Raw genomic sequence first — 72,089 nt, 5'->3', positions numbered from 1 at the left:
ATTTACAACTAACAATGTCTTATAAAGTTTCAAAATTAGATATTAAAATTAGTTATATACATTGATAAAATTTATTTCTTCTTCTTTCCTCACCCACCATGATTCTGTTTCAACGCCATAACACGCTCCATTTGCACCATCATCTCTCATTGCATTTGCTCTTAGACTTCACTACGTATTCTTTCCTCTTTGACTCTCTGTTGGTCCTGCAAATGCATCTCTAAATGAGACTGTCACTCTAAGAAAGACTCTAGCTCTTGCTGTCTCGACCTCATATACTCATTCTCGTGCCGTGTAGCTTCTAAATCTTTGGTAGGATTATTAATTTGTGAAATCAATGAGGTTGAGGAAGATGGACATCTATGCTTGAAAGATCCCAAACCTCTTGCCATACTACACTGCGGCCTGGGCACTTGCGTGAATATGTTTATGTCACTAGGAGAAGATTCCCTAGAAGCTAACTGCATCTCTATCATTTTTCCTGTAATTTGAAAGAAACACATAATAAGTAACGTACTAAAAGAAATACAAATAAAAAATAAATTATTCACATGTTGCATAATTTATTTAATAAAATTAACACCGCTTAACATAATAATCTGCAGCGGCAGGATCTATCCACTCACTATGCTCATTAGTGTAAGTAGCAGCATAGACATGAATGAGAGAAAAGTTTTCAGGATCATCACGTTTCTAGCAAAGCAACATTAGAAATTTTAAAAAGATAATATTAGTACTTAAATAAAATAATATCAGAAAAATAATTGAATTCTATAATTTTTTAATTACCATTTTTTTAGCAAGACAGTGAAATGACATTAAACCGGCACGATGATGGACAATCAAAGCGGATCTATTCTGTGCATTTGTAGAATGAATATAAATGTAAATAATTAAAGGATATAAATATAGAATACCTGATAATCTGGAAATGCGAAAAGATTACAATACTTTCTCCAATCGTCTAACTTCATCTGCTGGAAAGGGGACTGTGCAACCTCTTCCAACGTCTCAACTTCTTGAAGTAGTCATGACATCGTCCCTTGTGACATTGGAATAGTCTAACCATCAACTTATTCACAGTTCTCAAATCCTCATTGCGGCCAAAGCCGAGGTTGAATTCATCCTAATAAGTAAATTATGTCAAAAATATGATATACTAATTTAGGTGAAAAAAATGTACTCTCAAAGTAAACTCACCATCACACGACTTCAAATGTACTCCTTAATCTCATTCGGAACATCTCACTATGAGCACACATAAAATGGAGCATAAGCTCTGACTACTATGTCAATATAGGAGGAAAGCATTGTTGTACTGTCATCCATTCCTCCAGTGGAATTATCAAGACTAGTGATCTTGAATTTTTTGTGCCTTCTATTTTTCTCAAGAGAGATATCACGTGTATAGCCACTACCAATATGAGCGAATGCATCAACTATATGATAATAGTATAATTATAGTTATATAGTTATTGAGACATAAATATTAATTATATAATTAATTATCAACGACATTTCCTTAACGGTAGGTGTCGACTGTCTGTTGTTCTCTTGTGTGTTAACTTGATCTTCAAGAGCAGATTCCTCAAGTGGGGAGTCATCAATGGGTTCGGGACTTGGACTTGGCAGAGGAGGCACATTTCTTCATTGTCTTTTTGGCCGCATCCTTGAAAATGATTAATTATAAAAAAAAATTGATTAGAAGAAATTATGAAAAGTATAATATTCTATAGTCACCTATATGAATAAAATATTTAGTACTTTTATTCTTCATTTTCGAATGTATTTCCCATACTTGTTTCAGAATCTCCCTCAATAACATCTTCGTCATCATCATCAACCTCTTCTTCGTCCTCCTTATCCACTTCCTCCCCGGATTTTGATTCGTTGTATTCTTCTAACTCTTATTCTTCTCATTCTTCCTCACTTACTTGAATTGAATGATCATTTAATATGAACGAGTCGAGATGGATGGGTGGGACATCATCTCTACACAAGGAGAGCAACTCGAGTGCACTGAGGTTAACAAACAAGTTAATATCCTCTCCATCTTTTTGGTAGGCCTTTACAATCGAAGTGTCATCTTCATCTCCACTATTCTCATAATCTGCACTCGTTCATGCTTCATATATATTTCGAGGAACAAATTTTTGTACGATTCGCCAAGTTATCTTTCCACTATCTTCATTCGCATTTTTCATTGGATCAATCAAATAATAGACTTGGGTAGCTTGACAAGCTAATACGAATGGATCATCTTTGTACCATTTAGATGCAGTATTGACACTAGTAAAGTGATTATCCCGATGTATTGAAACCCAACCTAGATCTCACCAATCACATTTAAAGACATATATTACAGAACCACTTAGATATTTCAATCTGATAATATCATGTATGACACCATAATAGTCAATATCATCTGTTCCATAACTCCCCTATACCAGCACTCTAGAGTTTTGAGTCTTTCTATTATGTTCAAGGTCCAGATTATGGAATCTATAATCTCGAACCATGCATGAAGTGTATCAAAGTACTCTATTTGAGGGACTACGGGCTAATACATACAATTCAGGAGAAACTGATCCGGGATCACAAGGACGTTGTTCCAAAATCTAATAATTGAAATAGTATATATTTATTAAAAGTTTCAAAATGTAACATATATATAATTTTAGTTCATACACGTTATTCAAACCATCCGAAAAATTCTTCCTCATGTCTTGCCTCTATATTCTCTACACCTTCTGTCCTAAGTTTGTCCATGTGCTCACTGTATATAAGTGCAAAAGAATATTATTTTGAGCACACAAGTTATAGTTAAACTTGAAGAAAGTAGAATTATTCGAAGCATGCAACGACATACATGAGATAGTTATCAATCTCCAAGCAATTATTTAGCACATACCATCGATTTTTATCCAACTCTTCATCAATTAAATCGTAACCTGTTTGTGCACCCAAGGGTCGTACATTCTAGAAAAACACTAATAGCTCACGAGGAGGCAGAATAGCAAGATCAACATTTTGCTCATCGTGTCTCAACACCACAAAGATATAGAGAGCAAAATGTTAACCATTCATCGTTTATATAGGCCTCTATTATTGAACCCTTAGCTCTGACTTTATTCCCAACAGTGCATTTTAGTCGACCAAAATATCTATCAACTGGATACATCCAACGGAACTACACTGGTCCACCCAATGGTACCTCTCGAGGTAAATGTATTGCCAAATGGACCATGACATCAAAAAATAATGGTAGAAAGATCTGCTCAAATTTACATAGTATAGTAGCAATGTTTTCTTCTAATTTCTGCAACATATTTCAATTTACTACCGGAGCGCACAAATCCTTAAAAAACTTATAGTGTTCGGATATGGCGACATGTACATTAGATGTCAGCTTCCCACTGGTCATAACTTCTGTAAAAATACGTGACAGTCATGACTTTTCAATCCACTAATTTTTCAATCATCAGGGCTCATGCATCTACCGATATTTGAAGTATAACCATATGACAATTTTACACATTGCAACTATTTGTAAAAGTTCATCCACTCCTCCCTCATCATCATAAAACATGCGTGCGACAGGACCACCCAGCTGCCTTCGACCCGCAAACCTAGATTATATTTAATTCCCATTCTCTCAAGATATTTCCTCGTCTTGATCTTGTCATTCGTCTTTTTGTTAATGCTCATCAATGTACCCAATATATTATCATAGATATTCTTCTCTATGTGCATTACATCCGAACTATATCGCAACATGCAGAATGACCAATACGACAAGTAAAAAAAATACTACACTTTGTCCAATTCAATTATACTGCGCCTCATTTTCTCTTGTTCTTTCCCTTACCTTTGCCAAAATTGTTCACTCTAACATGTACCAGTTCCACTATATCTTCCCTAGACAACTCATTCGCTACAATTCTATCCACTACTCTCCCATCAAACTTAACATATTCTCTTCTCCATGCATGATTTGCTGGTAGATAACGTCGATGACCCATGAAACACAACTTCTGAGAATATTTTAACCACTTACTAGCAATTCTTTACTACACATCCGACAAGCTAACTTCCCTTTAGTACTCCAGCCGAAAAGATTCTCATATGCTGGAAAGTCATTTATAGTCCACATTACCGCAACATACATCTGAAAATATGTCAACATGGATGCATCATAAGTTCTGGCACCTGTTTCTGATAACTCTTTCAGCTCTTCAATCAACGGCTGCATGAATACTTCAATGTCATTCCCAGGTGATGTCAGGCAGGGGATAAGTAAAGTTAACAAAAAGTTGGTCACCTTCATGCACCTCCATGGTGGAATATTGTATGTAATCACCACTACGAGCCAAGTGCTATAACTTGTACTCATATTCCCAAAAGGGTTGAATCCCTCGGTTGTGAGTCTCAGGCACACGTTCCAAACTTCTATCCCAAACTCTAGGTATTGATTATTGAAAGTATGTCACGCAAGCGAGTCAGCTGGGTGCCTTATATATGCGTCATCCTTAACTCTTTTTTCCTTGTGCCACCTCATATCGTGAGCTGTTTTCTTATACATATATAGTCTTTGCAACCTAAGTCTCAAGGAAAAATATCGCAACACTTTAACCGATACCCTTCCACCTCGACTCTCTGCATACAGGACATGCTTGTTTCTCCTTCCAGAACAAAACACAATCATTCTTGCATGCATGTATGGACTTATGCTCAAACCTTAATCCCTTTCTCAACTGTTTCGCATCATAAAAGTTCTTCGGCAATGTAGACCCTTTGGAAAGTACCTCGTTAAATAAGTCCAATACCATGTTTATTGCTTTTGTCGACATCCCACACAATGACTTAATGTGAAGCAACCGCCCAATAAACGACATTTTGGAATGTTTTGTACAGTCTTGATAAAGCTCGCGCTTTGCATCTTCCCAGGAAAATTTTCAAAATCAGTCCCTCGGCCACTTGAGGCATTGTCGTCAACCTCATCCATAAACATCCTAGCTCCAATGTCACCCAACATCTCTCCCCCATCTCATCCTACTCATAACTATCATCCATGTGCCACAAACAATTCGGATGACCGAGACTGTTTATATGACTCACCATGCAGTACCCATCAGGTATACCCTAGATCTATACCGTTCACAAATATATGACTTTCAACTTCATGGACACTTAATGTAACCATGACTATCAGCAGAGGCCCAAGCAAAATCAATGAAGGTTCATACTCCAACATATTTACAATATCCAACATATTCACAATATCCAAACATATTCACAATAAATTATATAACATATTCACAATATCCAACATATTCACAATCAATTATATAACATATTCATAATATCCAAACAACATATTCACAATATTCAACATATTCACAATATCCAAACATACTCACATTTTCACATACACACATACTCACATTTTCACAATAATATTCACAACAAAATGTAGAAATATATCTACATTTTCACAATTTCCTCACAATATTAATCCCCAACAAATGTCAAGCTTCAAAAACACAATACTAGTTAGTACAAATTAATTAATATATAGAAAAATCACAACATTATTCAAAATAAATAATATAAAAAATATAATACTAACCTCACAATATTAAACTCTTTTCTCTCTAACTCTCTCACTCCCTCTCTCCCTCTCTCTAACGCTCTTCTCTCTCTCTCTCTCTCTCTTACACTCTCTCTCCCTCACTCTATCTATGTTTCAGTGAAATAGAGTTCTCGAAGTGACATTATTTTTTTTCAAAATTTTTGGACTTATTGCAGCGACCAAGTTGCTGCAATAGGTCTTCTGTTCTCAAACGACAACGTATTGAAGGTGCCGTCGAGCTATTGCAATGACAACTTAAATGAAAAGACGCCACATCAAATATCCGGTCAGTTCGAACGTTATTATATACGTTCACACGTTATGTTAAATTTTGGTTCCCGCTGAAAGAACTGCCTAATTTTTAGTACTCACTAATGTTCGAATGCACAATAGTTTACATGCGAACGTTATGTTAATAATCCCTAAACAAGCACAAATCACGCAAATTAAGTTTGAATGTATAATTCAAAACGTTCGCAAGTTTTGTTGATGATTTCACAGGTGTGTGACCCCTAATTCACGCGAGAAAGATCTCGCCATTTTTCCATTCATGTTCGCACATCTCGTCATTACATTCGCACGTATACGCATCTACATTAGAACGTTAAGTAACACGTTCTAACGTAAACATCATCAATTTCTCTTACAAATAACGCGAGAAAATATACAGCCAAATTTCTCAAAATGTTCGCAGGTCAATACAAAACGTTCGAACGTAGATCTGTATTGTTCAAACGTAATTCACATATTTATATATTTTTTAAACAATAGTGGTTTATATACCATAGTGGTTTACTTATTTATATATTTTTCACTTATAGTATGTTAGTACATAACATTAATTATTGATAAGAATGTTATTAATTACATAACAATACTAGACTAGTATATATAGTATATATACTATAGAAGTGCACTATGTACTAGTATAACTTATATACTAGTACATAATGGTATTAGTATAGCATGTATTATTATCTTATAATATGTTAGTACATAACATTAGTTATTAATTACATTTTATTAAACTACTTAACAACACTAGACTAATATATATTGTATCTATTTCTTACTTTCTTACTAGTGCATATTAGTATAACATATATTATTAGCTTATAATATCTTAAGACATAACATTAGTTGTTAATTACATTTTATTAAACTACTTAACAACACTAGACTAATATATATTGTATCCATTTCTTACTAGTGCACTATGTACTAGTATAACTTATATACTAGTACATAATGCTATTAGTATAACATATATTATTAGCTTATAATATGTTAGTACATAACATTAGTTGTTAATTAGACTTTATTAAATTAATTAACAACATTAGACTAATATATATTGTATATATACTATACTAGTGCAATATGTACTAGTATAACTTATATAGTAGTATATATTGTTATTAGTATAACATATATTATTAGCTTATAATATGCTAGATAACAAAATTAGTTGTTAATTACACTTAAACTAATTAACAACACTAGACTAATATATATAGTATATATACTAGTGCATAGTGCCCTATGTGCTAGTATAATTTATATACTAGTACATAGTGTTATTAATATAACATATATTATTAGCTTATAATATGTTAGACAACAAAATGAGTTGTTAATTACACTTTATTAAACTAATTAACAACACTAGACTAATATGTATAGTATATATACTAGTGCATAGTGCCCTATGTACTAGTATAACTTATATACTAGTACATAGTGGTATGAGTATAACATTTATTATTAGCTTATGATATGCTAGACAACAAAATTAGTTGTTAATTACATTTTATTAAACTAATTTATAACACTAAACTAATGTATATAGTATATATACTAGTGCGTAGAGCATAAGTATAGTGTATATATAATATATTATTTAGTATGAATTATAAAAAAATTATTTTAGAGGCATTCGAATGTACAAACATAACATTCGCATGTATCTGACATTGAGTACAAGCGTTCGTACGTACTAACATAACGTTCGCATGTAACGGGAATTAAGTAATTAAACATTTGGATGTTATAATTGAAACATTTGGATGTCTTTCTTTCTCATCAATTGACGTTCGGATATTAACTATTAAACGTTCGAAAGTTAAGTGTATAAAAGATGAAGTCCAAACATGAAATGACATAACTCACATTTCTCTCTCACTTAATCTATAGCCTCTGTCGCATTCCACCACTTGCACCGTTGCCGCTGCCGTCAAACTCCACCACAACCATCAAAAAAGAGGTAGACGTCCCTCTTTAACCTTTGGGTACATCTTTTTAGATGTTTAATGGAGGTTTTGATGGTTCCCGAAACCCATTGGTGGCCAGACCTTCATTTTCATTTTCTGGCCACCACGGATTGCTAATGGCCAAACGGCCACTGTAGAAAGCTTTCTTGAAGTTTATACTTCATTTTATGGTAGCATTGGGTCAATTTCATTGTGTTTGACGTGTACGGGAATGATTGAGTCGACTCACCCATTTATGTATCGTAACATTCGAATGTTATATCTTCCAAATGAGGAAGACGACATACATGTTCGCATGTTAATCATATAACGTGCGAATGTTCTATAGTACATGCGAACGTATTTAGTATGTGTGCAAATTTAAATTGTACATGCCAACGTACATTTGTAATGTTCACACGTATGATCGTTCATATTCTTGAGTAGCACATACTTGCGAATGTTATTTGTAATTCGTGTGAATGTAAAACCTTTCAGTTGCCATAAACCAAATATACGTTCGAACTAATAGTTATGTACATTTGCACGTATTATTAAATACATTGAACAGCTTCCTCACGTGCGAGCGTGATATGCTTTATACGTTCGAACATGTATTTGACCAGTCACGTTTGAACATTTATCATATTACGTTCAAATGCTTATATACTAGATAATCTAATGTGCGAACGTAATAACCAAAACGTTCGCAGGTATAAGTTTATCCTCTGATTATTAAATTTTACATAAAAACATGTACCAGAAATAATTTAGATTAGAATACATAATATGGTTCATAATATTAATATTGCTCAATTTTTTTTTTCTTTCAAGATATGGTTCATATTCTGAGTACACGTCTGGAATCGGGGCTCGAATAGTGATGTTTGAATGAGAAGTCATGATCAACTACTTTCATGAACTCATATGGGAGCAGAAGAGCATTCGAGATGTGTTCGTTACGAGAGGTTGGATGAGTATCTACACATGGTTCGGGAGTTTTATATGCATATGTGGTCCATGCCTAAGGATGCATCCTCTCACACCTTGACAGTACATGGTATTCAGTTCGAGGTCTCAATGGATGTCATCGTTGAGTTTTTGGGGATCAGTCGTGTAGTTGAGATATCGACTGCAGGAGATGCTCAGCCTATGGATGGATCCCGAGTAGATGTAGATTTAGGCATTTCTACATCATCTATTAGCCCAGCTGACCGGTCGGAGGCTGAGGATACTGATCAGGAGGATGGCGGCCAAGATGACGATTTCTGCATCCTCACTAGGATTGACCAAGACCGGATCGATAGGAAGAACTCCTTCAGCCAGGTATAGCTCCTCCATTTTTTCCGCATGTTGCATGTTATTGTTGCAACAAGTGTGGATCCTGTGGGACACAAGGCCACATTTAGTCGGAAACGCAGATAGTTCCTTATACAAGTGGTGTGGTGCCCCCGACCCCCATGTAAGGAAACACATGAATCGAGACACCGGGATGATGACAACACGGTCATGCATTCCAACTAAAGTGCCAAGTGTGTGTACAAGCGACAGTGTACAAAAACAACGCAGCGGATTAGTCAACTAAGTACCAGAATTTAAATACAATCTAAACATCAGTAAGGTTTAAAAAGTAGTTATACAGTCATCCAAAATAAAGTTTAACACATTCCCAAAATACAAATGAGTAAAATAAAATAACAAAGCCAGTGATCCCAGATCACTCCTCAGGCGGAGCCGTCTCCTCAAGATCGCACTCCTCCTCCTCATCTGCATCAAAATCTGCGTTACCACAAAATGGTACCGCAGGTAAGTATAACCCAAATAATCATCAGGAATAAAATGCATTTAATGCAACCAACATGCATGCATATGATGAAATATGCATTTTCCTCAAAACATCATTTTCCCCGAAAATGATTATTTTCCAACACAAGCCAAAATCCCATTTGGCCCAAAATATCCGTAAAACATTTTCCCAGAAAATGATTTACACAAAATCCAACTCACACTATTTTCCCAAAAAATAGCCAATTAATCCGTTATTACCCTATGCACCATGGCCTCCCCTAGGGATCATTTGCACGTCCTGGCTTCGTAGCGATGCTCAGTTCCGCGCCCAGCGCGTTCGTAGCCAAGCACCCACTACGCAACGAGTGATGCCCAGTTCCGCGCCCAGCGCGTTCATGGCTAGACATCCTCTAGTCCCTGCCAGCAGAAGGACCACGGAGTCGGCACGAATCTCTCATCCGATCCCATTGTCGCCCAGCGACAATCCAAAGGACGTTACTCAGTATATTCCGCTCCCGAGTAACCAGAGGAGCTCCACCGAGATAATGCCCCATCTCGGCTTGGGGTCGTGATACACACGCACCCGAATTCGATTCTCACATGAAAACCCAGTTTTCATAAATACATGAACATGAATGCAATATACGAAAACCCAGTTTTCCTTTACATACATGATCATGCGTGCAAAATGCAATGTACATGAACAACACCATATCCAACCCCAATAATTACAAACCCAATCAATCACACAAACAACTCCAATCACCAACCCATCCGACCCCCGTACTCCTCGGACTCGGTCCGGCAAAACCAATCAACAGTTTAAATACAGTGAAATGTGTTAGTGAAAAATACATTAAATTCACAAGAATTCTTTGGAAAATACTTACAGTGCTATATAGCAATTTCTGAAGGATCACGAAGCTACAAGAGGTGGAAAAACAGATGCAGAACAGTGTAAAATACACTGTGGCCGTGGGTCACAGATACCCACTTTTCAACATAGGCAAACAAAGACCCAAAAATGATAGGGTAGGGCTTAGGGAGGTCGGTGAAGCTAGTGGTGGTGAAGGTTGGCCGTGGGTGGCGGTGTAATAGGCGGTAGAAGACCAAAATACCCAAATCGGAAATGGGGTTGGTTGTGCTTCATTGGTGATGGATCGGAGGTGGGGTTGGGTCCAATGGGCTGCTAAGAGGTAGAGGATGAAGTGGTGAGAAGATGGTGGCCAATGGTGGTGCGACGGCGGCGCAGCGGCTGAAAGAATGCCGCGGCTTCAATGGGCTCGTGGTGGCTAACGGCGGCGCGAATGGAGCTGAGATCGGACGGGTAGCATCGCCAATGGCTGGGGAAGTTAGGGAGCCGGGCGATGTCGACCACTGCCGGCGCACAGCGGCAGGCTGGGCGGACGAAGAATGACGCACGGGAGAGAGGGGGGCTGGGTCGCGCGGGAGGGGAAGGAAGAAGAAGAAAGAAAAATAAAAGAAGAAGAAAAGAAAAAGAAAAGGAAAATAAAAGAGGAAAAGAAAAATGGAGGGAAAAGAAATGAGATCTAATCCTCATAACTTGGGTCACAAAAATGATCAAACGGAAACGATTTCAAAACCTCAAGTTGAATAAAATAATTTAAACGTAATGGTAAAGTCAAGTTGAAATAATTAAATCCCGCAGTAATTAATTAAATATGAAAAGTAATTTAAATGCACAACAATAAATAAATATTAAGAAAGCACATAAAAATTAATTTTCACCAAATTAAAAATCATAAAAATAACCCAAATTAAAAATCCAATAATTTTAAAACAAGAAAATAATTTTTGAAAAAATAAAAATAATCTCACTAGAAATCCAACCAGTTTTAAAATAAGAGAATAAATTTTTGAATCTATAAAAATAATTCATTCAGTAAAAATACACTAAAATACCGGGTGTTACATTCTCCCCCCCTTAAATAAAATTTCGTCCTCGAAATTGGCAAGGTCAACATTCAGACTAAGATAGGAATAAGATTCAACTAAGAGCAGACTTTAGAACATACCGCCAAACTAGTTCGGCAAAGCTACTCTATAAGCAACAAGCCCAACCTTCTCTACAATCTGAAAATGGCCAACATAACTTGGACTAACCTTTCCTTTCTTAGCAAAGCGCTTAACGCCTCTCATAGGAGAGATTTTAAGATAAACCCAATCACCTACTTCAAAGGATAAGTCTCTTCTTCTTGTATCTGTGTAACTCTTCTGGTGACTTTGCTCTTCCGCCATTTTAGTCCTTATAAACTGAACTTGATCCTTCATTTCTTGAATTATCTCAGGCCCAAACAATTTTCTCTCGCCAACTTCATCCCAACACAAGGGCGATCTACACTTCCTTCCATACAAAGCTTCATACGGGGCCATCTGAATGGAGGAATGAAAACTGTTATTATAAGAGAACTCAATAAGCAACAGGTGATTCTCCCAACTTCCTTAAAATTCTATGACACAAGACCGCAACATATCCTCCAGAGTCTGAATAGTACGCTCTGTTTGACCGTCTGTTTGAGGGTGATATGCAGTACTAAACTTCAACTTAGTGCCTAAAGCTGCCTGCAAGCTCTTCCAAAAATGGGACGTAAACCGCGGGTCCCGATCCAATACGATACTCTTGGGTACTCCATGCAAACGCACTATCTCCTTGACATATAACCGAGTCAACTTATCCAAAGAGTGAGTATTATTAATAGGCAGAAATTGACACTCTTGGTCAACCGATCAACAATCACCCAAATTGAATTCTTTCCACTAGGGGTCCTCGGCAAACCCACAACATCCATAGAAATATCATCCCACTTCCACTCTGGAATAGGGAGAGGTTGAAGTCTACCTTGATGCTCAGCCTTAACTTGACAGCACGTGGCACATTTCTAAATAAACATGGCGATATCCAACATACTCGTATTAGTCTCCCAGTGGCACATCACAACCAGTATTCCCAGGGTGACTATACTATCCAAAATCTCATTTCCTCGAGAACCTTAATACCACATCCAGAAAATTCCAATGATCAATAGCCCTTACAATACTATGTGCCAACCTCAATCAACTCCTATGCTACAACTTCTAAACCTCCATTGAATTCTACTTTTGGTAACCTAATAGCCACTTCCAAAGTTAACCATCAATAACAAATTACACAACCAAATGATTAATCTCCAATTACAAGTATCTTCTTAAAATTCAAGTCACCACTAATTCCCCAAAATCAGCACTATCTGAACTCTTGACTACATACAAAAATACCACGCTTTTGTTGCGCACTCTGATATTCGCCACATGCATAAAGCTTATGTCCTCATACAACTAACACCATCGACTACAAGGTGGCTCCATTCTTATTAACTAAAAACTCTAATCACATTTTGGTAGAAAAATACTCCCTTTCCAAAAACCACGAGTTATAACTGAAATTCCTCAATTAACTCCCGCAGCCTTAATCAAAATCAAATTCCATAAAATACATCCATGATCATTGACAGAAACCCAATCTCAAACAACCTCAACATCCCAAATTGAAAATAAGCAACCTCAACCCAAAATACATCCATCTCACCTATGATAAGGAGTATACCTTAAAAGGCTCGATTCCAATCCGACCAACCAATAAGAACGCCTATAAACTCCTACCTAACAACCTAAACCCAAAAGCTCATCATCTACATTCTAAACAACATCTAATCTAACGGTGACTAAACTCACTATGAACCACCTTAGACTACACTAAAACATTATCAAAACCTTCTTGGTAACTCGCCCACCTATTTCTACTCCAATAAGCTAGCATTAACACAACTAGTTCCTTCAATAGTACATCACTAATAAACCTCAAAGCAAGCCATACTGCTCAAATCTTTAGTCCACCAAAAGTCATTGCGAAGCACCCAAGGATCCTAATGTCTTATTAGCTCACATACTTGATCATATTATCAACTGTTGATGCCTAAGCTTCAACTTCGAAAATCTTATCATACACCATACATGATGTCCCAACAATCTCTTCAAGTTAAATAACAACGTCCTTAATTCAACCAACTGGGTGCTCAATCTCCAACATAAAGTATAGCCTCAAAAATTTAAATTCCTAGGTAACCTCAAGTCACAATTAATTCCTGAAGATAATCACAATAACTATTCCCAACCATGATTCATTGAGTAACCCACTTCAACTGCACACTTCGATCAACTCACCAAAAACTCCAAGCCAAGGTCTCTTGAATTACTACTAGTGTCGAGTCCTCTTCAACACCTACCAAAGTCACTTCTTCCAAACCAAAATGAGACTAGGACATATACTCTCCGAAATGCATAAACACTCACCACTACTACGCATCAATCTCATGCACTCTTAGCCAAAACCAAAAATGCTCCAATTGTGCAAGTGATCAACATTACCATTTCCATCACTAGACCTATATCCTCGAAATCAACAAGAGTCATTTCCTACATCCGCACCATCTATTATCCTTAAAATTGATATGGATTAAATCCTCAACCTATCACTGAAACATCGAGCTAAAAGCAATAATCATCCGAACTAGATCAACATCCTCAATCCTCAGAAAATACACGAACTAGATAATTACCTTCAGTCTCCAAAGAAATTCTTTCTTGAAAAAATTCTCACATTAGTAACTCAACTCTCATCAATCCTATTTTAATTCTGCCCTTCAACTCTGCAATTCTAAAACCTTAACCCGGATAAAAATCATTTTCTAAAATCTTGAAGATCAGTGACCTTAACTCTAAAACATTCACCTTATAAAACTTGTAAATTCTAAAACTCCAAATGTTATCAAATTGCTTATCAAGGTCGGCAAGATCGAAAACTTCTAATCTAAGCAATCCTTTAATTGCTTGTTGAACCTACCACCTTAAATCTCATAAACTTATTTCCTAAAAACTATGAAGCCTCCTACCCCATAAATCTAACCTTGAAATTCGTTGAACTTACAACCTCCTACCCCAAAGACTCATTACCTAAATTCTACGGAACCTAAAACCTCAATTATCCTAAGCAATTTAAAACTATTCCCCTCCTTAACAGCACTTGAGTTCCTACTCCAAAGAGTTCACCCTAACCATGATGTTCGAGCCTCGATATTAAAACAAACCAATCACCAAGAGTTCAGGCCTACTACACCAAATGTTCAAGCCTAACAATGGCATTCACAGTCGTACCATCTTCCTGTCATAGTACAACCCTTAATCCGCCTTTCAATTTCGAAAAAAAAACAAAACAAAACAAAATAAAATGAAATTCCATAAATAAAATAACATACGACAAAATGAATAAAACCAATAGAGTAGTTCACAATAAAATAATTAAAACAAATAAAATAACATACCATAAAATAAAACAATAAAATAAACAAGTAAACAAGTAATATACAATAACTAAATAAAACCAATAAAAACCACATATTTTAAATTAAAATAATTTCAATTTAAAACTTTTAAAACTTTCTGGTACTGTACCTATGGGACATGTGGTTTTACCCAGAGCCGAACTGCTCTGATACCACCTGTGGCGCCCCCGACCCCCATGTAAGGAAACACAGGAATCGAGACACCGGGATGATGACAACACGGTCACGCATCCCAACTAAAGTGCCAAGTGTGTGTACAAGCGACAGTGTACAAAAACAACGCAGCGGATTAGTCAACTAAGTACCAGAATTTAAATACAATCTAAACATCAGTAAGGTTTAAAAAGTAGTTATACAGTCATCCAAAATAAAGTTTAACACATGCCCCAAAATACAAATGAGTAAAATAAAATAACAAAGCCAGTGAATCCAGATCACTCCTCGGGCGGAGCCGTCTCCTCAGGCTCGCCCTCCTCCTCCTCATCTGTATCAAAATCTGCGTTACCACAGAATGGTACCGCAGGTAAGTATAACCCAAATAATCATCAGGAATAAAATGCATTTAATGCAACCAACATGCATGCATATGATGAAATACGCATTTTCCTCAAAACATCATTTTCTCCGAAAATGATTATTTTCCAACACACGCCAAAATCCCATTTGGCCCAAAATATACGTAAAACATTTTCCCAGAAAATGATTTACACAAAATCCAAGTCACACTATTTTCCCAGTAAATAGCCAATTAATCCGTTATTACCCTATGCACCATGGCCTCCCCTAGGGACCATTTGCACGTCCTGGCTTCGTAGCGATGCTTAGTTCCGCGCCCAGCGCGTTCGTAGCCAAGCACCCACTACGCAACGAGCGATGCCCAGTTCCGCGCCCAACGCGTTCATGGCCAGACATCCTCTAGTCCCCGTCAGCAGAAGGACCACGGAGTCGGCACGAATCTCTCGTCCGATCCCATTGTCGCCTAGCGACAATCCAGGGGACGTTACTCAGTATATTCCGCTCCCGAGTAACCAGAGGAGCTCCACCGAGATAATGCCCCATCTTGGCTTGGGGTCGTGATACACACGCACCCGAATTCGATTCTCACATGAAAATCCAGTTTTCATAAACACATGAACATGAATGCAATACACGAAAACCCTGTTTTCCTTTACAAACATGATCATGCGTGCAAAATGCAATGTACATGAACAACACCATATCTAACCCAATAATTACCAACCCAATCAATCACACAAACAACTCCAATCACCAACCCATCCGACCCCCGTACTCCTCGGACTCGGTCCGGCAAAATCAATCAACAGTTTAAATATAGTGAAATGTGTTAGTGAAAAAATACATTAAATTCACAAAAATTCTTTGGAGAATACTTACAGTGCTATATAGCAATTTCTGAAGGATCACGAAGCTGCAAGAGGTGGAAAAACAGCTGCAGAACAGTGTAAAATACACTGTGGCCGTGGGTCACAGATACCCACTTTTCAATATAGGCAAACGAAGACCCAAAAATGATAGGGTATGGCCTAGGGAGGTCGGTGAAGCTAGTGGTGGTGAAGGTTGGCCGTGGGTGGTGGTGTAATAGGCGGTAGAAGACCAAAATACCCAAATCAGAAATGGGGTTGGTTGTGCTTCACTGGTGATGGATCGGAGGTGGGGTTGGGTCCAATGGGTTGCTAAGAGGTCAAGGATGAAGTGGTGAGATGATGGTGGCCAATGGTGGTGCGACGGCGGCGCAGTGGCTGAAAGAATGTCGCGTCTTCAATGGGCTCGTGGTGGCTAACGGCGGCGCGAATGGAGCTGAGATCGGAGGGGTAGCGTTGCCGCTGGCTGGGGAAGCTAGGGAGCCGGGCGGTGTCGACCACCGCCGGCGCACGGCAGTAGGCTGGGCGGACAAAGAATGATGCACGGGAGAGAGGGGGGCTGGGTCGCGCGGGAGGGGAAGGAAGAAGAAGAAAGAAAAGGAAAAGAAGAAGAAAAGAAAAAGAAAAGGAAAAGAAAAGAGGAAAAGAAAAATGGAGGGAAAAGAAATGAGGTCCAATCCTCATAACTTGGGTCACAAAAATGATCAAACGGAAACGATTTCAAAACCTCAAGTTAAATAAAATAATTTAAACGTAATGGTAAAGTCAATTTGAAATAATTAAATCCCGCAGTAATTAATTAAAAATGAAAAGTAATTTAAATGCACAACAATAAATAAATATTAAGAAAGCACATAAAAATTAATTTTCACCAAATTAAAAATCATAAAAATAACCCAATTTAAAATCCAATAATTTTAAAACAAGAAAATAATTTTTGAATAAAATAAAAATAATCTCACTAGAAATCCAACCAATTTTAAAATAAGAGAATAAAATTTTGAATTTATAAAAATAATTCTTCAGTAAAAATACACTAAAATACGGGGTGTTACAAGTGGCACGTGGAGACCCGATCAACTTGCCACTTCGTATTTTTGAGAGGATCCGTTACGAGGCGAGCATCGTCTCCATAACAACCTCCCATACGGAGTCTTCATTACTAAACTATTATTGGCCCATGGTGTGCAACCCAAGGTGGAGGAGTGGAGGACAGACCAGATGAGCCCCATCGACATTACCACACACCATTGGCGCATTGGACAGGAGAAGGGGCATGCTCGACGTCAGCCTGGCCCTGTACCGGATCTTGTTCCTCCGATCCAGTCCGAGCTCAGTGTTGGGAGTACTAATCAGCTACAGATGGGTACATCTATGGGAGATGCTCGACCTGCTTGGGTTGATGCGATGGTCTTAAATATTACTACACACATTGACCAAAAGATCGAGTTAGTAGAATAGAGTGTTGGAGATTTTGTCGCCAATGTTCTCCATCAGATAGATATCCTAAACATAAAGGTCAACGCATTGACTAACAATTTTAATAAATATGTAACCAACACGTTTTGAGTATTTTGTACTTTATTTTTATCATATGTAATGAACAATATTATTATTTAATATATCTACTGTTTTTGAATTTCAATTCCAATCTTTTTTAATGTTAGCTTATACAACTTTTATATTAAATCACTACATTTCCATTCTCAATATTTTTTAATTTGAAATATCCAACTTTAATATTAAATCAATTAACGTTCGCACGAGAGAATCAATACCGTTCGAATGTTGGTGCCAAATTTTTTTACGTTTGCACGTAAATAGACCCCACGTTTGAATGTCTAGGGAACGTTCTAACATGAATATGTATACATTTGAATGTAACGCAATTTCTCAGTTGCTTTTAGTGACGGTTTCCACAAACCGTCACAGAAAATACTTTTTTGTGACGGTTTGGGCACTGTCACAATTTCCAAACCCTCACAAAAACTAATTTTTGTTGTAGTGAATATTGGTATTCAAAAATTGTGTTGTTATTTTGTCTTTCATGGTATCAGACTGGCCAGACACGACAAACATAAAAAACATGTCTTCCTTTCCCTCATCTTCAACCAACATTCCCACCCCACCCTCACATCCACCCTCTGTTATTCCTATGGATAATGTTGTCACTATCAAGCTTACCTTTGAAAATTATCTTCTCTGGAAAGCACAACTCATGCCTTACTTCCGTGGCCAAGATTTATTTGGCTATCTCGATAGAACCACACCTACGCCTCCCAAAACTGTTTTTATCACCCAACCTGAAAATGGCCCCATTACTGAAATAATCAACTCTGCCTACACTCACTGGGTCCGATAGGATAACATCATCCTTAGCACCCTCATTTCTTCTCTCTTTGAAGGTGTTCTTGCCCAAGTGGTCAACTTTACCACTTCACATGTTGTTAGGCATGCTCTTGAGGAGAAGTTCTCCTCAAGATCTCGTGCCAAAACCATGCAAATTCGCACAGAATTGGCGACCGCTACCAAAGTCAGTAAAATTGCTATTGAATATTTTCTTTTTGTTAAGAAACTAACCGATGAGTTAGCTATTGCAGGCCAGCCCATGACATGGGAAGATGCCATAAAAAACCAAGCCACTCGGCTCGAAAATGTTACCATCGCTTTGATCTCTCTTATCAGGACTCCATCAAAACTGAAAACAAACAAGTTATGGTTGCTTCAAATAGTGCAAATTGGGAAACTGAATGGCACATGAACTCAGGTGTCGCTCACCATGTTACAAATGATCTCGGAAACCTGAACCTCAAATTTGAAGATTACAATGGTTCAGATCATGTTCAAGTGGGAAATGGCCAAGGTTTGCACATCACAAAAATCGGTTCCTCCCAACTCTTCCTTTGTTCTTCATAAAGTTATTCTCGTTCCTGAAATTCAAAAGAACTTATTATCCGTGCAACAATTTTGTGTTGATAACCATGTATATTTTAAATTTCACGACAAATATTTTCTTGTGAAGGATTACTTGGGAACTTATTATGAGTTGTGCTTTCCAAAGAAGATAATTTTCAGAGGTAAGCTTGATAGTGACAACATTATTCATAGGAATAACAGAGGGTGGATGTGAGGGTGGGGTGGGAATGCCAGCTGCTAATATAAATGCTACAAATTAGGGATGAGGAAGCCGTGAGCCTGCAGTTTTGATTTTGGTTTCCATAACTAACAAATTCAAATTGAAATGTATTTAAGTACTGCTAGAAGCTAGCGTAAGATTGTAAATATTTATCTATATATACACTATGTAATCTACCAATGTTATCTATCCAAAAATACTGGTATTCAAAAATTGTGTTGCCGTTTTGTTTTTCAGAGGGGCACCAACTGTATAATTTATTTTTCTTCTGTTTTTTTCTTTTAAATGTTTTAAAATATTATTTGAAAATAAAAAATATAAATTTATTACAAAATTATTCTTTAATTATTAATATAAAAGAAAGAAACAATTAATAAATTATCAATAGCCACTCTCAACAGCCACTCTCATTGAGACTTTGGCACCGTTTGTATAGTAAAAGTATTGTTTCATTTCATCACATCATTATAATTTTTTTAAATTTTCACACAAAATATAATAAACAATTTAAATTTTTTAAATCTGAAAACAATAATAATATTAAAAAATAATATTCTAATAATATTTTATTCAATTTTTAACTTTTATCTAAAATCATCTCATCACATTTCACTATCCAAACTGTACCTTATTCTTATAACATTCCTCTAGATTACCACGACAAGCTAAGGAATAAGAGATCGAATTTAATAAATAAGCTTTAAGAGTCGCATGTGCAGTTGCTATTAAAAAAGGAATAAGAACAAGTAATAGGTTTTATTTTTCCTCAAACAAGCATATGATAGATATAATAAACAGTTACAAGATACAAGATACAAGACTCAATAGAGTGAGAGTCTCCAACAATATCACAAACCAACAAATATAATACAAGAAAAATAAAACAAAGAGGGACAGAGCCAATCACGGCTCCCAATCATTTCTCATAAAGGGGAGCCACTTGAAATGGTTTTGACACATGCAGTCTAATAAACAAATTATAAAACTAAGACTAAAAGTCGTAATGAATTGTTGTGTTGCATTTTGTTGGTATGGATTGGCTGAGTGAGACTTTCATTATCTCTTTATCTTAATCATTGGTTAGGAGAAACGGGAACATAGGAAAATAGCAACTAGAAGATGGGTGAAATCGCCTTGAAATGGTTTTGACATATGCAATCTGATAATCAAATTATAAAACTAAGACTAAAAGTCACGATGAATTGTTGTGTGCTACATTTTTTTGGTCTGGATTGGCTGAAGGAGACTTTCACTACCTCTTTATCTTGATCCTTAGTTAGGAGAAACAAGAACATAAGAAAATAACAACTAGAAGATGGGTGAAATTGCCAACAAACGACTGTCACTAGCTGTGGAGGTGAGTGTAGGCCACACGCCACTCTTGAAGAGAAGATAATGGTCAGATCTAAGAGATCTAAGGCTGTTGAGCTCAATGGTGTCGCGTGTGGCGGCGCGTGAGTCTCATGCTTGGTGTGAACAATGTGTGAGATATATGCGTCATTCTTTTAGTAAATTTTCTTTTGTCGTCCTAAGGATCAACAGCTAGAAAATCTGGTTCTGGGGCCTATGGCGATCGTAGGGGGCCGATAGGCAGCAAATTAGCGCATTTCGTTGGTATGGATGAAAAATAAACAAATTTTTGGAAGAAAAAAAATCAATGGACAGATCTTGGGTGAGCTAGATGGGAGAGGGTGGGTGGAGAGGAAACTCTACCCCCTTTGGATGGAGATGGGAGGATTATTCTGGTTTAGGCTGGAGAGAAATATTGCATCGAGAGAGAGATATGTGGTTAGAATAGAACAAGTAATAGTTGTTGCTGCAACAGAGAATTGTGTGTGTGTGTGTGAGAGAGAGAGAGAGAGAGAGAGAGAGAGAGGGGCATTGAATGGGGGAAATGTTTTAGGTTTTGTTCATAAATTAAAACATATTATTTTATTTCGGGCATTTCAAATAATTATTATAATATCTTCCACCAAGAAACATTTATGAGAAGACAATGACGTTGGACGTAGATATATATATATTATATACTAGGTGAAAGTAACGTGCAATGCACATTTGCTTAGTTTATATTTAATTTTTTTTGTTAAAAACTAATTTTTTATTAATAACGATGTAATGTTTTTGTAATTTATAAATAATTACATGTTGTGATATATTATAAAAGAAGAGCATTAATACAAGCTATAACATGGTCGAGTCTACCTCCACCGCATGCACATCCCAGAGGGTCCAGTTCTACAACCTCCACTTAAGAGACATACCTCGGTTCCCATTTACATCTCTGGCATCTCTCTTTTCCTTTGCAAATCCGAAAACATCGTGGCATAAGTTCTTCATGGAAGTAAAAACTTGTAGTGGTAATCCATAATCAATGTCTAACAATATGATGAGTAGAAGAATGAAAACTATACTGGGCTGCACAACAATGTGCATGGTGGGAAGGCTCCCTTAGATTAGAGAATTCAAGTTCAGATGCCCCATAGAGCTCAATCAACTTAAGCTTGTGTACCTTGAGCTGTAAAACAAGTAATAAATAAATTTTTAAATTGCTCAAAAAGAACAGAAGGCAACTAATTTCCCTGCCTATGTATGGTGCGAGAGACAGAGGGATCATGAATAAGGTACCTTATGCTTTTTGGCACACAAATAAAATGCTACCGCAGTAAATAAGGGGCGAGTGAAGTCAGCACTTGCATGCCGAGAAGTTGGCAATGAAGCCAGAACCGTTCCTTAAAACTGGAAAGCAAACATGTTAGCAATTGCTCACATATAAGCATTTACACAAATTGTACAGGGATCATTGACTATAAACTTTCACCATGTTGGATCAAATACTACAAAGTAATCACTAACGTGTGAAACATCTAGCAAATTGCAAAAGCAACAATCTTTATGCATACAGGAATTTTCTCAAACACAGAGACATCGTATGAACATAAAGAGAAAGAAGTTGGAAACTTGGGCAATACAAACGGAAATGGGTCTTACATAGATAAGCCCTTTTTCACAAAAGGAATGAACCTCACACATACAAATTGAATCGCCAATTCCTTTATATCGAGGTTGTTCTTGCAACACCACAAATCCAATCGGATCCAATCTAGGCCCCATTCTCACCAATACATTACAAAAAAATAAAAAAATTGTCTATGACAAAATTTTCAAAAGAAAGTAAATAAATTTTGATGAGAAGTCTAGAAGGGTGGTGGATCTACTGGATTGTTTGAGACATTTTCAGGTAATCCCAAATTGCGACCATTTGTAGGTACTTTGTTTAGTGGCAGTCACTTAAAACAAACACAAGCAGGAGACACAATCAGTATCTTGCATGATATCAATTGAAGTATCTTCAGAGTGAGGAGGAGGTGGGCAGTGTAACCAGGTTTGTAAGGCTGCAAAAATAGAATTTTTACATGAATGTCAATAAGCTGTCAATAAGCTAACATTACCTCTCAACTCATTAGTGGAACCAGCTCTTCTCGAGCAAATTCACACTATCATGCGGACAAATTTTATGTTCAAGCATGAGATCATGTTATTGAAGCAGACCCTTCACCATGTCTATGCAAAATGCAGCTCAAAAATACAAATACTTCAAATGTGCATAAGACATTTAAAAAAAAAAAACTCACTTCTATGTGAAACAAAAGGGATCATCAAGGCATTACATTCTCTGATACGAAAGGAGATACATTACCCCGCATGGTATCTATGCAACACTGGATACAATTACTCATGATACGACAGTTTATTTTGTGACTCACAATTTGCATTTGCTGTAAAATCAAAAACTCACTATAGCCATTTTCTGAAACTATAGAAGTTACTTGTGTCCATGTCTCCATGTGTATATGCAATTTTTGGATTCATACTTCTATACAGATTATTATCGAACATAGTTGAAAATGGCAAACCATTCAGAATAGATTACCAAAAGGGGATGACACTAATAGAAAATAGATTCAGCTTTAACCTTTGTCTTCTTCTAGTTTCCAGATTTTACAAAAAGGTATGCCGAAGTAGGCAGCACATAACCATTATGATCACAATGATAAAGCAAATTGAAAATATACATGCCATATGTGTGAGCAATCTAGAATCACCGATATTCAAAACTTTTGTTACTTTATTTTTTTCTCTATCTCTGAGCCTTCTCTATTTCCTACAATCTTCAAAATCATTTATGTTTGGCGAAGGATGATAATATGAACACTCAAACTGTAACGACCCGACCCTATATTTTTTTAGGGATACAATTTGAATAATTTTATTAAGGCTCTATTAATATTATTATTATTATTATTATTATTATTATTATTTACTATTATTATTTTCTGTCCAACCCTTGAATCCTCTTCATAATACAACTCTTCTTGCCGGATTTTTCTTCTATTTTGAATTTCAAACAATCTACTCACATGCACATACACATGCACGTCTATTCCTTTATTTTTTTTATCTAGGGTTTTCTTTAGGTTCTCAAACAATTTTACATATACACGTTTCACTCACCAAAGAATGCAAGCCGCCATGCCCCCATCGTGAGTCTTCCCATCGCATATCAATTCAACGCATGCACGGCTTCATCCGTTTCCTCCGCATTCAGGTTTCTTGTCCTAGGGTTTTCCTTTTTGACTCTCAACTGGCTAGGTTATAAATAGTTTAGCTCTCCTCTGCTTGAAGGGAATAGCCACTGCCGCCCACGTCTTTTTACACTCACGCACACAGAGCACTTGCCACAAACCTCCTCCCCTCAAACTGCAGCACACGTCCGAGAAGACAAGCTCCACCACCTCCCTCAAGCTCGTCCAGCAGACCACCTCTCCCTCCACCGTAAATCCCACTGCCGTGTTGGTTCACTTTTCCTCCACACACACAACCACTGCACGCCACCGGGAAACCGCAGCACCACCTTGCCGAAGCCAAGCAAACCACGTCTCAGCTCCTCCCTCTGGCCACCTCGTTGCCCAGATAGCCGAACCACCGCGCGGCCCACCCTCGAAAAAGCCATAAACCCGCTGCCATCCTCCCCTGTTTTAGCCCTAAAAAACAGAGCACTGAGCTCTTCGACCGTAAGCCACAGCTCGGCCACCCTCAGCCACAGAACTCGCCGACCAGCACAACCCTGAGGCACCCACTCCATCCCGGTAAGCCCACGACCGTCGTCGTCCCCCTCTTTCTCTCGGTTTGTTTGCGGCTTGACTGAACTCCCGCTCTCCTCCTCTCGGCGTCAACTCCCACTCTCCTCCTCTCGGAGTCATACCACCACTGCCCAGAGAACCCAGTCGCGTCTCCGGTCCTTCCCCAGCCACCCAGAGCCGCCGCGCATCAGCTTCCTCTCTCGGTGAGCATCGCACCCCAACCCGATTGCATGCATTTCCTTTCACGCGTAAACCGGATCATGCAACCCATAAATCATTCTTTTTCTTTAGGTTAGTTATATTACAAAAATGCCCCTCTATTTTATTTTCCCAAAATGCCCATGTACAGTATGTTATTTTCCAAAAATATCCTTGCTTATTTAAGACTAACGGGTAAGGCTATTTTAGTGTCGGGAAGTGTTTAGGTTTAGAAAATATAGACTATTTTAGTAGTTAGGTTTTTAAATAGAATCACTTGTTTAATTAGAAATTTATGCAAAATACGTGTTTATTTTTTATAGGCGACCGATTTCGTGCCGAAAATAGTGGATTAGCATTGCAAGGTAAGTAGCATGATCATATCCTTACGCGTATGTACAGTGAGCTGTTTGTCTTTTTATAAAAGATATTATGCATGTATGCCCTTTATTGGAAATCCCTTTTTACGTATCCAAAACATGATAAAATTATGAAAAAGTCATGATTTTATGTGAAAGATTATTCATAAAATTATTTATAAAATGCATGATTTTATGTGAAAGATTATTCATAAAATTATTTAAGAAATGCATGATTTTATGAGAGAGTTATTTCGTAAAATATTTATGAAAAATCATGATTTTATGCGATGAAACATGTATCACGACATTTATGAAAGAATGCGATTTCGTTTGAAATCTATGATACGATATGACAAGTATGTATGTGATTTCTTTTGAAATCTATGATATGATATGATATGTATGTGATTTCTTTTGAAATCTATGAAATGACAAGTATGCAAGTATGATTTGATAAAATATGTAACGGCCTATGTTATGATATGAAAACGGTACCTATGTTATGTGCATATTGCATTGCCACGTCGTGCATGCTGGTAGTGCACCCAGTATTGTTTTCCTTATGTATGGATTCCACAACCCGCGGCCACGGACGGAATCGGAATCTTTTTAGATTCGCTAACCCTAACTCACGGGGGTCAACAGTGGGTAACGGCCTATGATAAGTGAAAGATAAGTTAATGTTCATGCTCATGTTATTTATGCATGTATTTATGAATATGCACGCTTTTCAAGACACCTTATGTTTATTATGTTTACTGTATGATGTGTTGCTTATTGAGTATTCGACTCATTTTAGTTTGTTTTCATGCTTTTAAACCCCCCAGGTGATGACATTTATGAAGATGAGGCTGCAGGACAGGACTTGACTCCGGGAGGCAAGGCTGAGGCCTAGACAGATTTTGCTATGATTATTTTTATGGTTTAAATAAATTATTTTGATAAACACATAAGACTTCTGTATTTTTTTTTAATAAATGCTTCCGCAGACTTTATTTTAAATTTTCAGTATTTATTGAAGTTTGTTATTTTATGGAATTCTTTCGTATCTGGCGCGTTGTTAAAAAGGAAAAGCTTTTTATATTTAAGTTTAGTAGTAGCACACTGGCTCCTCGAAAATTCTAAAATGTCTTTTCGGGAACGGGGTGTTACACAAACTAAGCTCGTTTAGACCAGGCTGATTGGAGCTTCAAAAAGGGAGGACACTATCTCAATTCAGCCTAATTTTCTAATTATTTATGATACATTTTTTTTTTTAGAAATATGAACAAACATGTATAATGCATAGATAGACTATATATATACTATAAACATACAAAACATAGATGGACAACGACACATATTTTGAAATACCTTTTTTGCTGGACTTTCTTTTTGCATCTTCAAATGTTGTTTTTCTTTTAATTGACCAGCACATCTACAAGTCTACTATAATACCTCACCAACACTTTTGAGAGAAACAAACACAAATCTCAAGTTACAATCAATAGCTTTAAAAACTTGAAAATATAATCACCATTACCAACCAATTAGTGAGAATCAAGTCACAATATTCCTTTATTATAGCTTGCCAAGGCAGCCCTTTGTTCATGAAAATCAAATGTGTAGACATGGCTTGTAGGAGTAATGGCCCCTGCAAGTGACGTAGTTAAAGATCCACTTCCAGTCCCAGATTCCAGAACCAAACAACCAGGAACTATTTCCAAGTACATGATGACAAGGCTAATATAAGCAATATAGAGAATCTGGGTCCTGTGACTTAGAACCAGAGTCCACAATTCAGGAGTTGGAGCTAACAAGTAAATAAAACCACCCTTGTTGCAATCACATCTTCTTCTTCTCTCTTAAAATACACCTTTGTTTTGGTCTTTTTTTTTTTTTGGGTGGGGTTAATTTTCATGATTTTCTTATTTACTTTTCTAACTCCTAAATTGTAATTAGGTGTTCTCTCTTGTATACTCCCTAGAAGACACTGAAAGAGATTACCAACAACTTAGTTATGACAACGACTAACAAGCAACTTCAAAGAACCTTTTTTTAATGACAAAATAGAAGTTGCATTTAGATAGTAACAAGTTTGTAGTCAAGATACCAACTGGGCTCCAAAAACTAAAAAAAAAACTTTTGATACAATAGATATATTTCAGAACCTCCAATATGGACACCAAATAAGATAACGTTTGCACATCTATGTCACTTTGTTGCCAAAAGAAAAGCAAAAAGAAACAAAATTATACCATCTTAGGCTCAGTTGGTTTGGCATAAAGCCATTGGGGTGACAGATGTATGCTACTTTCTGATGCCACCTGATCTACAATAATGAAAACTAACAATTCTTTACATCAGAGCAGAAACAGGGGGCAATATGACAGCATGTAACATGCATAGGACTCAGTAGTTCATTTTTTTGGCAAGAAATAAATCCAACTCAACAATAATACCTTTCGACTCATCAAGCAACCCCATAAGTGCCTTGTCCTCTTCATTCCCTTTAGAAGCTTCTCCTGGCAAAGTATGAACAAGATGAAAAACTTATTATGTTAAGCTTCCATTTGCAAAGTGCAACTGAAAACAAACAATAGAGAAAGAAATAGCTTATAATTGTTGTCCTGAAGCGTGTATAAGAGCTCAGAGCTCAATCGAAAACAGATAGAATGCTCCAAGCACTAAACCAAAACGCTCAGAGCTCTAAAATATGAAAGATTTCAGCCAAATAAATAACTAACTTCCCAATAGCCATCCTCATGGGCCAACAATTCTCGGGCAAAAAATCAATTTCATTCCCGGGCACTCATGAACTAAACCGTAAAAAAGCAGAACCCTGTGGTTATATAAACCCCTAAAATTCTGTACTGGAACGGGAAAAAAAATGAAACCAACATAAATAAATAAAAATGATTTGAAATATGACCAATAAAAGGGAATGAAAATCATGAACGTATTTGCATATTATGTTGAAAAAAGTAATCTTGGCAACTGGAAAATACCTTATGATTCATGCCAAACAGAGAGTATATCACAATTGCATATACAAAACAACATTGACTCCAACAAATCAATAAATATATCTATTAGTAAATTCCACTCTCAATCTACATTAAAACTAAAGTACTAATCTGAAACGAAAAAAGAAAAAAAAAAGTTGAAAAACAAGTACTAATCCGAAAGGTCAAATCTTGTTTATGATAAAGACAAAATCTTCCATATAGAATTTGTTGCCAGTGTACTTCGAGAGCAAACCATGGATCAAAGAATCCATTTAAAAACATAAAAAATAATAATAATCTTAATACAAGAAAATATAACTTCGAAACCACAAAAAATCTAAAAAATAAAAAAAAAATGAGAAATATTGGGCAGATTTAACCTTTCGAAGCAGATTTAACCTTATGGTTAGCAGTAGTAGTGGAGGAATGGAGGCGCGAGAGGCCTTTGGAGCAACACTGAAGGAGGGATTTGAACACTCCGAGGGAGATTTTAGGGGTTGGCATACAAAAGGCACATACAAAAAGCTAATGAAACGATAAACATCACTTGGAAAAGTAAAGAGAACAACATTCAAGCCAAATCAGGAAAATATGTGGAACGGTACTGAAACCATTCTCCAAGCACCTAAGTATATCTGCAGGTTTCTTTGTTCCACCAAAAATTGGCGCCCCCGACCCCCATGTAAGGAAACACAGGAATCGAGATGCTGGGATGATGACAACACGGTCACGCATCCCAATGAAAGTACCAATTGTGTGTACATGTGACAGTGTACAATAACAATGCAGCAGATAATTAAGTCTACTAAGTACCACAATTTAAATACAATTTAAATATCAGCAGAGGTTTAAAAGTAGTTATACAGTCATCCAAAATTAAACTACAATACAGTAAAATAAAATATCTAAGCAAGTGATCCCAGATCACTCCTCGGGCAGCGCCGACTCGTCAGGCTCACCCTCATCTACATCTGTATCAAAATCTACGTTACCACAAAATGGTACCGTAGGTCAGTATAACCCAAATAATCCTCAGGAATAAAAATGCATTAATGCAACCAACATGCATGCATATGATGAAATATGCATTTTCCACAAAACATCATTTTTCCCGAAAATGATAATTTTCCAACACACGCCAAAATCCCATTTGGCCCAAAATATCCGTAAAACATTTTCCCAGAAAATGATTTACACAAAATCCAACACACACTATTTTCCCAGAAAATAGTTCATTTATCCATTATTACCATATGCACCATGGCCTCCCCTAGGGACCATCCGCACATCCTAGCTTCGTAGCGATACTCAGTTCCGTGCCCAGCGCGTTCGTGGCCAAGCACCCACTATGCAACGAGCAATGCCCAGTTCCGCACCCAGTGCGTACGTGGCCAGACATCCTCTAGTCCCCGCCAGCAGAAGGACTACGGAGTCGGCACGACTCTCTCGTCCGATCCCATTGTCGCTCGGCGACAATCTAGGGGACGTCACTCAGTATATTACGCTCCCGAGTGACCAGAGGAGCTCCACAAAGATAATGCCCCATCTCGGCTTAGGGTCGTGATACACACGCACCCAAATTCCATTCTCACATGAAAACCCAGTTTTCATAAACACATGAACATGAATGCAATACACGAAAACCCAGTTTCCTTTACAAACATGATCATGCATGAAATCATGAAATGTACATGTACCGACACTAATCAACAACCATTAATAACCAACCCAATCAAATCCAACCAAACAACTCTATTCACCAAACCATCCGACCCTCGTACTCCTCGGACTCAGTCTGGCAAAACCAATCAACAGTTCAAATACAACGTAATGTGTTAGTGCAAAAATACATTAAATTCATAAGAATTCTTTGAAAAATACTTACAGCGCTATATAGCAATTTCTGAATGATCACGAAACTGCGAGAAGTGGAAAAACAGCTGCAGAACAGTGTAAAATACACTATGGTCGTGGGTCACAGATACCCACTTTTCAACGGAGGCAAACGAAGATCCAAAATTGATAGGGTAGGGCCTAGGGAGGTAGGTGAAGCTAGTGGTGGTGAAGGTTGGCCGTGGGTGGCTGCAGAAGACCAAAATACCCAAATCAAAAATGTTGATGAATGTGCTTCACCGGTGACGGATCGGAAGTGGGGTTGGTTCCAATGGGTTGCCAAGAGGTCGAGGATGAAGTTGTGAGAAGATGGTGGCCAATGGTGGTGCGACGGCGGCGCAGCGGTGGAAAGAGTGACGCGACTTGGAGAGACTCGTGGTGTCTAACGGCGGCGCGAGAGGGGCTGGAAATGGAGGGGTGGCGTCGCCGGTGGCTGGGGGAGCTGGGGAGCCGGGTGGTGTCGACCACCGCCGGCGCACGGCGGCGGGCTAGGGGAGAGAAGGATCGGACGGAGAGAGAGGGAGGGGATGTGTTGCGCGGGAAGCCAAGGGAAGAAGAAAGAAAAGAAGAAAAAGAAAAGAAAAGAAGAAAGAAAAAGAGAGGAAAGAGAAAATAGAGGGAAAGAAATGAGGTCCAGTCTTCACATTTTGGGTCACAAAAATGATCTAATGGAAACGATTTTAAAACAGCTAGTGAAATAAAATATTTCAAACGCAGTGATTAACATGAAAATAAATAATTAAACCCAATAATAAGTTAATTTAATTCGAGAATAAATTTAAACACATAACAATAATTAATTTAAAGAAAGCACTTCAAAAATAATTTTCGTAAACTAAAAATCATAAAAATAACCCAATTAAAAATCTAATAATTTTAAAACAAGAGAATAATGTTTTGAATAAATAAAAATAATTCTTCAGTAAAAATACACTAAAATACGGGATGTTACAAAAAAGGTCTAGATCTCTTGGAGCCAATCGAAGGAAGGTTAATTTCTTGAATGGTGAAACCATCCTTCATGCACCTTCTGTTGAATTTTATGTTTGTAGCTTCCTTCCTCTGTTTGAATACATTCTGCCCTGCTATTTTCAGGAACTCTCATGTGGAAGACGAAGTGAGAGCGATGAATACGAAGAGGCGTTTGGTGCTAGAAGCGTTATTTTCCTCTCATAAATATTCTTTTATAGCAACCAAATGGGACAAGTGAAGTCTGATGGCCCAATGGATTTAACGGAAAATAATTAAAATTACTTAGTTTCATTAAAATAAGAAATTTTTGTTTGATAGCCTCTTTATATATATAAAGAGATATATATACTTGGGGATAAGGATGAATATAAAATTAAATGGTTCAAGAATATATTTATTTAAATTTATAAACAAGGAGAAAAAAATTATTTAATAAAAAATAAATAAAATTTAATAGGCAAAAACATAAGAACGTAGTTTTTAAATTTATTTGTTATTTATAAAGAATATATTTGTGATTGATTATTCAAAGTAATTAATATATTTTGTGTCGGTTATTTTTTCAGGTTTTTTACTTCAGTATTAATAATTCAACAATGTTATACATATATATTAAATGTTTCTTTTTAATATTTTAATTACTTTTAAGTCACGTACTTTAATTTTTTTATATTTCGAATTAATTTTCTTTAATTAAAATTATATAAAACTATAGGTTGTAAAAAATAATAAAAAATATAAATATGTATATGTATATATTTATATACCAATTTGTGAATAACACTAATTATGACAAATGATATTTTAATTTATTAACTTTTTTTAAAATAATATTATATACAATTTTAACGGTATAAGTCCCGTCTATTAAAAATTAAGAAAAAAGGATCCACTGCATGAAACTAGATTTTTCATGTGGGTCCGAGTGTTCACCACTGATGTAATTTCCAGCAATGCCTCGTTCCTCGTGCTCAAGGACCAACAACAAAAATAAAGTCTAGGGGAATCTAGTGGGGCATACCTCCGACGTTTAAATTAGAAAGATAATCCATCTTATTGATAACAAAGATCAAAGGGAGAGAGATGCCTGGAATGTACCTAGTGACCCATTTATAGAGATTATGAAGCTCAGTATGGTATAATTCTTTCGAGGGCTCGATTCTGGGGACTTGATACAATAACATTCCTTCCAGCGCATGATTTTACTGTTAATAGTGCCATCCTAGCATGAGTATACCGTCCGCTTTTATCTTTGCAAATCTTAAATTTGATTAGGGAGGAATCCATATCGAGTATGATTCCAGGATTATATCAATAAAATCATACAGTGCAATGCATTAAGTTTATCCTTCGCCTCATCTCATGTGGATTCCTTGTGACTATCTTTGCTGCGAGCTGCGCACTCAAGTTTACTCATTATTCATATCCAGCTGATCTTTCCTTGCCCACAATGTGTATTTGTCCCAACAGTCAACCCGTAAATTCTAATCGAACATGTGCCAGTGAGAATTTTCCTTCTTTAGAATTCACTCTTTTTAAACATGATTTTTTTTAGAAGAGCTAGTAACCACCCACATAGCAGCCCCGTTCATTAAAAAACTCTCATTTTTTACGGATGAATACCGTGGTAACAAAAAACACTTGAGATCAACAACATATCCATTAAAATCCCCATGCATCAAACCAACTAATAAAATAAAACAAACCTATACGAAGACCAACCAAAAAACCATCTAAACATGCCTAATATAAGCCATACCATCTTATCCAATCTATACAACCCTTTGATAACTCTAGGAAGCTGAGAACTACTTGTAAACAAATTATTCCTCCCCATGGCACCCTGTCGAGCCAACGCATCTGCCACTTTACTACCTTCCCTATACAAATGTTTTATAGAATAATCTACTCCCTCTAATAAGCCATTAAGCTTCTCCCAAAAATCCTACAAATACCATAAATGACATTTATGGAATCTTATCCAATTCACTATAATATTCGAATCACATTCAATATCAATACTGTTAAAACCCATATGTTTACAAATATTTATTCCTTCCAATTAACACTCCTTTCAATTTAGTTTCACTATTAGTACAAGAACCAAAAATTTAGAAAAACCAAAGATAATCAAACCTGTACAGATGTTTCTCTATACACATGTCCTTTTTTTTGTTTTATGTGGTATCTACGCCTTCACTCACTGCCTTGTCATGTAGGGCAAAACTAGGTAGCATGCCTAGCACGTCTCTGCATGCAATGTAGAATATGGGAATTGCTTGGTGTGCTCTTCTCCTTCTGACACATGGCACCTATTCTTGCCTATAACTTTTGCATTCTTAGACATTCTATCTCCACATAACCGTCACTCCCTTTCTTATTCATTTACTTCTTTTTCTTGTTACGAGTTGTCTCCATGTTTGATTATTACTCTCATTTTCTGCCTTTCAAGCTTTCACAATTCTTCACCTAGATGGCTCCCTGAAATGCTTCTCATTGTACTTCTCATTCGTGTTGAACATCGGGTGGGCCCCATGTTCTATGGTCCTCTCAACTTGTTACCTTCGAGTGGAGTCGGTGGGTAGCAACGACTTCCCAATCAGAGTTGAAATCCATGATGGAATTGTTTGGCATCCTTGACTCAGTGAGGAGAGTCTTCCAAACTCTCTTGATGGTATATTCAATCCCAATTGATGCTACATCGACATGCCCTAGAGGGGGCAGAGGCTTCCCTCTTGCCTCCCCCTTCTTAACGTTGTAGACTATTTGCACAATGCTCTTACTCAGCTTTTACCCAATGCTTGGAGAATCCTCTTGTCTTACTATGTGGTGTCGAGGCAACCTCTTGAAGTTGCTAGAATTGAGAATCTAGACTTGACCACCCGTGGATTCTTCCACATCCATGGCGTAAGAAGGCACGATGACAATTAATGCATCTTTCACTTGCACACTAGTTATCGAGTTATCCAATAGGAGTCCCGGTATTCCCATCTCAAGAATTCGGACCAAAAATTCTTCATCATGTCCAAGGAAGGTTGGGATTTCCCTTTGGCAAGGCCTCCCATCATGAGTTTTCGATCAACACTTCTTGACGTTTCATCCCAAATGGCTGATGTAATGCCCCGTTCCCAGAGGTCCAGAGAGTTTGCTCTTAATACTTAAATATCAACTTCAATAACACAACTATAAAATCCAGAAAACTTCATAAAATGTTAATCCATTTAATCAACCCAAATATTTATGTTCCTTCATGGGGACAACAAAGAAATTCTCAATAACATAAATTAAAAACCCTCCAAAGACTCAAAAATATCCTTAACTCATAAAATCAAAATAACCGAAAATAAATCAGTTTACTAACTACGACTCTCAAATAAGCACTTGTACCCTCAGACACTTATTCCACTACGATCATCACACATTGCTAAAACTTCCTACGCTTGATCTCTAGCTGAACCATCAAAATTATCTGAAAAATAATTGGAGATAAGGGGTAAGTTATCAACAACTCAGTAAGCAGAGAACATATACCAGTGTGTAAACATGAGCATTTACAGATATCAGAATGCAGAACAAAACATTTTTATTTTCAGAATGCAGAAGCATAACATGTTATCAAAATATCAAAATGAAGATTTAGAAATAATTTTAAAAATATCCTTTGGCATAGCATAAATGATCATCATCATCATTGGAACATCATATCAGAACAGAAGCCATGTATAACCCCTGTGGTATGGTTGTGCATCTACGGATAGCCAAGCAGAACATAAATCACTTTGTCACCAAGGTGTGCACTCAAAACAGAGACCACTACTATAATCTGTGGCAGGGCCGTATCCATTATTATTACTCGTGGTTGGGCCGATCCACTATTATTACCCGTGGTTGGGGCGTATCCACTATTATTACCCGTGGTTGGGCTGTATCCACTATTGTAACCCGTGGTTGGGCCATATGCCACTACTATCACCCATGGTAGGGCTGTAACTGAACAGAGCGAAAACAAAATCAAATTCAGAATCAAAGAGTCATGCCAAAGGTTTTCAGAAATCACGTCTTATCCAAATAGAGTACTGAACAAAATCTTCAGAACAGAACAAAATCATATCACAACTTAATTTATGTACAAATTTCATATTCGCTCTCTTTTTCAAAGTTCAGAAATAGAATGTCAAAAATAAGTTCATGTCTACACCAATCATGATAAAAAATATTTTCTTCTTAAACAAAATCTCATGTGTAGTGCAGAACAAATAACTGAGGTAGTTCAAATTTATTCTCATAACCAAATATGTATATTTTCCAAAAATCAACCTCAGCTCATTTTATTTTAATGCAAAATCTAGCATAGGAATCCCGCTTACCTGCACTTCCTAGCTTGACAGAATTTCTCCTCAGCAGTACTGAACAAAAATCAATCGTCACTTATAAAATAGTCACGTACTCCCATAAATTTTCAATCAAACACGTATATCAATATTTAAACCTAAAATCAACCTAATGTAATTCCTCAAAACCTAAAATTCTCATAATTCCTAAAATAAAATCATTTTCCAAACCCATAAATATCCACTTAGATTCTTCGACTAAAACCTTAAATACTATAAAAAAATATTTCTATAAAAATACAATTTTTGTATCTATATAAAGCAAAACTAGATTCAATTTAAAAGAATATAATTACAAATTTTCTAAAAACCTTTAAGACCCAAGGTAAAATTCAGTGAATTCACACCCAAAAATATAAAGATATGCTTTGGCAAAGTTTGGCTTATAACTCAAGGGAATAAAATTGTAATATCCCTGTTCTGAAACCTTCCCTAACCTTACGTAAAGGGCAATGCACCTCTTTTTGTTTCTTCGCTGCAAGGAAGATTCAAGTCGTGCGATGAAGGCTCACCGTGGGGAGTTGCGACGGAGCTGGGCGGCTTGGGTGGCATGAGGTGGCCTACGGAACTCTCTGTGTAAATGGCGGCGAAGTGAAGGGGCTGGTGCCGTCGGGTGGCTGGGTTAACTCACAGTGGGGGAAATAATTCCCATGCTTCGGTGTGGTAGATCAGAGTAGCACTTGCAGTGGTTTTCTGGTGGCTGGGCAAAGATGTCAGCGGGTGGAGTTGCGGCATGCATGGCTGGCAACGCCGTTAGATGTCCATTGTGCAGCGGGCTGAGAGCACACAATAGTGCTATGCTTTTAAGCATGCAAAACAGGGGCTGTGGCTACGGCTGTTGAGGTGGTCTTCATGCATGGAGGCTGAGGGAAAAACAGGTTGATGATGATGACTGTGGTGTATGGCGGAGGAGCTAGAGCTCCAGTGAGGGTCAAGTGGAGGTGGCGCACAGTGAGGTGGAGCTGTGATCCGTGGAGATGTAGTGCATGTACGGGTTGTGTCAATTCTGTATGGGGAGGCGGCTTGAGTTCTGGATGGTGTAGCGACACTTTAGTCTAGGTTAGAGATCACTTCCATCTTCCACGTACGAGTTCTATCTATATATGGGGACGATTGCAGTGAAAAAAGAAAGGAAACGTGCGTGAACTGAAGTTAACGGGTGAATACGTGGGTGATTGGCAACACAAAACCAAAAAAAAAAATAAATAAATACAGAACCCTAAAGCTAAGGAGATGAGAAGCGTACGTGCATGGGAGTCCTAGAGTCGTGCGTGTGAAGAACTGCTCATAAACGGATTGGTTTTATCCAAGGTTTAAACAAAACGGCGAAAAGCTCAAAATAAAAATCACTGCTGATCCATAAAAACCAAAAACAAATATAACCTAAATATCAAGCTCAAATAAGTGAATAAAAAAATTATACATAGTCCAACCATACAATTTTTGGGTCTAGGTGTTATAGCTGATGTGTTGATGTAACCCCCACTTGCGATGATATACCATGCCTTGGCCTTGTTTTTGCATGGGTTAAATAGAATCCCAATTCCGTCAGCTCCAAGGTCGTCCTTACTTTAGAAAATGTCAATGGTTTCTTGTCTTGTTAGACCAATCACATGTCATAGATCGCTTGACCTCATGCCCTATTAGCCCAGGGCTAGCCCGTGACCATAAGGGCCCAGCCCTTTCATCTTTAGTCTTAAAGGGGAAGAGGCCTTGAACCGAGAAGACCAAACGATGGCCCCTCATGCATGTCGACCTCACTCGTCCTGAGAGAGGCATGTCTTCCTTTCCTCACATGCCACCCCCACCTTTGAAGGTGGTCGGTAGACCAGGCAACCCCACTCGATTACATGTTGACCACCTAGCAGATGTGGTTTGCCGAGGGCCCAAGAATTGGATTTTCACTGGGACTGTAACTTTTTTGACATGGCTGTCAACACTTTATCCAAATCCTCCTCTCAAGAGACTCCCATCAGTGTCCCCTACAACATCGACTTCTAGTAACTTTGTGAAGGTGATAGAGACAAGAGAGGTAGAATGTGTCTAGAACACTATCAATAGTACGATAAAGCAAGTTGGAGCTCACACCAGCCCTACTACTCAAGAAGAGCAACTTGTGATCCCAACTTGGGATGTTTTGTTGAGTGCAAGTGCTTTTGTTAAAGGAAAAGCAACCCTCACAAGAGACGTGATTTCGGCTGCCACAACCCTTTCTGAGGGGTATCCAAGGAATCTGTTCCTATTGCCCAACATGATGCCTTGGACATCGGAAAGAATGAAGTCATTCTGGAAGGTGTAATACCCGAGTCTTACTACATAGGTCCTTACCTAATTTTATTAATTCTTTAAGTCAAATGTTTTGAAATAAAGATTTTTATTATTTTTAATTCTTTTATTTTAAGATGAGTATGCTTTATTTTAAAATATGATTTATTAAAATAAATCAAGGGTATGATTTTTAAGATTTTGAAATATTTTCCATTAAGCCCTTTAATTTTATTCATTTAATAAATGTTCCAAGCTCTCTCTACCATTGCATGGGTAGGTAAAGAAAATATCTCCCCACATTTAATCTCCACCATTCATCTCCCCAGCTTATGGGCTAACTTTTGACTAAACCTATTGACCTGTTTCCCCCTTGAACCTGTAGCTTCCTAAGTAAGCTATTGAAATTCCCTTCTCCTTCCCTTACGTTGGCTTCCAAGAGAAAGAACAAATTCTTTCTCTCTTTAGCACTCATTGGCTTCTAGAGCAAGGAAAAGAAGAAAACTCTTCCAGCCCTCACCCATGCAACTACAACCCACTTCTCTCCCATTCCATTTCTCTTCCAATCTCAAGCCAAACATCCATTTTTCCTTCTTCTCAAGAGGAAAATAGCAAGGTAAGAATACCCTCAACCTTCTCCGTTGTGAATTTCAAAACTTAGCCATGGTTTAATCAAGTGGGTTTTTCTTTTGTTGACTGTTGATGCTTCGGTTTTGGACTTCCAGCCAAGGGATTCGTGTGCCCTCTGTTTCCCTAAGCCGAACCTACCTTCCTCTTCCTCATTTTCGTGTTTTGGGAAGGATTTCCCAAAGGTAAAAACCCTAACTTGACCCATTCTGTTTTAGTTGATTTTGGAGAACCAATGAGTTGTTTTAGCTTGGATCTTAAACTTTTGGTTGTGGTCCATGCATTAATAACATAAATGCTTTGTTTTTGGCAAAACCGCGAATGTTGAAGCTGTTTTTGCCATGTATTTTCCTATCATTCGAAAATGGTATTTTTCTATTTAACTTGGTTAGTTACAAGTGATGTTAGTTGATCTTTATATATATATATATATATATGTATGATGATGCCGTGTGTGTTATGCTCTGTTTTGTGTTCCAGCCATGTATTTTTGCAAGGCAAATTTGTAGTCCTTCCTTGTATTTTCTTGAGTCTAAACCATGTTTTAATTATGTCAAGCCTTGCCTTTATGTGTTAAATTAATGGAGTTGAGGTTTTTAATTTTAGACATACTTTCCTCAAGTTTATGGCATAAGTAAGCCACTAAGAATTTTTAATTAAACTAGTAAGCTTGTTTTAGGAATTCTAAGTTGCCAAGTGTTGTACCCCTTTATTTATGTTATGTTTTTTGCAGACATGTTATGGTTTTTAAGTCTTTTACAACCCTAGTAGTGTTTAATTATGTAGTTGAGATTTTGGTTAAGTGAGGGATGTTAAGACCATGAAAGTACTAAGACTTGCTAGCTGCCCATGCACTGTAGAATTTCTGTTTTGGGGCTTAAACTAGCCCATTTCATCCCTTGTTCAGTTTCACCCTTTTGTTCAACCAAAGATAAATTTTAGTATGAAAAACCATTGAAGAACAAGTCACAAAAATCAACCCTCTTGTGAGCATTGACCATTTTGTTGGATTTACCTTCCATATGATGTTACAAAGCTATCAAATGCCCTCTTTGATGAAAGTTTCAGATTTGTAGCACTTCTTTGTTCCCTTCCATTCTTAAATAAATCCTTACCATTTATATATTTCTAACCTATGATTTCTACCTATCCTTCATATAAAAAATGATGGCCTTTAAAAAGGGATAGCAAGCAAGTTATGTACTTTCATGAGTTTCTTTAAATGTTAGAATGAGGATATTAATGTTTGACTTAGTGCCAAGCTTGTGACGCCCCCAGATTCCGCTTGGGATCAGACAGACATCTGAAGCGTTAGGACATGCAACACAAGGTTACCTGCTCCCGTTCATGACATATAAGATGCAATGTTCCTAACATGCATCTAGCATTATGCAATATTCACAGCGGATAATTTATTTCTTTTAGCAATACTATGCACCAAACTTATAATATCCAAAATACTTACAACATATTTCATACATAAAGACATACTAAACAACTGAAATCACAACACTAGTCCAAAATAGTTGTGAATAAAAGAGTGCTGGAGATTGAACTCCACAAAATACAAGTAGTAACCTAAGGCAACTACATCTAAGTCGCACCGTCGCTTAGTCGACCGTTTCCAATTAGTCGATTTCCGGTTCTCCTTCAGATCCTATAACAAAATCTACCATTCGGGAGGAATGGTAGTTGGGACTACCACGGTGAGATTTGATTACAAATTTCAGCAAGTTAACAGGAAACTTCCACACAGGTTAATGATGCATGCATGCCAATAAAAGCATGAATGCATAATCAAATCATAAGTAATCATAGCATATCTTGACATATAACATAACATAACTGGCATAACTTAAACTGAAACTGAAGCTTAACATGAACGTAACTTGAAACATAACATGGACTTAAAACATAGCATGAACGTGAACTTGAAACATAAAATAGATTTGAAACATAGCATGAATGTGAACTTGGAACATAACATGGACTTGAAACATAGCATGAGCGTAAACTTGAAACATAATATGGACTTGAAACATAGCATGAACGTGAACTTGGAACATAACGTAAACGTGAACATAACATAACATGAAACATGACTTGAACGTGAAATGCATGAACTTAAAATCTTATTCAATACACTTAATCATTAAAGTGACCATATAGGTGCTACACAGGTCCCCTTGAGCCGCGTGTCCCTGCCGATTACTGCATCACATCACAGGTTTCTATACCAGCTGTGAGTGCGTTAATACGTACTCCACAGTTGTTGTGGCCCCACGTATTCTGCATGTCACAATTGTTGTGTCTCATGTAGTGTATGCTCCACAGTTATTGTGGCCCCATACTTCATGCCCCACAGTTGTTGTGGCCCCATGACTTATTTGTTTGTGCCACACTTGCTGTAGACACACGTAAAATAAAGTTTGGCTCCATCGGCGTTAGTGGCTGGCGCGCTCCGATGACCAACTAATTAGGCCCCATTTGCAACCTGTTGACTGTACTTCGTCAACCCAGGAAATTTTACACCTATTTAGACACTCCAGCGTGAACAAAAGAGTTCCACTAGGATATTACCCTATCCTAACGCTTAGGGTCGTGATTGACATGAATGACTTAACTGGCATACATGACATTTCGTAACATGAACGTGACATAAAAGACAGAAGTCCAGACGTAGCATAATGTGACATGAACGTAAAATGACAGACATGACATACTTTAAGACATAAATATAACAGAAAACATTTCATAACATGGCGTACATGTAACAGACAATATCCTGTAACTTGGCATAACATGTAACAATCAACATTTCGTAACATGGCATAACATGTGACAGTGAATATTACATGACATGAAATTCATATAACAGATGACATACTTAACTTAACATAACATACTTGCACTGTATAGCAATGTGTAGTAATACGTGACAGAATATCTTGTGTAATAGATGAATAATTCGTGACAAAATAAATTCAATGCAACAGATAAATATGTAATGACTTGGCATGACACATATGATAACATGCATACATACACTTTAGTTCCCTTACTTATCACTCATACACATTAAATTGATAGTAAGTTAAAAGCTAACTTACTTCGATCGTCGCCTCCTATGAGTGTAAAGCGTGAAACACGATGAACTTTAAGAGGGTATTCTAAAAGTTAAAAATTAATTACTAACAATTAGAAATGTGAAAAGAGATAACTTAGAGTAAAATTACCATTTTACCCTCTATATGTGGAAAAATGACCATTTTACCCCTAACTTAAAGATTTCACATCCTAACTCCAAATATTATCAAAATTTACATTCCTCATGTAAATTTTGTCCTAGACTCAAATAACAACTCAAAAAAATTTAAAACCAATCACAACTATGGAAACTCACAATGGCCGAAACATTCATAGACCATTTCTCTTGATTTTAGTTGTAATTTCTTCCATCTTCAAAACTCATGATTAAACCAATATTTTGTAACAAGGATCTTCCTATCCTAAGTTCAAAACTACACTTAAAATATCCATTAAGAAAAGCTAATCATCAATACCAAACTTTTTGTAAAAAGATCCAAACTTTTTAACAAATAGTAAACTCTTAAATCACAAGTTTTGACCTTAATAAAAACATCACCCAGAATTTCAAAAAAAATCAAATCTTACTTCTAACATATTCATAACATCATCCTAAGATCAACCATGCTTTAAATCATCAACCAAAGTCACCAAATGTCACAAAACAACACTTGTAGTTCTTGGTTTTTAAACTTAGTCCAAAACAGAAACTTTCTCTCAACTAACTTTGATCAATCTCTTGATCCATGGCTTAAAGACATGTGATCTTCAAAATAAAACATCACATGGTTTAAAAAAATGTGTCCTAAAGAATATCCAACCATCAAACTTAAAATCACATGGCTAAAATTCAACAAAACATGGATCTAACCCAAAAACATCAAATCTTAGGCCTAACCAAAATCCTCTTGCATAGAAAATCATATCTTTAAAACTAATACTAAATATCTCTGAAATAACATCCTAACATGTATATAAGAGGCTTAGGATCATCATATAAAAATATCAAAGCCTTTGGAATAAGATTAAACCACGAAATATTCAAACTTTCACAAAACAAAAACTGTTTTTCCACTTCCGGTTTTCAAGTTTCTAAATCTAAAAAATTCTATCATCAGAAGAATTATTCATGCAACAAAACCTCAATGAACATTCATAAACACATGTTAACAACACTCCATAAAAGTTTCGGACCAAGATATGTCCATTAGCTTGGTCAAAACTTCCAAAACATAACATACTCTCCAGTTTCACGCCCAGAATGACCTTTCCATGGTTAAAAATACTTTTGACCAATCAAATGAGCATGGAATGAGACAAATAAGATATCCACGGAAACTACACTCAAAGATGAACAACTTATGTGAGGAATAATCGTGCAAAAATACCTACAAGGGGTCTTAAATGGCCACACAACAAGACCTAGAAATCTGCCCGAGAGAGCTCTTTTGGGTTTTCTCTCTAAGAACGGGTGAAAAAGTGATAAAATGGAATGAAATGTGCCTTGCACGACTTTAGACTCCTGGAGTGGGAAGTTGTGGGCTTGAATGACCCTTGATTGGAGTTGCCTATGTGACATAAAGTGGAGAATAGTGAGAGGAATGGACTTCCTGCAGCAGCTGTGAGAGATGGAGGTTGATGGACTGGATTTCTCCTTCACATCAAGGCACTATTGGGTGCAGCCAATGGCAGTCGATGGTCTGCCATGTGGGGGTGGAAACTTCTCCAAGAAACTTTGCCAAGGTGGCCAATTTCGCGAGCCTTGGTGGGCCCAACCAAGTGGGCTTCAATTTGGGGTTTAAAGGGGGTTTGGTTAGGGTTTGAGATGCTATCAAGACTAAAACCAATTTTTCTTGGCCCAATCAAATTTTCAAGGTTTAAAAAGTTGGATAATGATGTCATAACAAGGATTTGATTAACTAATAGCATGTGGAAGTGATTTAATCACGTGATTAAACACAATGTTAGAAATCGGATTAAAAAGGGTTTGGAGGCCAACTTTTGGGTTTGGGAAAACCGTTTAGGGCTTTGGTTTCAACTAAGCTCTTGGGGTTCAATTGGATTCCAACCATTTAGGGTTTTGCTAGGGTTGAAACCCTCTTTGGTCTGGCACAATTTGGTTGATCAAATGAAAGAAAACTTTGCTTAGGTGGCATGATCTCACACCTTCACTTCCTTCACAAATCCATCTAATAGTTCCGCTTTGTGCCAAGCCTCTAATATTATCCACTATGTGTGGCTAAGATCTTACCAAGTGTCCAAATAAAACTTCTCTAACCTAATTTGGACATTCCACACTGTGATTTTGAAAATACTGCACTGGGTGCACTTATCGAGGTTACTATTCACTCCAAAAAAATGCATAATAAACTTAGTACTGAAAAATTCTAAATATTCATATTAAGCTATAGTGAAAATCATTTACCAAAATTCAACCTCGAAGTGCCCCTAAAAATAATTTCACAATTTTCAACAGACGTTTCGTCCGGAATTATGAAAAATGTTATTGCGCCATAAAATCCTAAATAATCAACTGAGTCTAATAGCGTAGACCAAAACACAATCTGATACTTCTAACTACCTCAAATCATTAAACTCATAAATCTAGCACCATAGTGAGTGATAACATTGATTATGATGACAAACTAAAACCTGAGCGATTGGTCGATTCGTAAAAACTTATGGGGTTTTCACGAGATTCCTAAAGTCAATAGAAATTCCACCAATAAATTTCTAGTGGGCTGTTACATAGCTAAATGGGTTAAGGAAAACACTTTAATTCCAATTTGGAATTTAAGTGAGCGTGCAGGGGTGTTGGATAGTAAAGCTTAAAGTGACATGAATATTAATGTGCTTATCCCATTTTATTGGATAGGAGTTTATTTTCAAGATTCAAGGAAACTACTAGTAAAGCATCGAGATAACTAGCTATGACCATGCTTCTTACACCAAGTTCTCTTTATGAAAGAATGTCTCTCTCTCTTTTCAAATGTTCTTATAAAGAAAGAGTAAGTGTATATAGTATATTCAAGCCCTTTCTTGATAGCCCCTATTAAGTACGCTATCGATTATAATTGTGTGTATGTGTATAAGGTAATGCTTACACATAGGTTCTAAGTCATGATATTTCCATACATGCTCTCTCAATAAACTTAATGATTATTCTTATGATTATTCTTATACGTAGTATAGCATGAAAATGTATCTTTTTCATAAAAATGCATGTGCATCCGAGTAAGAAAGATGATGAAAATGTTTTGATTGCAAAGGAAAGGAAATGAATGTCTCATGCCTTATGCTTCAAGTGATGCTTTAAAGGAGTTTTAAAATGTCCCTATGAACTGATGTTTTAAATGATGCGAAGGAAGTGTTTTAAAATGCCCCTATGAACTCATGCTTTAAATGACACAAAGAAAACGTTTTAAGATGTCCCTATGAGCTGATGTTACATTGTCCGTATGAACTAACGCTTTATGGATGCCATGAAAGATGATGTTCAAGCTCATATTTTTAAAATGATGTTTTTTCTTCTTTATGATTGCACTTTTAAATGAGAAGATGATGTTTAAGTTCATGCTTTTAAATGATGTTTTCCATGAATGAATTGTTAAATGAAATGACTAAAAGGACTGAATGAATGAATGTCTTATTGTATGAAAATACTTAACAGCCATATGAATGAAAATGGTACCAAAGGAATAGGCAAATTGCGATGCAGGGTAAGTAGTACTGATAGTGCATCCAGTGCTGCCCCCTGACTGAAAGGGATTCCCAACCTGTAGCCACGGGCGGAATCTAGGTCTAAAGGAAGACCGCTAACCCCAACACACGGGGCATAATTGTGTGTACCGGCCAAAGAAAGTGAAACATGAAAAGCATGGTTATTTCTTAAACTGTTATACATGAAAGCATAGTTATTTTTTAAAATGTTTATGCATGAAAGTATGGCTTATTCTTGAAATTGTTATGCATGAAAGTCTTGTCAAGATTAGCAAATGTTTATGTATGCATGTTTTCAAAAGAAAAGAATATGTGATTAATAAGTTAACAGCATGGTGTACTGCTTACTGAGTATTCGACTCACTTTTGTTTTAAATGTTTTAAACGTCCAGGTAATGTCAGAAAGGCTGGGGAGCAAGGAACTACTGCAGAGGGAGAGGTAGATGCTTAGGATGTTCCCTAACTATAATAGTTATGTTTATGGATGATAGGTTATGTTTTTTTGAGCATATGATTGACTCTGAGAGTCTATTATAGATGAATGTTCGAATAGAATGTCTATCAGGTGTTCCTTTTATTAAATTAGAAATTTAGAGTACAAGTGTATCATGTTCATGCTGATCGCATATTACTAGAAAAAGAAAAGGCAAAGAAAAGAAAAGGAGAAAGACATACATGTACGTGGTGATACCACCCTTCCCGGGGTGGGGTCTTGAAAAATCTTGGTATTAGAGCAAAAGGTTATAAGGTCCTGTAGACTTTAGGGATTAACTAAGCTAAATTCCTCTCTCTAAAGTATGCCAAGCTCTGCAGCAAGTTTAAAAGGTATTTTCTTATTGAATATCTTGAATTATGTTAGAAGGATTGCAAGTCATGCGTACTTGTTTTATATGAGTCCACTTCTATTGTTACTATTATACTTGTTCTAGTATGGCACCAATAGGCAATACTAAGAAAGATAGATGTTGGGGAGGCGACCCAGTTCCCATAGTGTAGAGAATCAGCAAGAGGTTCCCAGACATACGAGGGACCTCGCCAACGTAGTTGCATGCTTGATAGAGACCGTTATTGATGGAAAAACTGAGATGCAAAGGCAACCCAACATCCAACAACCTTCGAACTATTCGGTAAACAGCACCCTTCGGTGTTTGAGGGCAAGTGTAGCAAAGGAGATGCTGACAACTGGATCGAGCGCCTAGAGAAGATCTTCCGCGTAGTCTTGTGCCCGAAACAAGAGAAGATGGATTTTGCTGCTTACAACTTATTTGACATGGCAAACAGGTGTTGGAAGTCTACTCATGAGCTTATTCCACAAGAGTTAAGCGAGGCAACTCCAATTTCGTAGGCGATATTTAAAGAAGCTTTGATTGATCGGTTCTTTCCCTATTTCTCCATCATGCATTAGTATTAGGAGATTTTGTTGCTACACACTCTTTTATATCCCGGAAGTTTGCTTGTTTAAGTAAGAGGACTTTATCCTTAGGGCATGCTTTGTTCAAATCGGTGAAGTATATGCATATTCGCCACTTCCCATGTGCCTTCTTCACCAATACTATGCTTAAAAGCCACTCTAGGTAAATAGATACTTGACGAAGCCAGCTCTAGTTGCCGATCTACTTCCTTCGCTATTTCCACGTATTTTTCTGCATTGAAGCTCCTCCGCTTCTGCATTATTTTTTTGGCCTTGAGGTCAACCCAAAGGTGATGCTCTATGATATCTGGGTCTATTCCTGTCATGTCCTCGTGGCTCCATGGGAAAACATCTCTATGCTCGACAACGAGTTGCTTCATTCATTCTCTGAGCTCTGGTGCCTTTTGTATCCTTATCCTTCCCAGGGCATTTGTTCAGTTTGGGAACAAAGAGACCAATTCCATCGGCTCAACAGCTTCACCCTGTTGAAGATTCTCCTTATCCCAAGTCTTTATTGATCATCTCTAGAGGTGAGGGAATCTTATCTTCATCCATCATATCCTTAACAAAGCGAACTCAAACCCTCTATTTTAAAACTCCTGCATATACTATTAGCATGCTAGTACATGCTCGCTACGTACCTTCCTGACACCTGTGTTTGTTGAGAACTTCATATTTAGGTGGTACATTGAGGTGATCGCTCTCATTTTGTTTAGGGTTGATGACCAATGATCACATAGGACGACAAATGAGCTTTCAACACCAAAAAGTCTGTCATTGTTGTTGTCGTGTGGGATCTAGCTTCTACCATGATAGGTAATGTGATGATGCTGACTAGCTACATTGTTTCCCCTCGAAAACTCCTTCAATAGCATAGGGGCTGGTTGCAAGTTATCCTACTCAATGCCATCTCCAAGAATACGTACCAAAATAGGACATCCATTAATGTGATGACCAAGACTTTTCTAGGCTTTTTGTTTATTTTATTTAAATTATTAGATAACCCGATGAGAGTTTCATCCTTCATAGGAAATTAGGGTTTGAAGCCCAATGGATCTAGGGTTCATGCCCAACTTGAGTAGGGTTTTGCCTTGCACACCTACCATAGAAGATCACCCATCCTTTTGCCATGTGTCATGCACGCAAGAAGGCTTGCTTGTAGGAAGAAGGTTTGTGACACTTGTCATCATGGGGGAGAGCTTCTAGAAGGAAGATGAAGAAACATGAAAAGTTGGAAAATTGGAGGGAAGCCCAAAGGGGCATGCATGACAACCATGGGAAAAGGGAGATTTGCTTTTGCCATGTGTCACACATGCAAAAGGTAGGTGAAAATTTTTGTCTTGGGAAAGAGAAAAATCATGCTTGGGAAGAGAAGGCCTACATGGCTAGGAGGATTCTAGAAGAATCTTGTGTAAGACACACTTGAGATGGATAGGTAGGGCAATGGAGTTTGTGTATTTTTTTGAGCAATCACATGCTTGTCCAAAAGTTTGGTGAAAGAATATCTTCTTTAGGAAAAAGAAGGAGGTTTCGACAGCCACCATGCACACATACACTCCTCACATGCCACTTGGCACACATGCACACATGTAAGAGATTAAGGAAGATTTTTAGATTGACAAAGACCATTTAGCCACAAGGTTTGTTGAACCAAGACATGAGGAGAAGGGGCAAAATGGGAAGGAGTTGCCACTTGTCCAAAAAGATCCCATTGTGTTTCCAACACAATCAAATGATGAGAAAGAGGGAAGAAGCCTTAGGATGGGATGCCACTTGGATCCATGCAATGAACATTGGCTTGTGCAAGAAGCTTGTGTGTCTATAAAAGGGAGAGGAGTCGAAAACCCTAAGTCTTTTATTCATTTTGTGAATTTCTCTTGAATTGTTCGGCCACCACCTTTCTCTCCAACTTTCCACCATTTTCTCATCATCCAAACACTTTCCACATTATTCTTTGCTCACCCAAATATTATTTTGAGGGTAAGCAAAGCTAGAAGATACTTCCAAGAGGAGAGTCATAGAAGGTAATAAGCCAAAATCACCCTTCCAATACATACACCCACACACAACATTAAGGGATGAAGTTTCAGTTTTTAGTGAGTTCATCAAGAACTCATGCTCACACACACACATTTGAGCGAGAAGAAGTTAGCTCAAGTTTTGAGAAGTTCTCCATATGAATCCATGCCTATACACACACGGCTAGATTAGGGTTTTTCTTCAAGGAAGGTGGACTCAACCCTCCTTGCTCTAAGCTCATGAGCATGATATTTGGAAAAAGAGGGCCACGGCCTTAGGGTTTATTGGAATTAGGGTTTTTAGTTTATGCAAGATTCAGACTTGAGGAAATGTAGGTCCAAATATTGGGAGTCATTTTCTTGGAGAAAAATGTCAAGAGCACAACACTCACTCACATGGGTTAGGGTTTTGAATAACCGAACCTAATGATCTTGTGTATACATAATCAGCTTTCTTGTTATCTATTGTGGACTTTTGTAAGTAAACTTCTAACTTGTACTTGGATATTTTATGTAACTAAACTTCTAACTTGTTGGTTGTTCGGATTTATGTGAATGATTGTGATATTGATGTTTCTTCCATGCGTTATGATCTCTTCTTTACATGACTATCTAATGTATGACTAGAATGGCCTATGGGATTAACTCATGTCATAAAAATGGAATAAAAAGCCACCTTAGGGTTTTGATCGTACAATATTTGATTTGTATATGATTACTTGCCACTTGACCAAATTGCTTATGGAACTTAGTTCATGAAAATAATTGTCTTTTATAAGTATGATCACTAGCATGTTTCGGCCACCCATGAATGTGCATTGTTAAAATTTTATTTAACACATTAGAAAATTCTAAATTCATGAAAAATTGATTGGAATGTTTGTTTCCAAACTTAAAGGTCTCGGCTATTGCCATGTAATACCTAGCTCCTTCTTCTTACGTATGCTTCCCCTTTCTGACGTATGTTTCGTCTTGATGACGTAAGTAAATCCTGAAGGAAGAGATTATGTGATCATCTGCCTTTCTCACTAGCGACTGCGAGCCACGTTATGCGTGCCAAACCATGATGGCGTGTCTCAAAAGATATCGTGTGACTTCTAGGGCACGCCCAGTGTTTTAAATATGTTGGAAATATTTATAAGAAGTATTCCCATCATTATTGAATTAAGATTTGATCTTAAATACGACAATCATAATATTATTGAAGAGCTCCAAAAATATTATAATTGCTGGAAATCATTTTAATATTATTATTAAAATGATTTCAATTATTTAAGATATTATGAGATTTAAATTATGTTGGAAACTTTTATTAATTAAATGGTTTAACCCTTTTAAATATGTTAAGTGAGACTTCATCATTTTATTAATGATGAAGAATATTATTTTATAAACTAAAGTTAGTTTGAAATAATATTTACCTTAATTCCTCTAAGTGCTTTTAATAAAGTTAATGTTTTACGCATCTTCAAATCAGTATTTTAATTCCTCATCATTAGATCGTTGTGTAGATCCCCAGACGAAGGGACTGGATTAAATACCCAGACCCCCTCTCTTTCCCTCTCATTTTCCCCGTAACCCTCTCTCTCCTCCCTCTCTCATTCGGCGTACGCTGTACGAAGACCCACCCCACGCCGTGCGTCGCCCTTCCTCACCCCCAGCACCAATGGCTTGCTCTCCCTCTGGCAAGTCCATCCATGCCAACCTCTCCCTTTCAGGCTCTCCCTTTCTCCATTTCAGAACTGCCCAGCCGGTATGGGCTTAGTGAGCGTAGCACCGCCGTGCGCCGCCCTCCAACGCCACCACTCCCTCGGCAGCTTCCTCTACCACCGGCCACCGCTCCCCAGTGAGCTTGGCCTCTCCCATGCAACCACCTTCCCTCCATCGCACACACGCACACACAAGGAGACCCATGGCCTAGCGCAGCCGTGCGCAGCACCCACGGCCACCTAGCGACACCATGGCTCCTCCCCTAGCCCCTCCACATGACCCATGGCCAGAAACCCCCTCCTCCACCTCACGGCTTCTCCCCCCTCTCACGCACAGGTTGCACGCCGTGCACCACCATGCACCGCCACCCACGACTGATGACCACCGCCATCAACCTCCTTAAGCCGCCACCAAGCCAACCTATTGTCCCTTGGCCCCGATCTGCCACCCACGAAAGCACACACTCTCTCTCTCACTCTCTGACGGCTTCTCCTCCACGGTATGGCTAGATCCGCCACTGTGAGCCACCGTGGCACCACCTCGACGCCACCACGAGATCCACCGCACCTCCTCCCTTAGCCAAGCCCTAGGTCTAAACCATCACTTTATATGGTGGGTAACCACTGCACGTGATGGACAGTCACTGCGAGTGATTGACCGCCACTGTACATGGCTAGATCCGCCGTGTTATGCTCTTTACCATCATCACAAGGCTATCACAAGCCTTTCCAAGACCACACCTAGCTATCCAAACACTTAAACAATCACCGTACGTGAGTTAGCCACCATGTAGGACCCTTCCTACATCATCGGCTATGACAGTCAATGAGCAACGCACGGGTTATCCCGTTGATGGTATAACCCTCTATCCCTCGTAATTATGTTAGATATTGATTAGTTGACTAGGTTGTGGATTGTGCTGTTAGTATCAATGGAGTTGTGATATCGTGATGTGGTGTTGTGTAGTGAAGTGTTGGGCATATTTGTATTGTATGGAGGTGCATTGTGCCGTGTAGTGTATTGTGATGTGTTGGGTGTAGATGGGAAGTGTTATGGACTGTGCCATGTAGTGTGATTGGGGAACATGTGCAGTAATGGTGGCGTGGTGTATGTGGAATGGATACAGTGCACACTGAGTGTACTCTGTGTGCATGTGGCGTGTTGTATATGTAGGGAGTACACATGGAATGTACTCCATGTGATGGTGAGATGCACCATATGGCGGGTACGCCATAATGGTGATATGCCGTAGTGTGTATGAAGGGAGTACACGATGGGTGTACTCGGTGTGGGGTATAGTATATGTGAGGAGTACACGTGGAGTGTACTCTATGTGGTGGAGAAATGCACCATATCGCGGATATGCTATAATGGTAATGTGGCGTAATGCATGTGGATGAAGTACACAAGAAGTGTACTCCATGTGATATAGTGACGCACCATATGGCGAATATGCCATAGTGGTGATGTGGCGTATAGTATATGTGAGGAGTACACATGGAGTGCACTCTATGTGGTGGAGAAATGCACCATATGGCGGATATGCCATGATGGTGATGTGCCGTAGTGTGTATGAAGGGAGTACACGATGAGTGTACTCTATATGGGGTATGGTGTATGTGGGGAGTACAAATGGAATGTACTCCATGAGATGGTGAGATGCACCATATGGCATGTATGCCATAGTGGTGATGTGTTGTAGTGTGTATGAAAGGAGTATACGAGGAGTGTACTCCATATGATATAGTGATACACCATATGTCGGGTATGCTATAGTGGTGATGGAGCATATGTATGAGGGGAGTATACATAGAGTGTACTCCATGTAGCAGCGACACTCCGTGTGGCGTGTCGTAGAGATAAGGATGGTTATGTGTTTGATGGGCGTGGAACGTGATGGATAGTGTCGGGAACTGTGGAACAGTGTCTCGAAATAGTTATGGCATAGCCTATAGTCTAAGGTGACAAGTGTCACTGTGATGGACTTATGGCCAGGAGTATGCGTAAAGTAGCGGAACAAGTATAAGAGGGCGTAGCGGAAGCATGACTAGGGAATGTCACGCAGTGACATGACTACTGACAGTCGTGCTTGTGATGGGTGAAGTAGTGGGATAAGTGTAAGAATACGCAGCGGACGCGTGACTGGGCAACGTCACGAAGTGACATGGTTATTGGAAGCCATGCTTATGATGGGTGAAGTGTTAAAGTGTAGAAATGACGTAATGGGAACTTGACGAGATGTCACCATGTGACGGGAGTACGTGAGGAACCGTACTCGTGATGAGTCAGGAGTTGATGTAGTAGAATGTTAGGTAACATGACAAGGTCACAATATAGCTCTGGAGCAATCTCGGGCTATATAACCTGACATGAAACGTAGTTATGAATAGAGTCTTGTCGTGTTAAGTGTTGGGATGAACTGTCAAAAGGGACGGGTAGCGTGAAGAGTCATCCTAATCGAGTTAAGAGAAGATTGGTATCGGAGTATGGCCCTTATCCCTACGAGCAGGCGATCAACGTGTTATATATGTTGATCTTAGGTGATAAAGGGGTAAGGTACTTGTGTGACATGGTGAGAGACACGTGCTGGACGGATTCACCATATGAATGAGTAATCTGTCATGAGCATAGTTGCACGGTGCTTAAGCCTCAGAGTTGGCTTAGAGCCATGTGTCTTGTATGGATGGGAATGAGGATTTAGTGTGGGCTAAGATGCATGAAGGTAGTGACGGATGCATCGTTAGGATTGAGATGTGTGATTCCATCAGTCGGAATCATGCGTCAAATGTGGTTGTAAGAAGAGTAAGACGAGTGTCTTAGTGTCTTAATCCTAATGTGAATAATGTGTTCACTTTAGTGGATCAGCACTCGAGACGAGACTTTGAGTTGGAAGTTGTGGTGACCGTAAGTGGTCCCCGAAGGGTTTAACATAGTGAAGGGCACGTAAGTGCACGGGATAGAAGGAGAGTGTTCTAAGTATAGCGTAGTTCTATTTATAGCTTAAGTTACTTATGCATTAGATAGAGAATGATGCTAAGGTTATGTGTATGCATGTAGGTTGCCATCTGACAAGCACATAAATGGACTGAATGACATGCAAGTAGCATGGAGTCCAGGTAAGTGTTATGTTCATACTCTTCTAGAGTCTTCAAAGAAGCAAGAAACGCTTTTCCCTTAAGATACTCACGAAAAGAAACGAAAGACGCTTTAAGAAAGAAAATGCTAAGTGTTCAAAGGTATAAGTATGTACGGCCCCTCCTTGGCAGCCCCTTTTTACGCATCCAAAGTATTAATTGTACGCATGTGAATGGATGACTATACGTTGTATCTATTGTATGTATTTTCTAAGAAAATTTATAAACTGATGAAGATGCATGAAAGGCATGACAACTGATGTTTTTATGAATCCTACGAACCGACGCTCTCATGTGCGCCACGAGGTAACGCTCGTGGATGCCATGATTGACGAGGATTTTAAGTTTTGAGATATTAAAATAGGTTATTTTAGAAGTTTAGGCTTAAATATCGAAATCCGTAATTAATTGAAAACTTACGGAAATTATGTGATTATTTTTATAGGTGACGATTTATTTTCGACTCGACATTTTTTAGGAAAATTCTGAAAAGCTAAATTGTCTAGGTAAGCGGGGTTCCTATGCTAGGCCTTACACGAATTATTTGAGACTGAGGTTGATTTTCTGAAAACTTTGCATATTTTTGTGGTGAAATGAGAACTTGGAAAAAACAAAACCAACGTCGGTCGTTTATTTGCATACTCATGAAATCTGTACGAAAAAGAGAAAAATATGTTCTGACATGCATTGTGTAGACATGAGCTAAATTCTGTCATGTGGTTTCTGAAATCTGGGAAAAGAGCAATATTGAGAATATGAAAACTTGTGCATTTATTTAGAAAGATGTTCTGGCTTTTGTGTTCAGCGTGTGTAAACTGTCTGATTCTGTTTTGGTACTCTGTATTATTTTGATATAACATCTGAAAACCTTTGGCATGGTGTACTGGTTTTGGTATCTGACTCTGTCTCTGCTTTGCTCTGCTCTGCTCTGTTATGCTCTGCTCTGTTTGGGTTGGTACCAACTTCTCTGTCTCTGAGTGCACCCACTTTGGAAACAAAGTGGTTTTATTGTGGTCTTTCCTGTGTGCACACTCGGGGCTCCGAGAAGAATAAAGGAAAGATTTCACCTCTGTCTCTGCCTGGTTTGGCCACCGGGGTTAGCACAACCCTACCACGGGGGTGAAACATGGTCTCTACTCTGTTTGATGCTCTGTTTTGATCTAATGATGATACTCAGTTTATGTTATACCAAAGCACTATGGGTTTTTACTTGTCTTAAAACCATCGCTGTTACTTTTGAAAATATGTTCTGCTCTGCATGATAACTCTGGAAAATGTTTTGTTCTGCATGTTATACTTTGTAAATGCTCATGTTTGCACGCTAGCATATGTTTTCTGCTTACTGAGTAATTGATAACTCACCCCCTATCTTCATAATATTTTTCAGATGATGTGGAGAGTCCAACAGAGGACCTGGATTAGATTGGTGAGCATGATTAAGCTGGGAGAGGATGTTAGAAGAAGGAATTCTGATGTCCTTTAGTTTTAATGTCTTTTAGATTTAATTATATCTTGGGCTTGGCTTTAGTAAGACTTTTGAAGTTATTAGTTGGTTTGTTGTGACTACCGGGAGATTTTGAACTCCTTAGTTAATTTTTTTTGCTACAGTAATGACTTTGTAGAGTTTCAATGTGGTTATTTAGAGTACTTGAGATTGAGTTTTGCTAATAAAGTTTTGGAGTTTTATTTTAGTTGTGTTGGGAAACATGTTCTTAAGTAACAGGTGGTAAGTCTCCAGGCCAGCCGTGTTTGGGGCGTTACAATGAACGTGAACTTGAAACATAATGTGAACATGAAAAAGACATAACATGAACGTGAACTTGAACATAACATGACATCAACATTTACTTGAAACATATTCTTGTCTCATGGGGTCACCATGATTGAGTAATCTTATCTTGAAATACATAAACTTAGAATCTTTTTCAATAGACTTATTCATAAAGTGACCATACGGGTGCTACATGGGTCCCCTTGAGCCACGTGTCTTTGCTAATTTCCGCATCACGACACAAGTGTCTGTACTAGTTGTGAATGCGTTAATACATACTCCACAGTTGTTGTGGCCCCACGTATTCTACGTGTCACAGTTGCTTTGTCTCACGTAGTGTACGCTCCACAGTTATAGTGGCCCCACGTATTTTATGCTCCACAGTTGTAGTGGCCCCATACTTCATGCTCCACAGTTGTTATGGCCCCATGAATTGTTTGTGTCACACTTGTTGTGGAGACACGTAACATAATGTGTGGCTCCATCGGCGTTAGTGCCTGGCGCGCTCTAGTGACCAGCTAGTTAGGCTCCATTCGCAATATGTTGACTGTACTTTACAACGCAGGAGTTCCACTAGGACATTACCTCATCCTAGCACTTAGGGTCGTGATTGATATGAATAACTTAACAAGACTGTTTTCGAGGTACACAAACTGTATTCGAGACGGGATGACGTGAATACGAAAAGATAGAAGTCCTGACGTAACGTAACATGACACAAACGTAAGACGACAAACATGACATACGTCGAGACATAAGTGAAACAAACAATATTTCATAACATGACATGCATGTAACAGACAAAATTTCATAACATGGAATAACATGTAACAGACAATATTTCATAACATGTGACAGTGAATATTATGTGACATGACATACATGTAATAGATGGCATACGTAATGTGACATACTTGCAACAGATTGTAACATGAGACATAATTTATTGTGTAACAGATAAGTATTTCGTGATAGAATAATTCGTGCAAAAAATAAACATGAGATGACATAGCATGGCATGGCATATAAAACAACATATGAACATAAACTGTAGTTCTCTTACCCATCACACATACACAGTAACCTGATAGTAAGTTAAGAGCAAAATTACCTCGATCGTCGCGTTCTACGAGATTAAAGTGTGAAATATGAGGAACTGTAAGAGGGTATTTTAAAAGTTTGAACTTTAATTACTAACAATTAGAAATGTGAAAAGAGACAACTTAAAATAAAATTACCATTTTACCCCTAACTTAAGAATTTCATATCCTAACTCCAAAAATTACCAAAATTTACATTCCTCAAGTAAATTTTGTCCTAGACTCAAATAACAACTCAGAAAAACTTAAAACCATTCACAATTATGGAAAACTCACAATGGCCGAAACATTCATAGGTCATTTCTCTTGATTTTGGTTGCAATTTCTTCCATATCCAAAATCCATGATTAAACCGAAATTTTGTAGCAAGGATCTTCCTATCCTAAGTTTAAAAATACACTTAAAATATCCATTAAGAAAAAGCTAATCATCAGCACCAAACTTTTTGTAAAAGGACCCAAACTTTTTAACAAAAAGTAAACCCTTAAATCACAAATCTTGACCTTAATAAAAACATCTCGAAGAATTCTAAAAAAATCAAATCTTACTTCTAACATATTTATAACATCATTCTAAGATCAACCATGCTTTAAATCATCAAACAAAAGCCACCAAAAATCACAAAACAACACTTGGAGTTTTTGGTTTTAAACTTAGTCCAAAACAAAAACTTTTCTCTCCACTAACTTTGATCAATCTCTTAATCCATGGCTTAGACACATGTGATCTTCAAAGGAAAGCATCTCAGGGTTTAAAAATGTGTCCTAAAGAAGCTCCAGCCAACAAACTTAAAATCACATGGCTAAAACTCAATAAAACATTGATTTAACCCAAAAATATCAAATCTTAGGCAAAACCGAAATCTTCTTGCATAGAAAATCATATCCTTAAACCTAATACTAAATATCTTCAAAATAACATCCTAACATGTATATAAGAGGCTTGGGATCATCATATAAAAATTTCAAAGTCTTAGGAATAAAATTAAACCACGAAATATTCGAACTTTCACAAAACAAAAACTGTTTTTCCACTTCCAGTTTTCAAGTTTCTAAATCTAAGGAAATCTATCATCAAAAGCTTTATTCATGCAGCAAAACCTCAATGAACATTCATAAACACATGCTAGAAACGCTCCATAAAATTTTCGGACCAAGATATGTCCATTAGCTTGGTCCAAAATTCCAAAACATATCATACTCTCCAGTTTCACGCCCATAATGACCTTTACATGGTTAAAAATAATTTTGACCAACCAAATTAGAATTTAATGAGACTAATAAGATATATATGGACACTAGACTCAAAGAAGAACAAATTTGAGAAGGAGTCATCGTGAGAAAATAGCTAAAAAGGGTCGAAAAGGGCCACGCAAAAAGACCCAGAAATCTGCCCGAGAGTTCTCTTTTGGGTTTCTCTCTAAGAACGGGGGGAAGAAGTGATAAAATGGAGAGAAGTGAGTCTTGCACAACTTTAGACTCCTATAGGGGGAAGTTATGGGCTTGAAAGACCCTTGATTGGAGTTGGCTATGTGACATAAAGTGGAGAGTAATGAGGGCAAAGGACTGCCTGCAGCAGCTATGAGAGATGGAGGTTGATGGAGTGGACTTCTCTTCACATCAAGGCACTAATGGGTTGCAGCCAATGGCAGTGGATGGTCTGTCATGTGGGGGAGGAAACTTCTTCAAGAAGCTTTGCCAAAGTGGCCAATTTCGTGGGCCTTGGTGGGTCCCAAACAAGTGGGCTTCAATTTGGGGTTTAAAGGGGGTTTGGTTAGGGTTTGAGATGCTATCAAGACCAAAACCAATTTTTCTTGGCCCAATAAATTTTTCAAGGTTTAAAGGTTGGATAATGATGTCATAAAAATGATTTGATTAATTAATAGCATGTGGAAGTGATTTAATCAAGTGATTAAACACAATGTTAGAAATCAGGTTAAAAAGGGTTTGAAAGCCAACTTTAGGGTTTGAGAAAACCCTTTAGGATTTGGGTTTCAACCAAGCTTTTGGGGTTTTAATTGGATTCCAACCATTTAGGGTTTTTCTAGGATTGAAACCTTCTTAGGTCTGGCACAATTTGGTTGAACAGATGAAATAAAGTTTTGCTTAGGTGGCATGATCTCACACCTTGATTTCCTTCACAAATCTAATCTAATGGTTCCTTTTTGTTCCAAGCCTCTAATATTATTCACTATGTGTGGCTAAGATCTTACCAAGTGTCCAAATAAAACTTCTCTAACCTAATTTGGACATTCCCCACTGTGATTTTGAAAACACTGCACTGGGTGTGCTTATCGAGATTACTATTCACTCCAAGAAAAAGCATAATAAACTTAGTGCTGAAAAATTCTAAATATTCATATTAACCTATAGTGAAAATCGTTTACCAAAATTCAACCCTTAAGTGCTCTTAACAATAATTTCACAGTTTCGAGCATGCGTTTCGTCCAAAATTATAAAAATTGGCTATTGCGCCATAAAATCATAAATAATCAACTGAGTCAAAAGGTGTAGACCATAATGCATTCTAACACTTCTAACTACCTCAAATAATTAAACTCATATTTCTAGCATCATAGTGAGTGATAATGCTGACCATGTTGACAGACTAAAACCTGTGCGTTGGTCGATTTGTAAAAACTTATGGGGTCTTCACGAGGTTCCTAAAGTCAATAAAAATTCCACCAGTGAATTTCTAGTGGACTGTTACATTTAGTCTACTTCGAGTGCCTGTCATCAGCAAAAGCTTATTCGTATCTTGCTCTCCTGGCATAGGCCTTTCTTGCCAACGATGATGCCCTGCCCACAACGAATCCCCCTGTTATAATTTTGATTTCATGAAGCACTTGATGTGGCTTGGTAGGGCCACATCGGGGGTACACTCCCTTCTAATAGTCTTGCCTCTCCTTAGGCTCTCGCTCCTATGCCTGCCTACCAATCTTTCTATTTGCTCCCGGCTAGCTCTATTGGTGGCAGCTTGTGTTTAGCAACAAGTCACTCCACTTCTCCATTTTCCTGCATAATCTCTGTCTTGTGCTTGAGGTTGCTACAATCTTCAGTCCTGTGGTCCCTCGTCCTATGATATGTGCAGTAACGGTCAAACCCCCACCCGTTGGAGTTGTTTTCATCGTTCTTGCATACCCACGCATCCTTGCCATCTTGGACATTCATACTCAAATGTTGTCACCCTAGAACCTTGATTGTGGGATTGAGAGCCTTTTTCCTTCCATCGATTAAAGCAGTTACATATCTACATTGTTCGCTTCTGCCCATCATGCATTTGTCAATGCTTTAAGCATATCTTTCACATTTATAAATTTTTGCACTTTATTCATGAACTCTTATAGTCATTGGCATCCTCCTTGCCAACTTTGCCATGGACCCCAACATTGCTGCAAAACTTATTTTTTCGTCTTGGTCGTCTTATGTCAAACGTTCTTTATTGAACTGGATAAGATATGCATTCAGGCTCTTGTCCTCTCGATGATGAGGAGGTACACAACTTGTCATCTTATCCTCCTAATCACCATGATTTGCATCAAGAATTGTATTCTAAGCCCTTCGAAATTGGTTATAGTGCCTATTTGCAGATTCCCAAACCATGCCCTTGCCACTCCTTTGGGGGTTAACGAGAAAGCACATCACATGATCTCTCTCAAGAATCCATTTAGAGTCATATGGGTCTTAAAGGTCTCCGAATGGTCATTGGATCATTGGACCCATCATAAAGATCTATTTCTAGCACTTTATCTCCTTGTAGTATGACAGATCCATGTTATTGAGTTGGTTGTCGACCGAAGAAGATGCTCCTACTCACTTTGCCATTTCTTCTTATTTTTCTATGAGATTCTGCAAGTTGTCATGCATCTGCTTCTTTTCATCTTGATCGCTCTAGGCTAGGGATGCTACCCACCCTATAAGGTCGGTTAGCACCCTCCTCCGCTCCCCCCATCCGCTTTAGTGGGGTAGAAAACTTCCATCACATCCCTGGCTCAACTCTGGTCCACTATCCGCCTGCCCTATCTAATGGATTGGAGTTTTCAACTCGCTGCGCTTGTTTCACCCCTCAGGACCAAGATATAAAAAGATTTTTCAATCCCAAATCTTCAAATCCAACCCTAAAACATTCATATCCAAACTCAAACCCTTCAAATCCATACCCAAATGCATAGATCCACCTAGAAATTAAAAAAGAAATATCTGTTGTAAAGGTTCAAGAACATATTACCCATGCCCACGACCACATCTTGGTAGTGGGTCTCGCAAAGGCACAAACGGCTAAACCATAGTTGTGGGTCACAAAAACCCATAGTCATGACTTGGCATTGGGACTCTGCGCAGGCCCATAACCAAGCCATGGTCATGAGTTTTTGCTAGGCTGTAGGCACAACCACAACTTTAAAGAGTGAAGATCCATAACACCTCACACGACCAAGCCGTGGCCAGGGGCTGTAGTCTGTAGGTATTGATGCTCATGGTCATGCATCTCTTGATCACAACTAATTCGAGTGACCCATGACCGTGTAAAAGCGAGAAGAAAACTTGAAGAAGGTGAAGAGGATTTGGATGAGGAGGAGGATAAGAACAAGAGAAGGAGATGAATAAGACGAAGAAAATGAGAGGAGGTGAGCGGCTACTACTAGAGGAGACGAAGAGAAAGGAGAGGAAAGTTAGCTAGGAGAGAAAAAATGAGTGGGGGAGGATTGGGGAGAATTAAACCCTTGTAATGAAATGAAAATGTTATGGAGATTCTCAAAACGACGTCATTTCATTAAAAAAAAACTTATTTTTTAACTATATATATATATATAAGCGGGTCTAGCCTAGTGCCTGCCCCAACAATTTCCATGGGTTATCTTTTGCCTATCCACAGGGCCCAAGTGGGGGGCCAGGTGGGCCGAGTATGGGTACCTGTTCCCTAGTCCTACTCTAGGTTGGTCCTTTCCACTCTGGGATTCTTCATCACACTACCTGTCCTATCCTTGATCTTTGCCTCGCTCATATCTGGTTTGCCCTTGCTTTAGGGCTTTGTTCTCACTTTGCATGGCTTCCATCTCCAAGGTCCTTCTTTGTATTTTTCTTCCATTTTACTAATCTCCTATCCAATTTGGAATTGCGACCATTCATTGTAGAAATCCTAGTCATGGATTGTGTGAGAGCAATTGGTAGTTGGCATCAGGATCTTACTTCACTAACAAATCAATTATCTTGGTCCCACAAATGGTGCAAAATTGTTGATGCAACTTTCGGTGATTCCTTCCACATGCTCAACAACTGACATTCAGAACAAAGTTGTAGAGAAAGATAGAGGTTGATTCTCAACAACTGTTGATGTAGCTTTCGATGATTCCTTCGATGCTTTATTTAGAAAGATAATCCCTTCTAATATTAACAAAGATCTGAGAGCGAGAGTTGTGCACAGAGCGTACCTAATTACCCATTTATAGAGATTGAGAAGCTCAATATTGTATAATCCTTCTGAGAGCTCAATTTCGAGGACCTGATTTGGTAACATTATTTTTGGAGCATGGTTTTGTTGTTCATAACGCCATCCCGACCGGAGTATCTTGTCCAGACTTCTCTCTGTGAAACTTGGTTTTAGAAATATTTGATCAACAGTAAATCTAGACCGAGTATGATTTCAGGATTTTATACCTCACATCATACAATGCATTTCATTAAATTTTTCATCTAGTCTCCTCATCTGACATGGATTCCTTTTGACTACACCTTTGGTTGCCCGTTATCCTTTCTCCACTAGCAATGCACTAAAGTTTTTTCATTTATCGCATGCAACTCTTTTCTCATTCACATCATGTATTTAGTTCCAAATAGGACAAACTGGGTTTACAAATCTTAAGATCGAACAAATATTTTTTTAACAGAATAATCATTATCTATAGCAATTGGGAATTGAAATTGTCATTATTTACGGTAATTGAATATCCAAAATAAATTTAGTGCATTCACTTTGGCCTATTCTATGTTTCAGGCCATGCACTCCTCTGTTCCTGATCAAATACTTCCCAATTCCCAAACATCATATATCTCTACTCGCACAACAATGACCACACTACGAATCTTTGTATACACACTACAAGAAAAATAAACATTTGTTATAGATTATTTACGACAAGAATGTGACACCCCCAACCTCCACTTGTGATTTGATGGATATTTGGATAATCAGGACATGAAACACATGGTTATATATCCCCATTCATGACAGATAGTATGCAATGCATCTTATGAGTAATCTAGTAGTTTGCATTAATTACAACAGAATTAAGACGTGAAAAGTTTTCACCAGAATAACTAAAAACAAACTTCATTAACTTTCCTTCATGCCTCATTTAAAAATTTCATAACATGAGGTGAGTACGTACTACTCATAAACAAATGGATTATATATGTCCTTATTCAAGTTGTGGTTGATGGGGGTTTTAAAAAATAACACTTTCAGAGCATCTCTCTGATGTGCTGAATAGCTTGGAGGACCATCTCGAGGAATATCATGATCAACTCCAGTCGGAGGTCTGGGTTTATCTCTTCCTCAATCATCATTAACCAGGGGTTCACGTTCATCACCATGGTCAGGCCTACTACAACTTTTACCATGCTGAAAATAATGGTAGTTTGGTCATAATAGAGTGAGATTCCTTGAAATCTCAGTAAGTTAGCAACCAACATACAAAAAGATAACATAGACATGACAGATAATAAAAACGGGTTGCTAGCATGGTATGTAGGGAAAATATTTGCTTTCCATCGAGATTCCTCAATATGTTTGAGAGAATTCAAAGAAAATACTTGCCTTTCCATCCAAATTCTTCAACATCTTTCAGACAACCCATATACACATTTTCTTACAGAGAACATTTCATCATCTATTCTTTCCTTTTTATTTATTTTCTTTCTTCATATATGGAAACATCACAACTCCCCTTTTTGCACCCTGAGTACTTGCTGGTTACCATAGCTCAATGTTTTGGGACAACCTCATCAAAGCTGCACGGATTAGTTCAAGGCATTGATCATACTTAGACACTTAGGTAGTCCAAATTAACCATAGCAAGAGTATTCATCCATAGTGATACCCACTAGCGCTAGGCATCATATTCATATGACAATGCCCTGAAATCTTTTAAAAGGACCTAGTCGATGTTCATTGATTGTTCCTCGCCAGCCCAGGTGTTACCAATCCATTTTTAATCATCCCAGAGTGGACAAAGAAGTTTCACTAGAATATTCACCCATCCTAGTATTGGGTCATGACAAAAATAACTTCATGCTATGCTCATGACAAAACATATTGGATGACATGTGCTTTTCCTTTGAACGAGTAATCAAACTTCATTTAATCATATCTTATATGCATGCCTAAATAGTACTTGTTATGTAAAAGTTCATAAAATCATCACATGCTAGATAGAAACATGAGTGAAGGTAGTTTGTGATAAAAAAAACAACATTTACACATGAGTGAAGCTTTTATATAAAGTCATATAAACATTATCCAGAACTTCCTTGAGTACGTGGGGTTGGTGTTGTCTGAAAGAAAAGATGTGTAGTAAGAGTTAGCTTTGATGAGAACTAACCATACCTAAACTTTATGACATTTCTTGGCTTAGGTCGTAGCTTATTCAAGGCAAGACACCTTGTGTGAGGTTGTTCTCATAGGCTTTGCCATGACACCCACTTCTCATTGGTGCTTAAAGAAACTGATTCCAAGTGATCATAAGCATGCAACTTGTAAGTGATTCAAGCCTAATTGATGTCAACTATAACAGCCCACTAGAAATTCACTAGTGGAATTCTTATTGGCTTTAAAAACCTCGTGAAAACCTCATAAGTTTTTACGAATCTACCAATCGCACAAGTTTTAGTTTGTCAACATAGTCAGTGTTATCACTCAGTATGGTACTATAAATATGAGTTTAACTATTTGAGGTAGTTAGAAGTGTCAAAATGTGTTTTGGTCTATGTCATTAGACTCAGTTGATTATTTAGGATTTTATGGCTCAATAGCCAATTTTCATAATTTCGGATGAAACGTCTATTCGAAATTGTGAAATTATTTTTAGGGGCACTTTAGGGTTGAATTTCGGTAAATGATTTTCACTATAGGTTAATATGAATATTTAGAATTTTTCAGTAATAAGTTTATTACGCATTTCTTTTGGAGTGAATGGTAACCTCGATAAGCACACCCAGTACAGTGTTTTCAAAATCACAGTGTGGAATGTCCAAATTAGGTTAGAGTAAGTTTTATTTAGACACTTGGTAAGGTCTTAGCCACACATAGTGGATAATACCAGATACTTGGTACAAAGAGGAACCATTAGATAGATTTGTGAAGGAAATCAAGGTGTGAGAACATGCCACCTAAGCAAAACTTGGTTTCATCTAATCAACCAAATTGTGCCAGACCAAAGAGGGTTTCAATCCTAGCGAAACCCTAAATGGTTGGAATCCAATTGAAACGCCAAAAGCTTGGTTGAAACCGAAAGCCTAAACGGTTTCCCAAACCCTAAAGTTGGCCTCCAAACTCTTCTTAATCCGATTTCTAGCATTATTTTTAATCACTTGATTAAATCACTTTCACATGCTATTAATTAATCAAATCCTTACTATGACATCATTATCCAACCTTTTAAAGTTTGGAAATTTGATTAGGCCAAGAAAACTTGGATTTGGGCTTGATAGCATCTCTAACCCTAACCAAAACCCCTTTAAACTCCAAATTGAAGCCCACTTGGTTGAGGCCCACCAAGGCCCAAGAATTTTGTCACCTTGGCAAAATTTCTTGAAGAAGTTTCCTCCCCCACATTGCAAACCATCCACTGCCATTAGCTGTACCTAATAGTGCTTTGATGTGAAGGAGAAATCCACCCCATCAACCTCCATATCTCACAGCTGCTGCAGGCAGTCCTTGTCCCTCTCTATTCTCCACTTTATGTCACATAGCCACCTTCAATCAAGGGTCATTCAAGCCCATAACTTCCCTCTCAAAAGAGCTCTCTCAGGCATATTTCTAGATCCTTTTGCATGGAGATTTTTTACACCTTGTAGGTATTTTCGCATGATGGCTCATTCCTAAAAGTTGTTCATCTTTAGGTTTGATTTTTGTATATATCTTATTAGTCTCATTACATGCTCATTTGGTTGGTTAAAAGTATTTTTAACCATGGAAAAGTCATTCTGGGCTTGAAACTGGAGAGTATGTTATGTTTTGAAATTTTTGACCATGCTAATGGACAAATCCTGGTCCAAAAATTTAATGAAGTGTTGTTAGCATGTGTTTATGAATTTTCATTGAGGTTTTATTGCATGACTAAAGCTTTTGATGATAGATTTCCTTAGATATAGAAACTTGAAAACTGGAAGTGGAAAAACAGTTTTTGTTTTGAGAAAGTTTGAATATTTCATGGTTTAATCTTACTCCAAAGGCTTTGATATTTTTATGTGATGATCTTAAGCCTCTTATATACATGTTAGGATGTTATTTTGAAGATATTTAGTATTGGTTTTAAAGATATGATTTCTCAATGCAAGAGGATTTTAGTTAGGCCTAAGATTTGATGTTTTGGGTTAGATCCATGTTTTATTGAGTTCTAGCAATGTGATTTTAAATTTAATGGTTGGATCTTCTTTTGGACACATTTTTAAACCATGTGATATTTTAGTTTAAAGATCACATGTGTCTAACCCATAGATCAAGAGATTGATCAAAGTTAGTGGAGAGAAAAGTTTCTATTTTGGACTAACTTTAAAACCAAAATCTCCAAGTGTTATTTTGTGATTTTGGTGACTTTTGTTTGATGATTTAAAGCATGATTGATCTTAAGATGATGTTGTGAATATGTTAGAAGTAAGATTTGATTTTTTTTGGAATTCTTGGAGATGTTTTGAATATGATCAAACTTGTGATTCAAAGATTTGTTTTTAGTTAAACAGTTTGGATCTTTTTACTAAAACTTTTTGGGTTGATGATTAGTAAGTTCTTGTTGGATTTTTTAAGTATGTTTTTAAAATTGGGATAGGAAGATATTTATTGCAAAAATTTGGTTTGATCATGAGTTTTGAGATTAGAAGAAGTGCGACAAAAGTCAAGGGAAAAATCCTATGGATGTTTCGACCATAGTGAGTTAGGATGCGAAATCCTTAAGTTAGGGGTAAAATGGTCATTTTCTCACATGTAGAGGGTTAAATGGTAATTTTACTCTAAGTTAGCTTGTTTTCATGCTTCTAATTGTTAGTGATTTAATTTTTAATTTTTAGAATCACTATTTTCAGTTCCTCATGTTTTACGCTTTATTCTTGTAGAATCACTATTTCACTATGTATGTGTGATGGGTAAGGGAACTACAGTTTATGTTTGTATGTTGTTATATATGTCATGCTATGCCATGCCATGTCATCACATGTTTATCTATTACACAAATTATTCTGTCATGAAATACTTATCTATTACACAATATAATTTGTTTCATGTTACTATCTGTTGCAAGTATGTCACATTGCGTACATCATTTGTTACATATATGTCATGTCATGTAATATTCACTGTTACATGTTATGCCATGTTACAAAATATTATCTGTTATATGTTATGTCATATTACGATTGTCTGTTACATGTATGACATGTTATGAAATGTTATCTATTACATTTATGTCTCAAAATATTTCAGGTATGTCATCTTATGTTCACGTCATGTTATGCTACATCACAACTTCTGTCTTTTCGTATTCATGTCATCCCGTCTCGAGAACAGTCTTGTTAAGTTATTAATGTCAATCACGACCCTAAGTGCTAGGATGGGGTAATATTCTAGTGGAACTCCTTTGTTCACGCTGGAGTGTCTAAATAGGTGTAAAATTCCCTAGATTGGCGAAGTACAATCAACAGGTTGCAAATAGTGCCTAACTATCTGGTCACCAGAGCGTGTTAGGCACTAACGCCGATAGAGCCACACTTTATTTTACATGTGTCCACAGTAAGTGTGGCACAAACAATTCATGGGACCACAATAACTATGGAGCATGAAGCATGGAGCCACAACAACTATTGAGCATACACTACGTGAGACAGAGCGATTGTGACACGTAGAATATGTGGGGTCATAACAACTGTGGAATACGTATTAACGCACTCATAGCTGGTATAGATACCTGTGTTGTGATGTGGTAATCGAAAAGGACACATGGCTCAAGAGGACCTGTGTAACACCCATATGGTCACTTTATTAATTAATTCTATTGGATAAGATTATGCAATCATGGTAACCCCATGAGATAAGATACGCAATCATGATAACCCTATGAGAGAAGATTACGCAATCATGGTAACCCCATGAGATAAGACTACAAGTTCATGTTTATGTCATGTTATGTTCAGGTTCATGTTATGTTCAAGTTCACATTCATGTTATGTATGTTCACATTCATGCTATGTTTCAAGTTCACGTTCATGTCAGGATATGTTCAAGTTCACATTCATGTTATGTCATGTTCATGTTCACATTATGTTTCAAGTTCACATTTATGTTATGTTATGCTCAGGTTCATGTTATGTTCAAGTTCATGTTTAAATTATGTATGTTGACGTTCATGCTATGTTTCAAGTCCATGTTATATTTCAAGTTCACATTCAAGCTATGTTGCTAATCCATGTTATGTTTTAAGTTCACATACATGTCATGTCACGTTAAGCTAAGTTTCAGTTCAATTCAAGTTATGTCATTTATGCCATGTTATACGTCAAGTTATGTTATGCTTACTTACGACTTTGATTATGCATTTATGCTTTTACTTCCATGCATGCATCATTAACCTATGTGGAAGTTTCATGTTAACTTGCTGAGATTTGTAATCAAATCTCATCGTGGTAATCCCAACTACCATTCCCCCCAAATGGTAGGCGATGTGTCGAGGTCAAAGTAGGGAGCAGACACTGGCAGACTAGAGGAGGTAGACCAGACGCCCTAGACGCAACATGGAGCGTGCAGCCTCCATAGTTAGGTATTTGGATAGCATTTCATCATCGTTAGTTGAGTTACAAGAGTTACTCAACAAACTAGCCAAATAGTGTGAATATTGCATAGTGTTGCTAAAAAAAAATTATCTACTGTGAATATTGCATAATGCTAGATGCATGTTAGAAACATTGCAACTTATATGTCATAAACGAGGGCAAGTAACCTTGTGTTGTACGTCCCGATGCTTCGAATGTCCGTCCGATCCCAAGTTGAATTTGTGGGCATCACATCAACTTCTTCATTCCATCTAACTCAATGCATTAAAACCTCAAGATAGAAATGATGATGAACACGAGATAGTGTGACTAATCATTGCATGGTATCTATTGGTAACCATATACTCCAAACATGCATGCTTGGCGTTTCTATCTCAATATTGACAAAGACCAAATTTTACTCATGCATGCACCAAGATGTGGAGGGAAATTACTTACCAAGCATTGGGACCCTCTTGTAAGCACTTGGCTAGAACTCCTCCTTAATCTCTTTTGAAACTCTCTCTAGATTTTACTAATCTCTCTTGCAATGGTGTGAGGTGAAGTGAGGTATAAAGGGCTATATTTATGGGGCTCTTAAAGGGTGACCAATCACTCAAAGGATGCCTCCTACCATGGTTTACCCAGTTGCTCTCTAGTGCTTCTACCATAGTGATTTCGACTAGGTTAACTAGAAACTTCCTCATGGGTTTTCTTCAATTCAACTAGGGAATCTTAGAAGCTATGATTCTGATCTAGTGGGGCATGGAATGCAAGCAAAATTTTTAGAAAACTATTCATAGTTTGGTTGGGTGGTAATCAGTTACCACCATGTTTCATCAAAATTGTGACTCTTTATGGTGTATTTCTCCAACTAGATTTATCTTTTAAGGTTATATGGATGAAGAACCAATTTTCTCTATAGGATTAAGAGAGATGCTAATATGGCCGAATGAGGTAGTTTGGTGGTTTTTGGTCTTTGCTTCTTGACTCTTTGACTTCATGGGGCCAAATGACATCTTGGCATTAGGAGTTTCCTATTACTTGCTTGGGGACAATGTTTACAGCTTGGGGAAAAGTTTTCATTAACCATTGGGTATGTGTGTTGGTCTGAGTAAGGCTTATTGTGGGCATGTCACATGGGTGAGTCCTTCATTTGTGTCACCCTATTGTCTTTTACATATTTCAAATTCATAGATAATTCAAATGGTAGAGCTAAGTTAGTGGCACATATTTCTAATAAATTTGGACAAAGAACATAGATGTAGGAATTTGGACGCAATCGGATGTTTGGGTCATAGTGTTTTCGGCATGGCTTGCTTCATGTGACTATGATTTAGTCTAATTAATAACATGTTACTTAACTAATTATGTAATCCAATTGTAATAAGTCTAGATTAAATTTTTTAAGAATTTTCCTAGAATGTCTTAGTGGCCGATTGCGTCCTAGTATAATTGATTTTTAGTCTTGTCTTACAAATTGTCAGATTTTTGGTCTCTTGGAATCTTGTAAGAGTAATACTTTGTGACAAAGTAGTCTCTTTGGTGACTTCTAGGAAATTTCCTAAGGTGAGAGGTGTGGAGCAAGTTTCCTAAACTTGGTCTCCAAGTTGGATAATCTCTTGGCCTTGAGCTTGGTGTATTTGGACTAGGCCTTTGGTTTGGGCTTAGTCTTGTTGGGCTTCAACCCACTTAGTTGGGCCAGGTTTCTGTCCTCCATTGGACCTTGGTCTTTTCAGTTTGGGCCTAGCTTGTGAGCTTCTATTTGGGCCTTTGGCCCATTTGGGTGTAGGCTCCATCTTTGGGCTTTGGGCCTAACCTTGGGCCTTGTCTCTTTGGTTTATTTTAAACTTCATCCTTAGTAGGTTGGGTCCTTTATTTCTTTATGTTCCTAGCTCATTTTTTCATAACTAAATTCTTTAAGGTAATTTGGGTATTATCCTTAAGTCCCTAAAGATAGGAATTGCTATTAATAAGATCCATTATCCATAGAGCCTTTTAAAATAACTTACTTTAAATTCCTCAGAAACCTAAATTCACAAAATCCTAAAATGTTAACACCCCCCAAAATTCCAACTAAAACTCTGACTAAAGTATTAAACCATAACTTATTTACTATTGAAAAACAAACTATCAGATTTAATACTGCATAACATAATTATACCGAAACTTCTTTTTTAAGTTATACATAAAGACTATTTAACAAACTAGGTCATGATAAAATTACAACGTTATCACTTACGTTTAAAAGAACCTTTACTAAAAATAAATTTAACTTACCAAAAATCATTTTTGTAAACATGGAAAACTTAGAGTTTACAAATACATATTAAAGGTTTAAACAATAACGAAACTTGTAACTCGTAGGTAATAATGAATTTTTTTTTTCATTAGACCGACTATGCAATGGCTTTTGAATATATATATATAAACATATATATATATATACAACTATTTAAAATCAATAACATGACAAGAAAAATAGAGAGAAGGAGTGCAGCGGCTAGAGCTTACGAACAAACCATGTGTATGCGTGGAGGGGCAAGGCGCGGCGGGCTGGAGCAGCTACGGTGGCGTGACTAGAGTGCAACGGAGGTGTACTGCAGCGGGGCTACCTGTGCTGGACGGCAAGAGTGAGAGAGAGACACACGGTGAGAGAAATGAGGGAGAGACCGAAAGGGAAGAACCACCAACCAGAAATGGCGTGAGCTTACCGGGGTACTTGAGGCGGTGTGCGGAGGACTGGAGTGATGGGAAGTCCTCGCCGGCAATTTCTGTGGGGGTCACAACGTGATGGAGCTCTTGGTGGATGATGATTTCAGCAGCTCAAGGTGGCTGAGCAAAGCTCTATTTTTTGTAAACTAAAACAAAGGAGTCTGAGGCTTGCAATAGAGGCTACGACGGTGCTAGGCAGTAGCTTCATGTGGCTGAGCACAATGGTGAGATCTGGCCAAAGATTCACAGTGGAGAGTGATGGCGGAATGGCTTGGTTAGCTGATGCGTGAAGAGAAATAGAGGAAATAAATCTAGGGTTGAGAAAGCTTAACATATATATGAACTATAAATAGAAAACAGATAAAACCTAGAGAGGAGGAACGGATGGATGTGAATGAAAAAGGAAAGATGGCGTGAACCCTTGCAACATAAATTCTGGAAGCATTTTCCACGAGCTTGGGCCTGGCAGCAGGCAGGGTCTCACATCTTTTGTAATGCCCCGTACCTGGAAGGGTCGGACAATTACTACCTGTCACTTACAAACTTGTCTCTCCAAGCACCTAAAACTCCAAGTTCTTCATAAATAGCACACAATCTCATATTTCCCAAATAACCATAATACAAACTCCATAAATTATCATTGCAAAATAAAATAAACCAAAGGGGTCCACAATTTTCTAATAATCTCAACGAAATAAAACGATACATCTTTAAATGTCAATAGGTCCAAACAACTCAAAGTACTTCAAATACTCAAGTTATAACCTTCTACTAACAATAGGACTCGACCTTCAATCCATATTTCACCATGCTCCAATTTCTAATCCTGACCCCCAACTGGGTAATCAATGTCATCTGAAAATATATGAAGATAAAAGGTGAGTTATCCATAACTCAATAAGTAGAGAACATATACTAGTATGTAAACATAAGCCATTTTTAGAAAGTTTGGTATACAGAAATAAAACATTTGATTTTCATATG

The 72,089-nt window shown here is 37.6% G+C and overlaps 1 protein-coding gene across 1 annotated transcript; it reads left to right on the top strand.

Annotated features, from left to right (window-relative positions):
• The first annotated feature begins 37,459 nt into the window (after positions 1 to 37,459).
• Positions 37,460 to 54,934, top strand: LOC108980701. The gene is made up of 5 exons (XM_035695814.1): positions 37,460 to 37,533; positions 38,267 to 38,414; positions 38,524 to 38,610; positions 45,625 to 45,671; positions 54,893 to 54,934. Exons 1-5 carry the CDS (start codon positions 37,460 to 37,462, stop codon positions 54,894 to 54,896), a joined length of 360 nt encoding a protein of 119 aa, XP_035551707.1. The 3' UTR covers positions 54,897 to 54,934.
• The last annotated feature ends 17,155 nt before the right edge of the window (positions 54,935 to 72,089 follow it).

Source organism: Juglans regia, chromosome 11 (genome assembly GCF_001411555.2).
Source record: "Juglans regia cultivar Chandler chromosome 11, Walnut 2.0, whole genome shotgun sequence".
In the NCBI taxonomy this organism is placed as follows: Eukaryota; Viridiplantae; Streptophyta; class Magnoliopsida; order Fagales; family Juglandaceae; genus Juglans; species Juglans regia.
This window is presented reverse-complemented; position numbering and strand designations above follow the sequence as displayed.

Excerpts from the sequence above, each read along its gene's own strand:
- LOC108980701 (XM_035695814.1), top strand. The coding sequence starts at position 37,460 with ATGGCTGTCAACACTTTATCCAAATCCTCCTCTCAAGAGACTCCCATC. Across the intron at positions 38,415-38,523 it reads CTCAAGAGGAAAATAGCAAG|CCAAGGGATTCGTGTGCCCT; the intron begins GTAAGAATACCC and ends TTGGACTTCCAG. Across the intron at positions 38,611-45,624 it reads TTGGGAAGGATTTCCCAAAG|GTAATGTCAGAAAGGCTGGG; the intron begins GTAAAAACCCTA and ends TTAAACGTCCAG.